The sequence below is a fragment of the Bubalus kerabau genome, chromosome 11, assembly GCF_029407905.1.
Source record: "Bubalus kerabau isolate K-KA32 ecotype Philippines breed swamp buffalo chromosome 11, PCC_UOA_SB_1v2, whole genome shotgun sequence".
In the NCBI taxonomy this organism is placed as follows: Eukaryota; Metazoa; Chordata; class Mammalia; order Artiodactyla; family Bovidae; genus Bubalus; species Bubalus kerabau.
This window is the reverse complement of record NC_073634.1, coordinates 106,193,188-106,253,972: the sequence shown is the minus strand read 5'-3', so window position 1 is coordinate 106,253,972 and position 60,785 is coordinate 106,193,188. Positions and strand designations below refer to the sequence as shown.

General features: G+C 54.1%; 1 protein-coding gene and 2 long non-coding RNA genes across 9 annotated transcripts; 2 read left to right on the top strand and 1 right to left on the bottom strand.

The window, feature by feature from the left end:
- Positions 1-13,031: 13,031 nt before the first annotated feature.
- Positions 13,032-16,221, bottom strand: LOC129623699 (uncharacterized). 2 transcript variants are annotated; one of them, XR_008700629.1, is made up of 3 exons: positions 15,193-16,221; positions 14,689-14,802; positions 13,032-14,258 (listed from the first exon to the last, which is right to left on the bottom strand). It is a non-coding gene; the product is annotated as an uncharacterized LOC129623699 (long non-coding RNA). The 2 variants fall into 2 exon arrangements; XR_008700630.1 differs by having other exon boundaries at positions 15,885-16,221.
- A 1,233-nt stretch (positions 16,222-17,454) lies between these two features.
- On the top strand, positions 17,455-60,439 carry CAMSAP1 (calmodulin regulated spectrin associated protein 1). 5 transcript variants are annotated; one of them, XM_055541517.1, is made up of 19 exons: positions 17,455-17,675; positions 17,843-18,002; positions 32,044-32,306; positions 33,055-33,216; positions 39,353-39,433; positions 40,301-40,333; positions 42,383-42,524; positions 47,798-47,937; positions 48,028-48,124; positions 48,777-48,906; positions 49,314-49,405; positions 50,240-50,324; positions 50,894-53,243; positions 54,165-54,301; positions 54,397-54,605; positions 54,847-54,949; positions 56,328-56,443; positions 56,887-57,005; positions 59,322-60,439. In XM_055541517.1, the coding sequence occupies exons 2-19, from the start codon at positions 17,843-17,845 to the stop codon at positions 59,622-59,624; spliced, it is 4,722 nt and encodes a 1,573-aa protein (XP_055397492.1). In that variant the 5' UTR covers positions 17,455-17,675; the 3' UTR covers positions 59,625-60,439. The 5 variants fall into 5 exon arrangements, with proteins under 5 accessions (XP_055397492.1, XP_055397491.1, XP_055397495.1 ...); XM_055541516.1 differs by having other exon boundaries at positions 56,325-56,443; XM_055541520.1 differs by lacking the exon at positions 40,301-40,333.
- On the top strand, positions 23,109-32,034 carry LOC129623698 (uncharacterized). Of its 2 annotated transcripts, none has more exons than XR_008700628.1 (3): positions 23,109-26,600; positions 29,870-30,035; positions 30,458-32,034. It is a non-coding gene; the product is annotated as an uncharacterized LOC129623698 (long non-coding RNA). The 2 variants fall into 2 exon arrangements; XR_008700627.1 differs by having other exon boundaries at positions 23,111-26,600; positions 29,888-30,035.
- Positions 60,440-60,785: the final 346 nt, after the last annotated feature.

Here is a 60,785-nt window from a genome sequence, read left to right as displayed (position 1 = left end):
TGCGCCGGAACGTGGTTGATTTATGTTTCGTCAATTTCACGCCCATAATGAAAAAGGGGGGGAAAATCCAAGATTGCCTTCAACTTTCTTTCCAGTTACAACTTTTATGATTTTTAAGCCCATCTCACCTGTATCTTTTTTTTTTTAACCTCTTTTATCATCTAATCAATATCATCAAGCTAATAGATTCCATTTCCCAAGAAATTCATGAAAAAGCGACAAAGAGGAGAACGCCCAGGGCTGAGCCCGGGGAGGGGCCATGGGTACAGCGCCCAGGAGCCTCTCCTTGGAGGCAGCGGGCAGTGGCTGTGTCCAGAGCAGAGGCTTGGAGAGCAGCAAGGGCATCCAGATGGCCAGGGGCAGGCGCTGCCCCTGGAGGGACACAGGACAAGCCCACCGGGAGGAGGCCAAGCCCCAAGCTGCCTCTCTGACCCGCGGTGGGGAAAGGCAAGCAGAAAGTCTGGAAAGGGACTTCCCAGGTGGTCCAGTGGTTAAGAATCCACCTTACAACGCAGAGGACGTGGATTGGATGCCTGTCGGGGGACTGAGATCCAACATGCTGCGGAGCAACTAAGGCTGTGTGCGGAAGCTCCTGAGGCCGGGCAGCACAGTAGGGTCTGCAAACGCCACACGGAAAGATCCAACGTGCTGCAACTAAGGCCCGAAGCAGCCAGACAAATAGCTTTTAGAAAAAGAAATCGGGGAAGAACGCACCTGCCCGGTTGGGGCCTCCCGGGTCTCACATGAGGTGCTCACTCTTCCTTCGTGTCTGTGGGTTTCAAATTTCCCACCTGGGCTTGTGGCGCTGTTATAATCAAAATGGTTTATTAAGCCCAGTCTGCATGTTTCCTCATAGAAGACTAGTTTCTAGCTGGTGGTACATACCTGTGTGCCATGTGCTAGGCTGCTCCAGGTGTGTCTGACTCTCTGACTCCGTGAACGGTAGCCCACCAGGCTCCTCTGTCCATGGGATTCTCTTAGCAAGAAGACCGGAGTGGGTTGGCAAGCCCTCCTCCAGGGAATCTTCCCCATCCAGGGATCGAACCTGGGTCTCTTATGTCTCCTGCTTTGGCAGGCGGGTTCTTTACCACTGGCATCACCTGGGAAGCCCTGATATATTTCTAAAAGCGATATTTTAATACCATCAAGCTGGAGTGTTGTGGTTTTGTCTCTGCAAGTTTAGATGTTGAAGTAGCGAGACTGACGGGCATTTGTCGTGGGCAGAAAAATGGCCTGAACCAGAAGGGGCTTCTGGGGTGCTGCAGCTCACCCACCACGCCGGAGACCCCACCTTGGCTCCTGGGACCCTGTTCAGAGGCTGTAGGGGAATCCATGTGCAGTGTCCACTTGGGAGAGCGGGCTCTGGGTGACCGGCTTTCTGTCCCCGGGAGCACCTGCCGGATGTGACGCGACCCAGGGTTCCTAAGCCAGCCTGGCGTTTGGGACCCACATGCCCCACTTGGCCTGGTTGGGAGAAGGGCTGCTCTGTGACAAAGGTATTGAATCACCAATGAACTAACGCAGTTATTTTAAAAAGCTCACCTCAGGGCTTCCTTGGTGGCTCAGGGATAAGGAATCCACCAGCTGATGCAGGAGACTGAGCTCGATCCCTGGTCCAGGAAGATCACACATGCTGCAGGGCAACAAAGCCCTGCACCACAGGTATTGAGCCTGTGCTCTGGAGCCCGGGAGCCCCAAGTCCTGAGCCCAGAGCCCCGGCTACTGAAGCCCGAGTGCCCGAGAGCCCGTGCCCTGCACCAAGAGAAGCCACCCCAATGAGAAGCTCGTGCCTCGCAACTAGAGAGAAGTCCGCGCAGCAGTGAAGACCCAGTGCAGCCAAAAATAAATGAATGAATAAATAAAATGAATGGCTCAGCAAGTAAAGAAGTTCAGATGGCTCCATAGGACACGTGGCAAGCAGTACCTGCCCAAGTCTTTTGGGACTGCGGGGCAGCAGACTGTGAAGTACTCGGGGGTGGGGGGGGGAGGGCGTGCTCAGAGGCCAGTGTCACAGGAAGTGCTGGCCCTGACCGCAGACACAGACCCCATCATTGGGCTTGGGGGTGATGGAGGCTCGATCCATTCCAAGGCGTCCCCACTGCCCTTCCCAGTCCTGCCACGAGGGCTGGCACCCGGGGCCGGCGTGGGGGCTCCGTGGCCCATGATCTGCTGACCAGTGGGGAAGCAGCGTCCATGCGCGTCACAGCCTGATTGCATTGCAGCCTGGTGGTGGTGCTAGATAGGAGGGTCTGGGCAGCATGAGGGTGGGGCGGGCTGGGGGCAGCTCTGGTGGTCTCAGAGGATCCAGGGCACCGTGTGGAGCCTGGGGTGTGTCCTGGGCTCACCTGTCCCCAGGAGGTGGGCAAGAGGACAGCAAAGGGCAGAGTCTGGGTGGACAGGCTAATCCCAAGAGGAGTCCTGGAGGACAAGGAGCAGACGGCTTCTCCCAGGGGAGGAGGGGCGACAGCACGTGGCAGTGGTTTGCGGTCCTTCTCGGCCCAACCCTCCCCGACAGGCTCTCCCTGCCTCTCTCGCAAGGGGGAGATTAACTTTTAATTAATCTAGCTTAAATTGAATTAGCACTTCTCCCTGGGGGAGTGTCTACAAATGGAGGGTCTGGAGGCCAGGCATCTTAGGCTGAGTGCTGGGGTGTGTGGTGTTTGCTGGATGGCCAGGTCCTGGTCAGCCACGGTTTTCACTCGAGTGTCCCCAGGACTCTCCCAGAGGTTGACTAGCTGTGGGTCCTCAGGTCCAGTTAGTACGTGGATGGGACCCCGTTGCAGCACCCCCCTGCCGGGTATGTGCCCCTCACTCTCATGGGGGCTCCCCCCTGCAGTGGTGGTTTGTGCCCAGCTGTTCACTAGCCACGGTGAACAACCATCCTGCCAGGCCTGCCCAGAGGTTCTCATGAGCGCTAAATGGAAGGTCTGGCAGTGAAGCCCCGGGGCATGTGGCCTGGGGGGGCAGTGGCCGTCAGCTGGGGAGGTGGGGTTCATGCAAGAGTGTCCCGGTAGGGAGCGGCACGCCAGCAGAAGGGTGGACAGGACCGAGTGCTTGGCACAAAGCAGGTGGGCAGAGAGCTTGGCAGGGCTGGCCTTGGGGATCCCTCCAGCCTTGAGGGGTTCTCTCATGAGCAGGGGAGCCCAGAAGCTGGGCCGGGGCTGAGGGGGCTGGTTTTGAAGCTGTGGGCCCTGGTCTTGTTTTGTTCTTTTCATAGATGTTATTTTTTAATAACATCTATTTAATAGATGTTATTTTTAGAGGTATTGTGCTTGTGTGCTAAGTTGTTTCAGTCATGTCCAACACTTTATGATCCCATGGACTGTAGCCTGCCAGGCTCCTCTGTCCATGGGACTCTCCAGGCAAGAATACTGGAGTGGGTGGCCATTCCCCTCTCCAGGGGATCTTCCCGACCAAGGGATCGAACCTGGGTCTCCTGTTTTGCAGGCGGATTCTTTACTGCTGAGCCCGTGGGAAGCCCACAGAGTGGTTTCAGGTTCACAGAGTATTGAGGGGAAGTACCAGAGTGCAGAGAGAGAATGCTAGAGCGCCCAGAAACGCCGAGTTGGAAGCGATTGTGGCCGTGGCTGCGAGGGCGCAGGAGGGCCTAGAGGAGCTATCCTACGCTGAAGCTCAGGAAGGGCGGTGGTGAGGAGATACCCCTCGTCCAAGGTAAGGAGCAACGGCTGCGCTTTGCTGGAGCAGCCGTGAAGAGATACCCCACGCCCAAGGTAAGAGAAACCCAAGTAAGACGGTAGGTGTTGCAAGAGGGCATCAGAGGGCAAAAACACTGAAACCATACTCACAGAAAACTAGTCAGTCTAATCACACTAGGACCACAGCCTTGTCTAACTCAGTGAAACTAAGCCATGCCCATGGGGCAACCCAACACGGGCGGGTCATGGTGGAGAGATTTGACAGAATGTGGTCCACTGGAGAAGGGAATGGCAAACCACTTCAATATTCTTGCCTTGAGAACCCCATGAACAGTATGAAAGGCAAAATGATAGGATACTGAAAGAAAAACTCCCCAGGTCAGTAGGTGCCCAATATGCTACTGGAGATCAGTGGAGAAATAACCCCAGAAAGAATGAAGGGATGGAGCCAAAGCAAAAACAATACCCAGCTGTGGATGTGACTGGTGATAGAAGCAAGGTCCAATGCTGTAAAGAACAATATTGCATAGGAACCTGGAATGTCAGGTCCATGAATCAAGGCAAATTGGAAGTGGTCAAACAGGAGGTGGCAAGAGTGAATGTCGACATTCTAGGAATCAGCGAACTGAAATGGACTGGAATGGGTGAATTTAACTCAGATGACCATTATATCTACTACTGCGGGCAGGAATCCCTCAGAAGAAATGGAGTGGCCATCATGGTCAACAAAAGAGTCTGAAATGCAGTACTCGGATGCAATCTCAAAAATGACAGAATGATCTCTGTTCGTTTCCAAGGCAAACCATTCAATATCACAGTAATCCAAGTCTATGCCCCAACCAGTAACGCTGAAGAAGCTGAAGTTGAACGGTTCTATGAAGACCTACAAGACCTTTTAGAACTAACACCCAAAAAAGATGTCCTTTTCATTATAGGGGACTGGAATGCAAAAGTAGGAAGTCAAGAAACACCTGGAGTAACAGGCAAATTTGGCCTTGGAATACGGAATGAAGCAGGACAAAGACTAATAGAGTTTTGCCAAGAAAATGCACTGGTCGTAACAAACACCCTCTTCCAACAACACAAGAGAAGACTCTATACATGGACATCACCAGATGGTCAACACCGAAATCAGATTGATTATATTCTTTGCAGCCAAAGATGGAGAAGCTCTAAACAGTCAGCAAAAACAAGACCAGGAGCTGAGTGTGGCTCAGACCATGAACTCCTTATTGCCAAATTCAGACTGAAATTGAAGAAAGTAGGGAAAACCACTAGACCATTCAGGTATGACCTAAATCAAATCCCTTATGATTATACAGTGGAAGTGAGAAATAGATTTAAGGGCCTATATCTGATAGATAGAGTGCCTGATGAACTATGGAATGAGGTTCGTGACATTGTACAGGAGACAGGGATCAAGACCATTCCCATAGAAAAGAAATGCAAAAAAGCAAAATGGCTGTCTGGGGAGGCCTTACAAATAGCTGTGAAAAGAAGAGAAGCGAAAAGCAAAGGAGAAAAGGAAAGATATAAACATCTGAATGCAGAGTTCCAAAGAATAGCAAGAAGAGATAAGAAAGCCTTCTTCAGCGATCAATGCAAAGAAATAGGGGAAAACAACAGAATGGGAAAGACTAGGGATCAACGGCACCCCACTCCAGTACTCTTGCCTGGAAAATCCCATGGACGGGGGAGCCTGGTGGACTGCAGTCCATGGGGTCGCTAAGACTCAGACACGACTGAGCAACTTCACTTTGACTTTTCACTTTCATGTATTGGAGAAGGAAATGGCAACCCACTCCAGTGTTCTTGCCTGGAGAATCCCAGGGACGGGGGAGTCTGGTGGGCTGCCGTCTATGGGGTCGCACAGAGTTGGACACGACTGAAGCGACTTAGCAGCAGCAGCAGCAGCAGGGATCTCTTCAAGAAAATCAGAGATACCAAAGGAACGTTTCATGCAAAGATGATCTCGATAAAGGACAGAAATGGTATGGACCTAACAGAAGCAGATGATATTAAGAAGAGATGGCAAGAATACACAGAAGAACTATACAAAAAAGATCTTCACAACCCAGATAATCACGATGGTGTGATCACTGACCTAGAGCCAGACATCCTGGAATGTGAAGTCAAGTGGGCCTTAGAAAGCATCTCTACGAACAAAGCTAGGGGAGGTGATGGAATTCCAGTTGAGCTATTCCAAATCCTGAAAGATGATGCTGTGAAAGTGCTGCACTCAATATGCCAGCAAATTTGGAAAACTCAGCAGTGGCCACAGGACTGGAAAAGGTTAGTTTTCATTCCAATCCCAAAGAAAGGCAATGCCAAAGAATGCTCAAATTACCGCACAATTGCACTCATCTCACACGCTAGTAATGTAATGCTTAAAATTCTCCAAGCCAGGCTTCAGCAATATGTGAGCTGTGAACTTCCTGATGTTCAAGCTGGTTTTAGAAAAGGCAGAGGAACCAGAGATCAAATTGCCAACATCCGCTGGATCATGGAAAAAGCAAGAGAGTTCCAGAAAAACATCTATTTCTGCTTTATTGACTATGCCAAAGCCTTTGACTGTGTGGATCACAATAAACTGTGGAAAATTCTGAAAGAGATGGGAATACCAGACCACCTGATCTGCCTCTTGAGAAATTTGTATGCAGGTCAGGAAGCAAGAGTTAGAACTGGACATGGAACAACAGACTGGTTCCAAATAGGAAAAGGAGTTCGTCAAGGCTGTATATTGTCACCCTGTTTATTTAACTTATATGCAGAGTACATCATGAGAAATGTTGGACTGGAAGAAACACAAGCTGGAATCAAGATTGCCGGGAGAAATATCAATAACCTCAGATATGCAGATGACACCACCCTTATGGCAGAAAGTGAAGAGGAACTAAAAAGCCTCTTGATGAAAGTGAAAGTGGAGAGTGAAAAAGTTGGCTTAAAGCTCAACATTCAGAAAACGAAGATCATGGCATCCGGTCCCACCACTTCATGGGAAATAGATGGGGAAACAGAGGAAACAGTGTCAGACTTTATTTTTCTGGGCTCCAAAATCACTACAGATGGTGACTGCAGCCATGAAATTAAAAGACGCTTACTTCCTGGAAGGAAAGTTATGACCAACCTAGATAGCATATTCAAAAGCAGAGACATTCCTTTGCCAACAAAGGTCTGTCTAGTCAAGGCTATGGTTTTTCCAGTGGTCATGTGTGGATGTGAGAGTTGGACTGTGAAGAAGGCTGAGTGCCGAAGAATTGATGCTTTTGAACTGTGGTGTTGGAGAAGACTCTTGAGAGTCCCTTGGACTGCAAGGAGATCCAACCAGTCCATTCTGAAGGAGATCGGCCCTGGGTGTTCTTTGGAGGGAATGATGCTAAAGCTGAAACTCCAGTACTTTGGCCACCTCATGCAAAGAGTTGACTCCTTGGAAAAGACTCTGATGCTGGGAGGGATTGGGGGCAGGAGGAGAAGGGGACGACAGAGGATGAGATGGCTGGATGGCATCACTGACTCGATGGACGTGAGTCTCAGTGAACTCCGGGAGTTGGTGATGGACAGGGAGGGCTGGTGTGCTGCGATTCATGGGGTTGCAAAGAATCGGACACAACAGCGACTGATCTGATCTGACAGTGTTCTCACGACCCGCCCCCGCAACCAGTGTCCCCTTTAACATCTCTCTGTAGCGAGTGCGTGTGTTTCAGCTGAAGCCCTGTTAGTGTGTCGTTATTAACTAAACCCCACCGTTCTGTTAGGATTCACTCTCGGGGGTGCACATTTGATGGGTTTTGACAAATACATAATGACGTGTACCCAGGCTTCCCCGGTGGCTCAGTGGTAAAGAAGCTGCCTGCAGTGCAGGAGACGTGGGGGACGTGGGTTCAATCTCTGGCTCGGGAATATTCCCTGGAAGAGGAAATGGCAGCCCACTCCAGTATTCTTGCCTGGGAAATTCCGCCAACAGAGGAGCCTGGCGGGCTGCAGTCCGTGGTGTTGCAAAGAGTCGGACACGACTGAGCAGGCACACAGGGCAATCCACTATTATAATATCGCACAGAGGGACTTCGCTCATGCCTCAGTGGTTAAGAATCTGCCTACCAATGCAGGGGACAAGGGTTCGATGCCTGATTTAGGAAGATCCCACATGCCGAGGAACAGCTAAGTCCAAGTGCTACAACTACTGAGCCTGTGCTCTAGAGCCCACGAGCGAGCGAGCAACTACTGAGGCCCGTGTGCTTAGAGTGTAACGAGAGGCCACCGCAGTTAGAAGTCCGCACCCAGAAACTAGAGAGTAGCCCCCCGGTCGCCACAACCAGAAAGAAAGCCCACGCGCAGCAGTGAAGACCCAGCGCAGCCGCAAGTCAATAAACACGGCTAAAAACATCGCATCACACAGAGTAGCTTTACTGCCCTAAACATCCCGTGCGCTCCACCTGTTCACGCCTCCCTCCCTCCTCCTGGCAACCGCTGGTTTTTTTAAAAACCAGTCTCCACAGTTTTCCAGAGTGTCACGTAGTTGGAAAGTGTAGCCTTTCCAGATTGGCTCCTCCCACCGACCCATATGCATTTCAGTCTCCTCCCTGTCTTTTCACGGCTTGATACCTCATTTCTTTTCAATGCTGAATAATAGTCCACTGTCTGGGTGGATCAGTTTATTCATTTACCTCCTGAAAAGGGCATCTTGTTTGCTCCCAAGTTTTGTCAGTTAAGAATAAAGCTGCTACAAACATCCATGTTCGGGTTTTGTGTGGACAGGAGTTTCCAGCTCTTTTGGGTAAATAGCCAGGAGCACGATTGCTGAATCTGTGTCATTTTCATTAAGCGGGAGCTGGTGGGGGGCGATGGGTGTTGTTTGGGCATTGATGGAGGTGGAAGGGGCAGGCCATCTCCAAGCTACCCTGCCCTTGGCATCCTGGTCCGGACATCGGGGGGCACCTCAGTCCCCCAGCTTTGGCCCCCCTTCCCAGTTGATGCCCGGTCTCCTCTCCCTGGAGCACTGCTGGGAGGGCGGTGGGCAGGCCACATCCTGGCATGGGCGCTCTCCGCTAAGGACACTGTTGGTGCGATGCGGGGTGTCTGTCAGTCTTCACGGGGCTCAGGAAGCCCTGGGCACCTGTCCACACCCCCAGCACCGCCCTCGGAGCCGTCTGGTCCAGGCAGGGGTGTCGAGGGCCAGATGTCTCCATCAGAAGGACCCTGGCGCTGGTGGCATCTCTCACACAGGCTGACTGATGGGGGAGGCCCCCCCCTTCATCCCAATGAGAAAGTCCCGATGCTTCCTGCCCGCAGCAGCTGGACCTCCTTGAACCTGTCCCCACACCTTGCGACTGGAGTGTGAATGAGGTTCAGTTACATCATGACATTCACCCACGGATGGCCGGAGGGGCCGCCCCTGTGACGGCGCCCACCCAGCCTGAGGACCACCTGCACAGGACACGTGACTTGATCTTTAGTTTTCCTTCCTGTCAATCAGATTCCATTGCACCGTAAGGACGTTTAGGCAATAGGGCAGGGCACTCACGCCGTCCCTGCCTCGAGGACTCTAGGGGGAGCGGCTGCTGCTCCTTCTGTCCCAGGAACAAAGGGTTTTCCCCTTTTCTGTCGGAAGCGTTTTCCAGTGAGTTAAAGATGCCGGATGAGATAGGATGCCCTCGGCAGCCGCTCTGAAGTCCAGATTCTGCCACTTTGGAACTGGCCTCCTGAACACAAGGCCGTGGGCTCCTGAGCCAAGTCCATTGCCGCCCTTCACGCAGGCTCCGGGGTTCCGGCTGCCCTGCAGACCAGCTGGGCTCTAGGTGCTGTTAATGTTTTTTGTTTCACATTTTAGTTTTGTGCCAAGAAGATAATTTCTTTAACAATGAAGGATGTATAAAATTCCCTTCTTTTCCTTTTTAATGGAAGTAAGGCTTGCTCTCAGGAAGTGGTGTGTGGCACGCACGTGTGCACCACGCGGACGGACGGCCTGGGGCTTTTACCCGGATTGTCAAGCGGGACAGACCTGCCCCCACTCGCAAGCGTGGCCCGAGCCGCCCCACTGAGTAAACAGATGGTGAAGCAGCAACAGGAAGAGAGGTTCTGTCTCCACGAGGAAAGTCCCAGTACCTGGGAAGCAACGCGTTGGTCCACCCTGTGAGTGGGGGGAGTCAGGAAACAGTCAGGAAACTGTACCTTTGACCTCAAGTGCGATACAATGAAGACAGTGAGAACTCGCTTCTATGATGCGTTTTTGCTTTTCGATTTAAGATTTCTTTACCTGTGGCTGCGCTGGGTCTTCGTTGCGCACAGGCTCTTCTCTGGCTGCGGCAAGCCGGGGCTGCTCTCTTGCTTTGGTGCGTGGGCTGCTCACTGCCTCGACTTCTCCTGTTGCGGAGCCCAGGCTGAGCGGTTGTGGCGCGCAGGCTTAGTTGCATCGCAACGTGTGGGATCTTCCTGGACCAGGGATTGTACCCGTGTCGCCTGTATTGCCAGGCGGGTTCTTGGCCGCTGAACCCCCAGGGAAGCTTTCTGCGGAGTCCTGATTCCCACATCGTAAAACCCACTCTCTCAAAGTGTACAGTACAGTCGTTTTTAGTGTGTGCCCATCAGCACTTCCAGCACATTCTTAGTAAAAGTCACTCAGTCGTGTCTGACTCTTTGCGACCCCCTGGACTGCAGCCCCACAAGCTTCTCTGTCCATGGAATTCCCCAGGAAGAGTGCTAGAGTGGGTTGCTGTTTCCTCCTTTGGGTGATCTTACCAACCCAGGGATGGAACCCAGGTCTCCCACACTGCAGGCGGATTCTTTACCGTCTGAGCCACCAAGGAAGCCCATAGTTCCCCAGCATATTCCCATCACCCCAGAAACACCTGCAGCCACTGACTGCCATCTGCCCCGCCCAGCCAGCCCCACCCACTGGCTGCCATCTGCCCCGCCCAGCCAGCCCCACCCACTGGCTGCCATCTGCCCCCGCCCATCCAGCCCCTGCGCACTGCACTGTCTCTGGGTTTGCCTGATTCGGACATTTCACATCAACGGAATTGACGCCGAAAGCTTGGCCTCCGGGCACCAGTGCCAAATTGAACCTCAGAGACAGAGTTTGGGGCAAAGCAGAAAAGAAGAGCTTTACTGCTTTGCCAGGCAAAGGGGGCCACAGCGGGCTCATGCCCCTCAAAACTGTGTACCCCAACCTGGGGTTTTATAGCAATGGCTTGAGGGGAGGGGGTGCTGATATTGATCGGGGTGTGCAGGGCCTTCATTCCCTGAGTCTGGCCCCGGGTGATCTCATGAGGAGCTTCTGTGGTTATCGACTCATGACCTTCTTTCTGGAATGAGGAAGGCTTCATCAGGTAGTTAACATGGCCTGTCTGTTGAGGGTTTTCTGCAGGAGAGCTGAAGGAGACTGTCATAAGTGTCCCTTGAGGCAGAACCAGGACCCTGCCCTGAGGCTGCAGGGTTGTGTCTGCCCCTCCCTTTTCTCTGCATTCCCTCCCTTCCTTGATCAGCTTGAACCTGCCCTTTGGCGCTCAGGGAAGGTTCTGGAGGCTGAAGCTTATTCCTTGCCAACAAGAAACGGGGACACAGAACAGCTCCTGTGCCCAGGAGCCCCCCAGGGTCCTCTCGGTTTCAGAATCGCACGCTCTGTGGCCTCTCCAGTCTGGCTTCTCTCACTCAGCGTCATGTTTTCCAGGTTCATCTGCGTTGCAATGTCTGCCACAGCCTTTTATGGCCGAGTGATATTCCATCCTGGGATGTACTGCGTTTACCCACCCACCCATTGCGGGGCATCTAAGCTGTTTCCTCCCTTTGCTTCTGGGAATACAGCTTCTCTGAGCAGGTATGTACGTGGTGTGTGGTCTGTAGGGCTCTGAGGCTGGGGTGCCTTTCCAGGCTCCCGGCCCCCCTGCCAGCTACAGGTGACCTGCCACTAACCTTTTCTGTACCAAGTACCCAGTGGGTAATCAGAGGGAGCCCATGGGCCCCTTCTCAGATAACCTGTTCCAGCACATACTATGAGATGAAAACGGAAATCAGCTGTCCTCAAACATGACTATTTAAATGTTTTTAAATCATGGTAGAGTCATACGTGTGCTTCTTTATCCATGCCTTAAACAAGCAACTCTGGCCGTGGTCCTGTGGATCAGTGGTGAGCAAAGGCCGCCCCAGGACATCCACGGCCACCTTCTCTGTGTGTTGGTACTTCCAGCTGGCAGTCAGCTTCCAGCTAATGTCCAGGCTTATTTGGGCAGGGCTGGCCTGCCTGTTCTTTGGGGGCTACGGAAGCCCTGTGACGTGTATGAAGCCAGCAGGTAGCTGTCAGGATCCTACATGCTCCACATGGTGCTTGATTCCACAAGACTTCTTCCCTGTTGACATTGTGGGAATCTTACCAAAATCCGTTAGAATTCATGGAATGGAGACTAAAAATAGAGACGGCATTATTTTATTTCGGTAAAGAAGAGGCAGCTGCCAAGTCAACAGAAAGGTTAACTCTGCATTTTCTTCAGACTGGGTTTTCAGGGCTCAGCATAAAGCGGTCACTGCCACCGCCCAGCTGTTGTGTCTCAGGTCCTCGTTCCAGATGATCAGGTGGCCGCTTGGTTTCCTACTCTGCGCTCCGTGTTTCCCCGAGTAAAGCTGACATTTCACGTGGAGTGTGCATGGGGGCGACTTGCGGGGGCGCACCAAGAGAATCAGCGTGAATAAGGAAAAATGCGGCGAGCTTGGGACTTGTGAGAGCCTTGGGGGAGAAGTAGGCAAAGAAACAGAAGCGAGCCGGCGTAACCCCCAAGGACGGTCATTTCTGTTTCTGAGGGTGTGGGAGGGCCTTTGGGTCAGCTGGGGTGCTGGGGGAAGAGGCCTCAGGAGCAGAGCTTGGGAGGAGGTAGGTCAGGGCTGCTAGCCCAAGGCACCCGGTGCTGGAGGGAGTTTCCACCTTTCTTTCCGGGCTGGACTCTGAAGGACCAGGTGCGGCCCTGTGTCCTCAAGCTCTGAGCTGGTGGGTCACTGATTAGAGCAGAAAGGAAAACAATAGGAAAAAAAACCAACAAAGCTAGGGATCAGTTTTTTTGAAAGTAAAATCGAAAAGACTTGTGCTAGACTAACCAAGAAAAAGAGAGGACTCAAATCAACAAAGGCATAAGTGAAAGAAGAGACATTACAACAGATACCACAGAAATACAGAGACTCAGACTACAATAAACACGCTCCCACAGGCTAAATAGCCTAGAGCTAAAGAAATATATTCCCAGAAACATACAGCATGCCAAGACTGAATCGTGAAGAAAGAGAAAATCTAACCAGACCAATAAGGACTAAAGAGATTGAGTCATCAAAAGTTTCCCAACAGGACTTCCCTGGTGGTCCAGTGGTTAAGACTCTGCCTGCCAATGCAGGGGACATGGGTTCGATCCCTGGTCCAGGGGGATCCCACACACCTCAGGGCATCTAAGCTTGCAGGCCACAACCATGGAGCCTGAGGGCTCTAGAGCTCGAGCTCCACAGGAGAAGCCACCGCAGCGCGGAGCCGGTGACAACTGGAGGGCAGCCCGGCTCGCTGCAACTAGAGGAAGCCTGTGCGGCAGCCGAGGCCCGGCACAGCCAGTGAGTCAGCACGCAAAAATTAAAACCCCCCCGCAAAGAAAAGCCCAGTCCCAGATGGCTTCAATGGTGAATTCTACCAAACCTTTAAAGAAGAATCAGTGCCAATCCTTTTCAAATTCCTCCAAAAACTTTTAGAGGGGTGAATTCTCTCATATTCATTTCACAAGGCCAACATTATTATCTTGGTAACAAAGCTGAATAAGGGCACTGCAAGAAAAGAAAACTATAGACTTATATCCGTGAAGAATATGGATATAGAGACTCTCAACAGGGGACTAATGATAGCACGTTAAAGGATCATACCCCATAATCAAGTGGGATTCATCCCTGGGATGCAGGATGGTTCAAAATATGTAAATACAGAAATGTGATAAAACACATTAATAGTAAAAGGTAAAATTACATGAGTATCTCCATACATGCAAACAAAAAATGAATTTGACAAAATTCAACATACTTTTATGTCAAAGTCTCCACATATAGAAGGAATTTAAGTTAACATAATACAGGGCATATATGACAATCACAGGGAACGTCATAGTGGTGAAAGGCTGAGAGCTTTCCTGTTTTTTTTTTAAAGAAATTCTTTATTTTGTTTTGGTGGCTCAGCATGTGCGATCTGTTTCCCAATCAGGGAAGGAACCTGCACAAACCCCCGCAACAGGGGAAGAGCAGAGTTGCAACCACTGGGCTGCCAGGGCAGTCCCTCCTTTTAAGATCGGAAACAAGGGACTTATCCTCTGCCACCGCCTCCTCCTGTTGTCATCGATCTTTCCCAGCATCAGGGTCTTTTCTAATGAGTCAGCTCTTTGTATCAGGTGGCCAGAGTCTTGGAGCTTCAGCTTCAGCATCAGAAAGGATGAGATGGTTAGATGGCATCACGGACTCTTTGGACATGAATTTGAGCAAACTCCAGGAGACAGTGAAGGACAGGGGAGCCTGACGTGCTGCAGTCCATGGGGATGCAAAGAGTCGGACACGACTTAGCGACATGATCCAGCAATCTCACTTCTGGGTACATATCTGAAGGACATGAAATCACTATCTCAAACAGATATATGCCCCCTTCAAGTTCATTGCAGCAGCATTCAAAATATCTAAGACATGAAAACAACCTAAGCATGGGTGGATAGAGGAAATGTAGTATATAACGAAGTGTATGAATATCGCCATAAAAATGAGGAAATCCTGCCATTTATGACAACATGAACTTGTGTTGAGGGTATTATGCTAAAGAAACCTAAGCCAGGCAGAGGAACAAGAACTGCATGATCTCACTTATATGTGGAATCTACAAAAATCAAACTCATAGAAACAAAGAGTGTATTGGTGGTTGGCAGAGGCTGGGGAGTGGGGGAAACGGAGAGATTTTGGTCAAAGTATAGAAATGCATAGTTACAAGATGAATACCTCTGGGGTGTGTAATGCACAGCGCGCTGACTAGTTAACATACCTGCAAGTTGCTAGGAGAGCATATCGTATGTGTTCTCACCACACACACACGTAACTAGGTGACCAATGAGTGTGTGAGGCAACCTTACTGTGGTCATCATCTCACAGTATATACCTATACACAGAGCAAATTATCACATCACACACCTTAAACTTACTCAATATCATGTCATTTATCTCCATAAAACTCCACAAAATGATTTGCTAAACTTGAAAAAAAAATTATACACTTTGACCAAGAGGGATTTGAGGCTGGTTCAGTATCCAAAAGTTATTAATGTAAAGAACTACATTCACAGAATAAGTAAAAATACCACACATGATCATCTCCATAGTCACACACACCAAGCATTTGCTGAAATCCAACAACCTTTCAAGAGTAAAACACCAAAAAAAAAAAAAAGAGTAAAACACCCAACAAAACAGGAATAGAAGGGAACTTTCCCAACCTGATAAATACAACCCCCCTTCCCCCGCTCCCTACTGCAGTTAACATCATACATACCCTGTGGTCCACGACTGGATGCTTCTCTCCTAAGAGCAGAACAAGTCAAAGATATCTGCTCTGCTACTTTTAAAAAATTTTATTTTGGGGGCTACACCATGTGGCATTTAGGATCATAGTTCCTGACTAGGGATTGAACCCAAGCTCCTTACGTTGGCAGAGTGGAGTCTTAAGCCCTGGACCACCAGACCACCAGGGAAGTCCCTGCTCAGCTAATTCTATTTAATGTTGTGTTGGAGGTTCTAGCCCGGGTGAGAATAAAAGGCATCCAGACTGAAAAGGAAGAAGTACAACTAACTCTATTCCCAGAGGTCCAGCATCTCATATATAGAAAATCCTAATGAATCCTTCAAAAGACCGTTATAACTAATAAGATTGCAGGAAATAAAGTCAAGGTCAATGAAAACCCCCAGAGTCACCCTCTATCCCTGCTCTTTCTATGAATTCACACCCCAGCCATCAGGGGATGGTCTCCCTGCTTCCTTCCTTGTCCTTCCTACCACCTACTCTTCACCCAGCAACCAGAACGACCCTTCTAAAGGGTCAGTCACATCCTTCCTCCCCATGTTCAAAGTCCCTCCATGGACTCTCCAGGTGGCCCTAGTGGTAAAGAAACTGGCTACCAAGGAACCCTAAGAGACAGTCACACCCTAGGTCAGGAAGATCCCCTGGAGGAGAGCATGGCAACCCACTTTAGTCTTCTTGCTTGGAGGATCCTACGCACAGAGGAGCCTGGCGGGCTACAGTCCACGGGGTTGCAGAGTCGGACACGACTGAGCGCTCAGCTTCCCATCTCAGAGAACGGGGTCAAGGTTCTCCCTGTGCAGAATCTGCACCACCCCTCCCCCACACCTCTTTCCTACCAGTGTCCCTGGATCCTGGGTTCAGCCCCTCCCCTTTTCTTCCATACCAGGCACTCCTGTTGCAGGGTCTCTGCACCTGCTGTTCCCTTGCCCAGACCCCAACTGCCCAGGTACGCTCCTGCTTGCCCTTCAGTTCCTGCAGGTCTTTGCCAAATTCCCCCCTGCAGCTTACCTCACCTGCCCACCCCCAGATCCGCCTACACTTTCACCTCCTCGCATGCAGGCACATTCTTTCAGCTCCCTGGGGGCTGAGAGAGGGGCAGGGATTTGTGTTTTGTCCCCTGCTGTGAGCCAGGGTGAGGCTTCTGCCTGCACAGGACTGTTTGTGGCTGGGTCCTGGAGCCTGAGTCACTTGACAACCTGGGTCTTCTCTGGCTTAGGACGCTGGGTGAAGTGGAGGTGACCTTCCTCCTGGGCCCCTTACTCATAGAAAACTGTCTCTTTTCTGCTGTCCTCCAGGCCTTGGGCTCCAGAAGGCTGGTGTTTGGCAGAGAAACCAGCAGCCCTTTCTTAGGGCTTTCTAAAGTGTTAGGTGGTGAGGTCCTTAGCTGAGCATCACTTACACAGGAGGTCTGGCCATGTTATTAGCCCAACACAGGCCCTTTGGTGGTGACTTCGTCAGGACGGAGCCAGCCCCTTTTGGAAGACGTGACTGAGGCTCGTCCCCAAGGCTACACTCGTGGGTGAGGACCGTGCAGTTTGTCTCGGGTGTCCGGATGCCCACTTTCCCCGGACCGGGCCCTGGACTCCACGGCTAGTGCCCACGCGGGGCTCTCCCAGGCACGGGTGGTCCAGGCAGGCTCCAGAAGCTGCAGAGGGAGGGGGTTTCCCGGGCTGCCAGGGCCGCGGGGTGGGGGTGGGGGGGCGTGTATTCCAGAGGCGGCTGTCTTGGCGTGGGGTCCCCGAGCTCCCAGCACCCTGAGGTAGGAGGCGCCCTCAGGCTCTTTGGGTTACTTGACTGGAGGTTGGTTCTCTGGGTACCGAGGTCCGCTATGGGAGGAAGGCGGCTCCCCGCGCTGCGATACCAGAGTGGGGGGGAACCCCGGGGCTGCTCTGGGGCGCTGGGCCGCAGGCGCCGAGCGCTTTCCCAGGTCGCCGTTGGCTCCACAGGAGCTCCGCCCGTCGGGCGGCGGTTGGGGTCCAGCGGTCCGGACGACCCAGCGCCAGGGAAGGGGGAGGCGCGGCCCAGACAAAGAGATGCTGAGGGACCCGCCGAGGCCTGTCCGTCCGCGCGCGCGGGTGCGCGACCCCGCGCCGGCGAGAAAGGGCGGGGCCTCGGTCGGCACCCACTGCGCCTGCGCGGAGGGGCGGAGCGAGCGCGGGCCAGCGCCCGCTGCGCCTGCGCAAAGGGGCGGGGAGAGCGCGGGCCTGCGGCCGCGCCCACTGCGCCTGCGCCGGTCTCGGCGGGGGGTGTGTGAGCGGTGTGCGCGCGCTCCCGCCGGTGGGCCGCCTCCTCAGCCACTGTCGCCGCCGCCCCCGGATCCGCGCACGCGCCCCCCGCCCCGGCCCGAGGCCTCGGCCCGCGCCCCCAGTTTCCCGCCCCGGCCCCGCGGGCCCCGGCTCGGCCGCGCAGCATGCAGCAGCAGCACCCGCGGCGGCGGCGACGGCGGCGGCTCTGAGGTGAGGCGGCGGGGGCGCGGGCCGGGGCGGCGAGCCGGGGGGCGCGGGGCGCGCGGGCGGCCGGTGACCGGCGGCCCCACGCGGGTCCCGGGCGCGGCGAGGGGCGCGGCGCCTTTGTCCCGCGCGGCCCTGCGCGGCCCGCGCTGCAGCGGCCCTTTTGTGTGCAGATGGTGGACGCGGGCGGCTGCCCGGCCGGGGAGGGCTGGAGGAGGATGGAGGCCGCGCCCGACGGCGCCGTGGACATCGTGCCGCTGGACCGCTACGACCCGGCGCGGGCCAAGATCGCCGCCAACCTGCAGTGGATCTGCGCCAAGGCCTACGGCCGAGGTGGGCCGGGCGCGGGGGAGGGGCCGTGCCGGCCTTTGTGCGGTGTCCCCGCGCGCGGGGTTGGGGGCGCCGGTCCCGCAGGTGCGGCGAGGGTCGGCGCGCCCCTGCGCCCCGCGGGCCGAACGCGGTCCTGTGCGGGCGGGAGTCCCGGGCCGAAACCCTTGTGACCCCTGCCCTTCTCCAGTGTGTCCGAATCCCAGGTGTGGGATTCCCTAACGAGCATTCGTTGAGGATGGATCGGGCTTCATCCGAGTTGCTCCCTTCGGTTAATTCCAGTTTTGAAGAACTGGGTAACCTTGTTACTGGTTAGGCCTTAAATATGCTTAGTGGATTTAAGACGCTCTTATTCTTCCAGCTCTCGCGGTTTTACAGGCCTGGGTGATTCTCCTGATTATTGCTTGGCTCCGAAGGCTTTCTTTGATTAATTTCAGGTGCAAAATCGAGAGGGCGTTCTGTGTCATCTTTCTTTTCATTTGAAGCATTTGTTTGAAAATTGCCTTTGTTCTGGGGAAAACGGTTCTTGTTTGTGGAGTGAGACAGAATCGGAGAGAGACTCTTTTCAAAAAAAAGAGTCTGGTTGACCGGTTTTGAAAACTTGCTGAACAGGGCGGTTCCCGGTGACAGGATCTCACCGGTTGGAGTGGCCTGTGCTGTGGATGGAGTCGGTCAGGAGCACAGACACGCCCTGCAAGTCCTGGGGATTAAAGGCAGGGCCTCATTTTAAGTTGGTTTATAGCTATGGAGGGAGCTTCTCTCCCCCCCACCCCCACCCCTTATTTTGTGGTTTTCAGCTTTGCAGTTCTTTTTTATGCTTCCACCAAGCTTTATTCAGTTTCTGTATAGTACTATGGGGAAACGGTGATTTTGAGGAAAAGATGGAATTGGTAAAAAGTACATATGAAGTTTTGGGGACTTCCCTTGCAGTCCAGTGGTTAAGACTCTGTACTTCCAATGTAGGCAGCGTGAGTTCAATTCCTGATTGGGAAACTAAGATCCTGCATGTTTTGGAGCAGCCAGGGGAAAAAAAAAAAAGCCTGTATGAAGTTTTAGGATATGGGGTAAGGAATGAGTCATCCTAGAGCGGCTACTCAGGTGTCCAGTTTAAGGAAGAGGACGTGGCTGTTGAACTTTGCAGGGTAGTGGGTCCCCAGTCTGTGGCCTCCCCTTACGCCTGCCTCACGTCTCGCATTGACTGTTGGTTTGCTTTTCTTTACGTGTACCATGTATTTTTACACCACTGAACTCTTCTGGTTTAGTTCTACGTGTTTCTGCGCCTGTCACAGCGACTGCTTTATCCTCATCAGGTTCTTGGATTCCTCCTCGTGTCCTCCCGCGTCCCCCTCCTCGCGTCCTCCCCGCATCCTCCCGCGTCCCCTTCCTCGCTTTTCCAGTGCTGTGTAGTATTTCACAGGAAGCCTGTTCACCGTTGCCGGGCGCTGGCTGGCCGGCCTCCAGTTCTCCTGCACTTCGGCACAGCGCGTTCTCCGGCGTGGCTCTTGGGGCGCATGTGCAGCGTCACTCCTGTGTGTATTTTTAAGACTTTTGCATATGGAGTGGGACTGAATGCTGTACAGACATGAATGCTTCTAAAAACCCTCTCGTTGTTTGCTCTCCAATTTCTTAAGCTTAGTGAATGCATTTTTATCCTGTTGCATTTAGCTTTGGCATCCAGCGTGGGATTTGTCAGCTCTCTGGCAGTAAATATGCATCTCTCTCACTGTCAGGATTGGATTAGTTTGGTTTTATTTCCAGGACCAAATCACCCTTTATTACTCGTTGGCGCTTCAGGTAATTAATTCGAGAGCTGATATGAAAACTGGCTGTAAAATTTTGAGATGACTGGGGGTGTGTATTTATAGAGCAGAGCGTGAGCAGGGGCTGAAGGAGACTGGAGGCCATCTGAGGTTCCGAGGCTGGGCTGCGTGTTGCCCGTCCACTGCCTTGATGCGTTCAAACACTAGATTTCAGGAGGTGTGGTTTCCATTCATTTTTGCAGAATGAGGATGCTTTTCTGGTCTGTACTGTGGCATGGGGGGTCACAGCCTGGTGGGAGGTTCCCCGCGACTCAGCCTGGGGTCTTGTCTTTCAGGAGATGGTGTGAGGCGGGGATTTTGGTAGAGGACCGTGTAGGTCTTTCCCCCCAAACTCTCTTCTTCATCCAAGGGCCTGTTCTTTGTTTAATCTTCTGGACGCCTCCATGCTCCTCTCTAGCTTGATTTTCAGTTAATTAGAAGTGATGGTTTCAGTCTGCATGTTTTACTTGTCAGTCAGCTTTTGAGGGGGATGATGGTGAAAGTGACTTACATCTTTGCTTGTTACACAGTTGTTCATTGAGTAGCTACACTGTTTGCATAGGAACGGAAAGCATGTGAACTCTCCAGGGCAACGTGCTCTGAGGCCACCTTGTTGCGTGCACGCCTTTTGGGACTTGCGTCTCCCCGGGGCCCACCGTCTGCCGTTTGTAGTAAGTGGGGAGGCTCAGGCGAGCTCACCCTTGGCCGGGCCTGGAGGTGGCATATGGTTGTGCAGAAAGGCTTCCTCCGATTTTCCTCATCTGTGCCGCAGCCGAGAACTGTGGGCCGGCTTGTGCTTTTGTTTTTAGATTCTTCTCCTCTTTTTTCGAGGTGTAACTCTTGTTTTATTGACAGTGTCTTAATGATTTTTTCAGAAATAACATATTGGACATGTTGAAAGTTACTCACTTAGAAGAGTCATTAGAGTAGAACCTGCTCAGCTGGAATGTTTGTGATGTCCTTTTGGGTAAAAGTCTTAGTTGGTCAAGTTTAAAGGGGTGATTTGAAGTTGATTTTACAGTACAGGGTGCCGGACTGGAGCTACTGCATTCCTGGCTTTTGATTTCAGTCCATGACCTTAGGAACCTTAAAGGTATTCAGGCCTGAGTCTCAGGGACAGTGGGGGAGTAACAGCTTCTGTTACCTCCCGAGGACAGTGTTGAGAAAGTAACCCACGGAAAGCACTGGAAGGCACTCAGCTTTTTGCAGGTGTGCCGCTGTGTGACTGAGGAGCCCTGGAAACCAAGTTGCAGCTCGCCATGACTGGGCTGCCCGGACCTAGGCCACCAGGGTCCGCCTTCCCTTTCTGTTGGCAGCCAGGGGATTGGAGGGGCCGCCAGGCTCTCCAGAGCCCACTGCTGGCGAGGGGCTGGCACTCTGTTCTCTCAGCAGTCTCCTCGTTAACTGCTGACTTGGAAACGACGCTGTGGGGTGGGAGAACAGGGCAGCCTTGAGCGGGATCTTGGGGAGCAGGCCTTGGGTCGAGCCCAAGGCCAGCTCGGCGCCTGATGTTAGGAGCCGAACCCCCTCCCTGTGTGCTCCGGGGGGGTCACCACTTTCCTTTGTTGTCCGACATCTGGCTGAGAGGGAGCACGTCGTCAGCACTCCTCCAGGCCCCAGAGCTGGGGATGAAGTGGCCGCTGCGTCCGTCCCGGGACTGGCTTGGACGCGGCTGCTCAAGTCACCTGGGCGGCCCTCGTTCATGAGCGTGTTGGCAGGTTTATTGTTGTTGTTGACAAGTTCTTTTGATATGATTTGTTCAGGTGATTGGTTTTTGAGTGTTTCAGAAATATTTTTTAAATGTATTTAGAAAATCAGAGTATAACTGCTTGCCAGTGTTGTTCGTTTCTGCTGCACAACGTGAGTCAGCTGTAAGCGCACGTACATCCCTTCCCTCGAGGCCCCCTCCCTAGGTTTTGTATTTTCAGTCTTTTTTTTTAGCATGGGATTTGGATGCTGCTGAGATGGAGGTGGCAGGGCAGCCTGGCTGCGTCTACTCAGTGGGTACTGAGTACTAGAGGGTCAGGGCGCTGGCTGACAGTGTGGCCTGGCCTCCCCTCTGCCTGGGCGTGCTGAGAACTGCCCACGTCTGAGCGCAGGGTAGCTGTGGTTGTCCCGTTCAGTGCTGTGTCTGCAGGACAGAGTCTGTGCTCACGGATTTATCAGGTTGCTTAAAGAGTTGGAAACGCCTTTGAAACAGGTGGGATAGGAAGACTTCTGTCCTGGTGGCTGTACGTGGCTGAATTTTTATTTCTAAAAATAGAACCGTTTGTACATGTTCTCTTTCCTATCCTGATGCCACAAATTCAACACTAACCAAAGAATGTAAATCTGTCTTTAAGTTCAAACTGTCCTGACCCTTTGAATCAAAAGCGTTGGCCACCGTTGTGCTTTACACTGTTAAGTTTGTGTAAGTGTTCTTTCAAAGAGCCCTGCGTATTTTCTTTGTATTCCATGTATCCTCCTGATTGCTCACAGGCGTCCAAGCTGGTTTTCTGGTGGCTGTATCACCATTTTATGCACCAGTCTCCTTTTTCACTTCCTACATTGAGGAATTTAGATGGCTGTCATTTTTCACCTAACGTGAAGGTGACCGGGATGGAGCCAGGGTCATGTTCATTTAACCAGTAACAGTCTCATAGCTATCGTGGGCATGGTTGCGTTTTGCACTGTAGGGAGTACAAGGGGAGGAGTTATGTGATGTTCTTTCCTTATTTGCTGAAAAGTCACATGAACTGTTGACATATACAGAGGAAAATGAAGTAATGCATGATGAAAAACGGCAGCGTGTCTTTAGTACAGGACCTGTCTCAAGGCGGAAGATGGAATTGTCAGGCGTTTCCATGGGACCCGAGTGCCTGGGCTGCAGGGCGCCGTGGTCCCTGTGGGGGCTGCTTGGAGTGGGGGTGCTTCATGGGGAGGTGGGCTTTGAAGGATGGCGGATATTTGGGTAGTCCCCCCACCCAAGTAGTAGAGGGGAGGGCATCTGGCAGGTTCTATGCAGAGGAGGAAGTGTTCGTAGGCCTGAGTCGATTAACCTTATTGTGACAGAGGATTTGTGGACCGAAATAGTAGGTGATTAGCGTGGAAAATAGTGTGGGCCAGACTGTTCGCGGGGTTCCCAGCTGGCTAGGGATTTCTTTCCCCATGGGTGCCAGGGAAGATCTTTGCGTAGGGGTGACGGGTTGAGAGCCAGCCTGGCAAGATTCTTCTGACAGGTTGGAGCGGGTAGGGGCTGTATCAGCGCAATGTCCAGGAGCCCTGTCTTAGGCCGTTCAGGCTGCTATAACAAGACATAGACTGGGTTGCTTAAGAACAACAATTTTTCTCACGATTCGGGAGGGTGGACGGTCAAGATCAAGGTGCCGGCTGGGTCTCTGGTGAGAGCCTGCTTCCTGGTTTGTAGATGCTATCTTCTCGCTGTGCCCTCGTGGCAGAGGGGTGAGGGAGCCTCGCTGGATGGGCTCACACCCCACTCATGGAGCTCCACCCTCATGACTTAATTGCCTCCCCAAAGCCCCATCTCCTAACACCTTCACCTTGGGGCGGTCAGGTTTCGTTAGGTGAGTTTTGGGGGACACATACATGGAGCCCATAGTAGAGCTGATGTCGCTTTGACTTGAAGTACCAAGGCGTTGGCCAGTTTGTCTGCAGTGGGAATTAGGTAGGTTGAGTCAACAGATGCTGAGAGGGCGGAGTCCCTGAGACTGGCTGGCTAATGAGGTGGGGCAGGGTCAGCTGGGCGGCCGCCGGAGCCTGCAGGACCCTTTAGGGGTATTTATAGTCTTCACTGCCTAGAACCTCCCTGCCTTCCTGGCTTTGTTGTCACAGAGAGAGATGATCTTTGAGTTTATTTCTATTTCTGACTTCTCTGCTGTGCCCTCACCTTGCCCTCTCTCTAAGACTGTTCATGCTAACTAGTTCACTTAAGTATCCCTCAGTCACTGTGCTCCAGGTGCTTCAGACTCAGGCAGAATTAAACTTGCATCAGTTCGGCTGAGCCTTGTGTTGTGACGTTTGGGTCCTTGGTGTGCTTCCCAGGGCTCATGGAGGGCCAGCCATGTGATGCGAGACCGGGAGACTGTAGTGCCTAAGAGGAGCCGGTACCGTGGCAGGAGCCGGAAGGGAGGGCGAGCAGCTCCCCTGGGGGAATCTGGAATATTCCATTCAAGAAAGTGAAGCTGAGTGTGTGGCTCACGGGGGTGAGAACCGGGGCGGGGGGGCAATGCCACCTGCCCCAGGCTAAGGGAAAGGCGGGGGTTCTGGTTGGGCTGGAATGTGAGTTTAGCGCCTGTAAGATAAACGTGGATTGGAGAGACCGCCTAGGGCCAGATCTTGGAATGCCTGAAATAGCTGATAGCTGTTTTTGTATATGAGTTGGGAAGCCATTGAAGCTTTCTTAGGAGGGAAGAGATGTACATTAAACCTTGGTTTTTTAGAGAAATCTCTGTGGAGTGGGTTCCGGTTGAGTATACAGTGAAGAATCTTATCTTGGACCTTTGAGAAAACCAATTTCACATCCAGTAAAATGCACCCATTTGTGAGAGCATATAGTCCGATGAGTTAAATGAATGTATTCACCGCATGCACAGGGCCACAAGCAGGGTGAGCCATGCTTATAACCCCAGGGCTCCTTTGAGCCCCTGCAGTCAGTTCTCTCCCAGAGCGCCCCTGATCTAGGGCATCAGGCGTTCTTGGTCTGCCTTCCTTACTCTTCATAATGCTCTAGAGATGCGTCCACGCATAAAGACCTTTTTGGCTTAGTGCTGGGGGTGGTCTTCATTGTTTGGCTCCCCGCATTTTGCGTATTCATTCACTTGTTGACGGACAGACGCTTGGATTGCTTCTGGTTCTGTCCGCCACGGACAGAGCTGCTGTGAAACGTGCACGAGTGTCCGAGTGTGTGTGGGCGTGTGTCTCCGTCTGTCCTGGTCAGTGCCTGGGCGTGGAGCTCCCGGGTCGTGTGAGCGTGTGTGACCGCTCGCTCGGTTGTTTTCCGCAGCGGCCGTGTCATCTTTTATTTCCGCCAGCACAGCGCGGGGTGAGGGCTGCGGTTGCTCGGCAGCCTTGCCAGCACCTGGCACTGCCAGTCTTTCCTGGTGGAGGCTGTCCTGGTGGAGGGGCTGTGACGCCTCTCCGCGGTTTCGGTGTGCATTTCCCTGCTGACTAATGATGAGTCTTCTGTTTTTTTAAGTGTGTTTATTGGCCAGATGAATCTTTTTTCTGTGGAGATGCCTTTTCTGATCTTTGGCGAATTTTTCTTAAAAATGAAAGTTTTATCTTGAGAAAATTGTATACTAACATGTAGCTGTAAGAGATCATACAGAGAGGTCCTGGTCGCCCTTTACCAGATTTCCCCAGTAGTAACTTCTTGCAAAACCATAATATAATGTCACGACTGGGATAGTGAGGTTGTATAATTAGATGTTGAGCATTCTGTTCCCACAAGGACCTCTTCTGTTACTGTTTCCCTATTACAGTCATATCTGCCTCCCTTCCTCACTGCTTGCTTGAGATTTATTTTGCCCTATTTTTTTTCTGCTAGTTTCTTGAGGTAAGGATTCAGACTATTGATTTGAGATCTGTCCACTTTTCTAGCGTAAGCATTTAGTGCTATGAATTTTCCACACGGCACTGCCTTGGCTGCATCCCACATATGTTGATACATTATATTTTCATTCAGTTCTATGTATTTCTCTTTATTTCTTTTGATACTGCCTATTTGATTCATGAATTATTTAGAAGTGTGATTTCCAGTTGTTGAAATTTCTCTGTTCTGTGTTTTTATTACTATTTCTAGTCTGATTCTGTGTGGTAAGATACCCTGCCATTCTTTTAAACTTGTTAAGATTTGTTTTATGGCCCAGGCTAAAGAATTGATGCTTTTGAACTGTGGTGTTGGAGAAGACTCTTGTGAGTCCCTTGGACTGCAAGGAGATCCAACCAGTCAATCCTAAAGGAAGTCAATCCTAAATATTCACTGGAAGGACTGATGCTGAAGCTCCAATACTTTGGCCACCTGATGCATAGAACTGACTCATTGGAAAAGACACTGATCTTGGGAAAGATTGAAGGCGGGAGGAGAAGGGCCAACAGAGGATGAGATGGTTGGATGGCATCACCAACTCGATGGACGTGAGTTTGAGGAAGCTCCGGGAGTTTGTGATGGACAGGGAAGCCTGGCGTGCTGCAGTCCATGGGGTCACAAAGAGTCAGACACGACTGAGTGACTGAACTGAACTGAAGGTCTGTTTTGGTGAATGTTCTGTGAGCATTTGAAAGAATGTGTTTTCTGTTGTTGGGTGGCATGTTCTTCGCAGGTCAGTTAGATTCTGCCTGTGGTTTGTGTTGTTCAGATCTCTTTCCGTGTTGATATTATGTCTAACGGTTCTGTCAGTTCAGGTGGGGATGTTGAAGTAAGTCCCTAACTATGGCTGACGGCTCTGTCGTGTTTTTTTAATACTGGCTCTTAGGCTTTGTAGCCTGGTGGATCCACATTTAGGGTTGTAAAGTCTTCTTGGTGGGTTGACCCTTTATTGTTACATGATGTCCCACTTTACATAACAGGCTCAGGGGTCTCCCCTGGTGACTCAGTCATTATTAAAGAATCCGCCAATGCAGGAGACCTGAACTCAGTCCCTGGGTCAGCAAGATCCCCTGGAGAAGGAAATGGCAGCTCACTCCAGTATTCTTGCCTGGAGAATCCCATGGACAGAGGAGCCTGGTGGACTGCAGACCAGAGGATCACAAAGAGTCAGATACGACTGAAGCAACTTGGCATACATAATGTTCCACTTTATTTCTAGTAATTTTCTTCCTATTTAATACTTTATCAGATGTTAATATAGCTCTTCCTGCTTTGTTTTTTTAAACAATATTTGCCTATATAGCCTTTTCTGTCCCTTTACTTTCAACCTACTTATATTGTTGAATTCGAAGTAATTTTCTTGTAAATGACCTATAATTGTATCTATTTTTTAATCCACTTTGCCAGTCTCTGTCTTTCAATGTACTTAGAATATTCACTTTTAGTGTAATTGTTGCTATGTTACCTCTTAAGTCTGAGATCTTATTTATTTGTTTTCTGTTGTTCCTGGTTTTGTTTGTGTGTTGGTTTTGTTTTTTGGGCCTTCTTATGGGTTACTTGACTGTTTTGGGGGATTCCATCTTGATATATTCCGTCTTGTCATTTTGGGGTGTATCTGTGTAGCTATCTGAGTGGTTTCTCTGGGTATTACAGTATGCATATGTGACTTCCAACAGTTGACAGATATTATTTTACCATTTTGAACGAGGTGTGGAAACCTTTTTTCCATTTAGGTTCCTTTGCTCTCCCCACTTTTAAAAGTATTTAAAAGTCGTCATCGTCTCAAGTCCCTAAAAGTGTGCACTTTGTCTCACGGGGTGTGATTTAGGAAACTCACGGGGAGAAGGGTAGTCTACTTACTCAGGCATATTACCTGCTTCTTCCTGGTTCTCCAGGGTTCATTTTTTTTTTTTTTAAATCATGTTCTTTCTATTTGGAGGATTTCCTTTAGCCAATCTTTCAAGGTTTGCTAGAGACTCCTCCCCCCGCCCCCCAATTTTCTTTTGCCCGAGAACGTCTCTAGTTCTTCAGTTCCTTGGGGATGGTCTTGCCAGATCCGGACGTTCTTTTCCTCAAGCACGTGTATGCTGTGCCACTTCTGCGCCTCCTTGGCTCAGAGGGGAAACACGCTGCCCATGAGTTGTATTCTCTTTCTTTCCAGCTGCTCCAAAATACTTTGTCTTGAGTTTTCATAAGTTTGGTTATGCAGTGTCGTGGCGTGGATTTCTTTGGGTTTATTCTATTTGGAGTCCCTTCAGTTTCTTGAATCTGTGAGTGGATATCTTTTGCCATATTTGGGAAATTTCCAGCTATTGTTTCCTTACCTTCTGTTTTAGCCCTGCTCACGTTCGTTTCAGAGACTCCAGCAATACAAATACTGGATCTCTTGTTATTCTTCCACAGGTCCCTGAGACTCAACTCATTTTGATTTTTGAGTGTACTTTCTCTGATTCCATGCTCGGTTATCGCCACTTAAACTGTTGAGGCTGTTTGTGCTGTGCTTAGTCGCCCAGTCGTGTCTGACTCCGCGACCCCATGGACTGTAGCCCACCAGGCTCCTCTGACCATGGGATTCTCCAGGCAAGAATACTGGAGTGGGTTGCCGTGCCCTCCTCCAGGGAGTCTTCCTGACCCAGGGATCTAACCCAGGTCTCCCGCATTGCAGGCAGATTCTTTAACATCTGAGCCACCAGGGGAGCCTGGAGACTATTTAGTAAGTTTTAAAATGTTACTCTGTTTTTCAGTTCATTATCTGATTCTTTTTATAACTCCTATGTTGAATTTTTTTTTCGATTTTCATTTGTTTCAAGAGAACTTGTGATTACTTGTAGTCTGTTTTCCAATGGTTGTTGTAACGTCCTTGGTCAGATAACTCCAACATCAGACTCATCTTGGTGTTGGTGTCAGTTGATTATCTTTTTCTCATTAAAGATTTCCTTGGTTCTGGGTGTGATAGGCGATCTTTGATTGTTTCCTGGTCATTTTGGCTGTTACGTTAGGTGACTCTAGGTGTTACTGAAGTTTTTTTTATCATAGTAGGCAGTCTCCCTGCTTAGGCTCCGCACGAGGTCCCGGCCCGCCGTGTGGACTGCGGTTCCAGGGGCAGTGCTCTGCTCAGAGCCTTTGTGGTGCCGTTTCGTGGTGCGTCAGGGGTTCCACTGCCCCTGCTGGTGCTGCTTTCGGAGGCGGAGGGTGGCCCGTGGGGCCGACTGCCCGGTGCCTCTGGGCGAGGTGGGATTCTCTTCCCCCAGGATGAGGAGTGTCCAGGCTGGACTCCCACCGCTGGACTCCCCTTGTGCAGGCTGACGAGGGGGTGTCTCCGGCCTGGTAGGGAAGGAGAGGCGCTTCCAGGTTGGGTTCCTGGTGGAGGTGGGTGTTCAGGCTGCTTCCTACCCCTTGCTGGTTCTGCCAGGATGGCCCCGGGCCAGTGGGTGGGACTCCCCTCACCTCCCCTGTGCAACAGGAATGAGCCTGCTTAACTTACCTTCTGTTTCCAGGCCGGGGGTCAGGAAGTACCAGGCCTGGGTCACCTTTGCTGGGTGGGAGGTGGGAAGACACCCTGTTGCTGTGCTCTTCCAGTCTGGGGTCGTCTTCCACCGTCCCCAGTTCTCTGTGGGTTCTTCTGTGAGTTACGCCAGGGTTTGCGGTTGTGCCCAGTGGAGAGGAGCAGGGAGAGACTGGTCCATGCCATCTTGTCCTGACCAGAGGGCCCCTTCTGGCCGCTTTACAAGATCCCCCTCTGTCTTTGGATTTTACCCATGTTACAGGGAGGTTCTTTGGTCTGTCGATTTCTTCCTTCTTCTTTTAACCCCTGCTGGGGAGCATGGGTTTCTCAGCGTTGGGACTTCCTGCCGGCTCTGTGGGACCCTGTCTCTCCCTTTGCTTCCGTCCCGTCTTGCCGTGGCGCTGGCGGCGCCTGTCTTTCCCCTTGTCTGCTGTGCTTTCTCTGCCCTGTGTGCAGTGTGCTGTTCAGACCAGTGTGTCCGTGAAGTCACTGCATATTTCTGTTCTGGAATTTCTTCTTGGTTCTTTTTCTTATCTGCCAAGTTCTTTTCTCTCTCTCTGTCTCTTTAAGAATAATTTCCATTTTTCTGCCAGAATTCTTCATCTTATCCTGTTTCCTTTCCATCAAGTGTAGCCATCGAAGGTCTGGCTGATGCCTCCAGTTAGGGGTCCCCTGGGCCCGCTACTTCTCTGGCTTTCAGCAGTTTGATTAGGAAGTGTGTGGGCCTGGTTTTCTTCGAGTTGGTTCTGTTTGGGTTTGCTGGGGTTCTGGGCACCATTCATTCACATATTTTTCCTGCCCCAGGCTCCCCTCAGTGGGAGCAGTCATGGGGCCTCTGCTTTTCATTTCATCGTCTCTCTCTGCTCTGCAGATGGATTATTTCTGTTGATCTGTCTTCAGGTTCACTGATTGTTTTCTCTGTTTTGTTTGTATTTTTTAAATTTCAGTTAATTTTTAATGTATTTTTATACAATTTTTAAAGGTTACTTTCCATTTGTAGGTATTAGAAAACACTGCCACGTTCCCTGGGCTGTACAGGCTGTCCTTCAGCCCGCTTTGTTCCCAGTGTTTCTGTTTGTAACCCCGCTCCCCCACCTTCATGCTGCCTGCCGCCCCCGCTGGTAACCACTGGTTTCTTCTCCATATCTGTGAGTTTGCATTTGCTTTGTTCATCTTTTTGAATCTGTCATTGAACTTCCTGTTGATAACTAGATTCTGCAGTTCTGAAGGTTTTTTGGTTTTTTTTAAGCTTTTAAAAATTTATTTGTGTATTTATTCACGGCTGTGCTGGGTCTCTTGCCGTGCTCGGGTTTTGTCTCGTTGCGGCAGCGGGGGCTCCTCTCGGTTGCGGGGTGTGGGCTCCGGGGCACGTGGGCTCGCGCGGTTCTGACACATGGGTGCAGCTGCCCCACAGCGTGTGCTGTCTTCCCGGGCCCGGGCTCCAGCTCTCGGCCCCTGCACTGGCAGGTGGATTCTTCACCACAGGACCACCAGGGAAATCCTGAAGGTTTTTTTTTTTAATAAGTTTTATTTCTCTGTTAATACCTTCTGTTCTTTCCGTTTGTTTCAGGAGGGTTTCATGGAGCCTTGTATAATAGATGCTGTGAAGTCTCTGCTGATTCTCTCATCTGGGTCATCTCAGAGTTGGCGTGTGTTGACCATCTTCCCCCCTGAGAATCGGTCACATTTTCCTGTCTGTATATGTTGAGTAAATAATGGATTGGGTCCTGGACATTTTGAATAGTATGAGGCTGTTTTCTGGGTCCTGCTAAAATCCTCTGGAGGATATTGGCGTATCTGGTGGTTTGTTTAGCAGCCGGGTTGCAGTAAACCCCATTAGGTTCCAGAACAGACGTCTGTTTGCCATTTGTAGGCTGTGGGTTCCGAGGTCAGTTCGGTTCTTCGGGTCTGTCCTGCTCGCACTTGGCACAGGAGGGGCTCACCTGTGAACGAGGGTCCCCTTTGAGGCTCCCTCCTGTCCTGGGTTCTCCACTCGTTCTGGCCTCCCCTCGGCCGGCAGGCCAGGGCCCCGCTCCCGAGCTGCCCGCGCCTGCACATGGGGAGCTGGTTCTGTCCCTGGGCCTTGCCTGGTGGAGTGGGGAGGGGCACTGGGCGCTGCCCCACTTTCTTTCTCTTCCAACTGGCATCTCCAGTGAAGGGTGGGGTGCACAGGGGTCCAGAATTAGAAGACCTCTGAGTGCTTGTTTCCACGACCAGCGTGAAGGAGTGAGTGAGTTCTCGAGGGAGACTGTCAGCCACCTCCAGAACCTCTGATGTAGCAGTTCTTGGCAGAACAAATGCTGGTCCTGGCAGGGCCTTCCAGTCTACTTGGTCTGGGCTGGGGCTGGACATCACGGTGTGTTTTAAGGCTCTCTGTCCTGCTGTGTCATGGAGGCCGTAGCCTGCGTTTTCCTTCGCCTGGGTGGGCGCCTCCTGGGGGCCTCTGCCCCTGCGTGCTCCAGGTCTCCACCGTCCTGCCCCAGGCTAGCGAGGCGGCCTCGGTTGACAGGATGGGGCAGAGCGTGGAGCACAGCAACAGGAAGACACTTCCTTGACCGTCTTTTTAGCCTAATTGATATTAAAATTGATAACCGATACTTGCGTGAATTTTGTGGAGCTCCAGCCTCTGCTCTCAGCACCGTGACTTACTCGCGGGTTGTGATTTAATCCTCACCCGACCGTGGGAGATCGGCCTTCATAGCGTCTGTGATTGGCCCTCAAGGCGAGGCTGACCGGCCGTGAGAGGTGCGCCCGGCTAAGGCCAGGCCGCCACGCTCGGGCCCTGCTCTTGGCCCACATGCCGTCCTGCTTGCGCCAGACCTCGAGCTCTGATCCTTCTGAGTTGAGCTGTGGCCCCGTGTTAACTACAGGCTTGTCCAAATCCTCTCCTCTGTGGCCTTTCCCGTGGCCACTCCAGAGTCCTGAGCCTGGATCGCTGTGGTGTGGCAGACCCAGGTCTGCCCTGGCTCCCGACACTTCTGGTGAATCAAGGGCGAGACCTTGCCCTGCAGACGGCTATCCCCACACCCGTGTCCCCAACTCGACGTCCTCCGGCTACCATCCCACCAGCAGCTCCAGAGGCGGGAGGCGACTGCGAGCGCCGGTGCGGCTGCATTTGTGGTAATGCCCACACGTGGGGGTCTCCTGTCGCTGCAGATGACATCCCCGAGGACCTCAGGGACCCCTTCTACATCGACCAGTACGAGCAGGAGCACATCAAGCCCCCGGTCATCAAGCTTCTGCTGTCCAGCGAGCTGTACTGCCGCGTGTGCAGCCTCATCCTCAAAGGGGACCAGGTGGCCTCCCTGCAGGGACACCAGTCTGTCATCCAGGCCCTGTCCCGGAAAGGGATTTACGTGATGGAGAGCGACGACACCCCTGTGACGGAGCCCGACCTCAGCCACGCGCCCATCAAGATGGTGAGTGGCCTGGATGGTGGGGGGCAGCCGGGGGGTGGCTGCTGTGCCCCTGCAGCGCAGCGGAGTTGTCCTGAAAGTTTGGGCCTGAGACCGCCTTCTCTCGGCGGGATGTGGCTGGGCTGGAACGGGGTGCGGGCGGCTTCCCCCAGCGTGTCCCCGGGGCAGCACTGCCCCACCCCGGCTGTGGTAAACCGAGTTGCATTCAGAGGTGGCGACATGGAGTTGCCGAGCCCGCTCTGAGATTGTTTCACGTCTGTCTTCTAAGAATTTTCATGCCAAAATAAACAGACGCGCCTCTCCTCCCCTGAGTGTCCCCCTCCCCATCCTCCACAGCCTCTCACCAGCCTGGCGTTTCTGGGCCAGGCTGCTCCAGGTCGAAGCCACCTCCTGGCACCTCCCACGTGGCTTTAGCTTAGACTGTTCTTGGGTGTTCTGCATCCTCTGGTTTTTGGCCTGGCTGGGTGTGTTTTGGGTTGGGAGGATGTTACGGGTTCCGGGAAGAAGGGGCTCCAAGGCGTGAGTTCAGCATGCACAACCCTGACTGCCTGGGGCCAGCGGTGGTCACGTGGCCTCGGGCCTTTCTCGTGTCTTCTCCCACGGCTCAACTCTCACCGGGTCCTCGGAGAGGAGGGGGGGGCCAGGCTGACCTGACCCCGAGGAGGGCTCCTGTGTGGGTGTAGGGAGGGTCTCCGCCTGACCCTGGGCTGCGGGGCAGGGGAGGGTGACCGACTGCTGCCTCCGCCCGCAGAGCGCCCACATGGCGATGGTGGACGCCCTCATGATGGCCTACACCGTGGAGATGATCAGCATCGAGAAGGTGGTGGCCAGCGTCAAGCGCTTCTCCACCTTCAGCGCCTCCAAAGAGCTCCCATACGACCTTGAGGATGCCATGGTCTTCTGGGTCAACAAGGTGAGCACGGGGGCCCTGCCGGAGGCAGGCGAGCAGCCTGAAGCTCTGGGGTGCCCCGTGGGTGTGGGTCCTTTCTCCCCGAGAGCATCACTTGCCTGTGTGTCCTGCTGAGACGCGACCCAGCCGGAGGCCCAGGAGACTGTCCGCTGTGGTTCACACGGACCGGCTCCTCTGCGTGTGCAGACGGAAGGCTGAGGGCTGCGAAGGCGCTGCGTTGTGTGTTGGTGGTCCCGCTCATAAATTTTGTTGTTTTTACCTCAGGCACCCAGTGTGCATTCATGGAGATCTCAGTTTTAGAAGGTGTTTTGATTAAGAGGAAAGCGTATCCTCTTGAACGCTGTTTTCTCCTTTCACATTTAGACGCTCACAGTGTGACCGTCTGTACGATCCATGTGAAGAGTGTTCGTTTTCCGGGGTATGTGGTGAGGGGTTCCACTGGAGCCTGTGGTTATTAAGCCCCTCCCTGCAGACAGGTACTGCGTGCGGGACACTGCGCTCACAGAGCAGAGGGGCAGAAGCCGGCCCTGCGGGGTGGTGCTCCGCGCCGGGAGCTTGTGCATTCCTCACTGTACAGCTCGCACACGTGTCCTCTGTCACGTAGGGCTTTATCCAGGGTCAGCCGAGGAGCAGGGCAGAGCCTGGCGGGGCCTGCGTGTCTCGGGGATGACGTTCTGCCAGGATGTCTGCTGAGACGGTCACCCTGCTCTTGGTTCCTCCCTCGTGCAGGGCGGGGCCTCGGGGGTGAGGGACGCCGGTGAGGTGGGGGCTCTCGGGCTCACTGTGGACTTGCGGGCGTGGTCGGGACGTGGCGCCTGGCCAATGCCTGTGAGATTGTCTCGCGGCGGCTGCAGCCCCTCTTATGCACCCTCCAGCTTTGTGGGGGTGCAGGTGGGAAGCGCCCTGCGGGAATCTGGAGGCAGAGAGGGGCCTGGCCGGGTGCAAAACAAGGGTCCCGGCGTCTACGCTCTGCATGTCCGAGGTGGCATCAGTCTTTCCGTTCAGCCGTGGGTGGCTGTGTAGAGATGTCTCACAGTGTTAGTTGGCATTTCCCTAACAACTAAAGGTGTTTCTGTGTATTTTGTTAGGTGTCCGTTCGGGTAGTTGGCCCAGGTTTAATGAGGTGGTTTGTCTTAATGAGTTTCAAGAGTATTTTATGTATATAAAGATCTAAGAGATCCAGTACTTTCTTCTGTGTATTTTCTTGTGTTTTTATTGTGTCAGCATCAGGATGATGGCCAGTGTCAAAAAAGTGAGTTGGGACGTATTCACTCCTTTATTTTGTGAAATAGTTTTTGTACAATTAGTATAATTTTGTCCTGAAGTCTTTGATGGATTCACTGCTGAAGCCATCTGGGCTTGGAGTTTTCTGTGGGAAGATTTTAATTATGAATTTAACTTTTCAGTGTACATGTAAGGTATTTAGGATTTCTGTTTAATTTCGTGTCAGTTTTGGCAACTTGTGACTTCCAAGGAATTTGTTAATTTTATTTAGATTTTGACTTTATTGTCACATTCCTATTTCTTCATTGTCCTTTGGTGTCCGTAGTGATGTCCCCTCGTTTCCCCGCTCTTAGTAATTTCTGTCCTTTTTTCTTCCCTTTGTTGGTCTAGTTTGTCAACTTTATTAATGTTCTAAAATCCTGCTTTTGGTTTTTATTAATTTCTCCAGTTATTTTCTATGTAACGTCTCTTCTTGCTTTTATTGTTTTTCTATTTATTTTGAATTTAATTTTCTCTCCTTTCTGGGTAAAGTAGGAGATTAGTTTTTACACACTTGTTCATTTTGATGTGAACATTTAACGTTAATCTCTCTAAGTAGTACCTCAGCTGCACTGTGCACATCTGTCTCACACGCTGTGGTCTTCCTTCTCTTTAAGATACTTTAAGATACTGCACTGTGCACATCTGTATCGCATGCTGTGGTCTCCCTTCTCTAAGATGCTTTAAGATACTGCACTGTGCACATCTGTACCACACGCTGTGGTCTTCCTTCTCTAAGATGCTTTAAGATACTGCACTGTGCACATCTGTGTCACACGCTGTGGTCTCCCTTCTCTAAGATACTTTAAGATACTGCACTGTGCACATCTGTATCACACGCTGTGGTCTCCCTTCTCTTTAAGATACTGCACTGTGCACATCTGTATCACACGCTGTGGTCTCCCTTCTCTTTAAGATACTTTAAGATACTGCACTGTGCACATCTGTCTCACACGCTGCGGTCTCCCTTCTCTTTAAGATACTTTAAGATACTGCACTGTGCACATCTGTCTCACACGCTGCGGTCTCCCTTCTCTAAGATGCTTCACTTCACGTGTGGACCCCTGCTTCATCCGTGCGCTGTCTGGAAGCGTGTGGCTCAGTCCCTGTGTGTGGTGGGGTGGCTCTGGGTATTTTTCGGGGCGTTGGCTTCTCATTCCAGCGTGGTCTGCGTGCGCTCTGTGACTGCCGTCCTTCTGGGCTCACTGAGGCTTGTTCTGGGTCCACGTGTGGTCTTGCCGGTGTCCCCCGTGCTCTCTCCTGTCAGCCCGGCGCGCCGCACATGTGGGTTCGGGTTGCTGTGGGTGGGCGCATCTCTGGGGGCCTCACGCCCCGTCAGGCAGTTGCCAGAGGGCGCTGGCGTCCCCAGGCCTGACTGCGTCTGCTCTGCCTGTTGGGCGTGTTGTCCTCGCTGTGTGTGTGTGTTGCGTGTTGCTACGTTGCACGCTGTTAGGATCGTTCTGTCCTTTTGTGTTCACAGAGTGTCCCTTTATCACAGGTGGCGGCCCTTGCCTCCAGCCTTCTCGCGACCAGCACATCTCTCGCCTTCCTCTTACTATTATTTTTTTTAATTTACTTGTTCTCGGTTGCGCTGAGTCTTCACTGCTGCGCCTGGGCTTCCCTCTGAGGCGAGCTGGGCTGCTCTTGTTGGAGACCATAGGCTTTAGGGCTTCGGTAGTTGTGGCTCGCGGGCCTACTTGCCCCTCGGCACGTGGACTCTTCCCGGACCCAGGGCTGAGCCCGTGTCCTCTGCATTGGCAAGCGGATTCTTCACCACTGGACCTCCAGGGATCCCCTCCTGTTATGTTTAATCTCTCCTTGCCTTTCTGTTTAAAGTGGGTTTCTTACAGATCTCTTCTAGGCAATTGGAGTTTTAGATAAACTGCATTTAACCCGATGCTGGAGATGTCTGGGTTTGCATTTCATCTGCTGCAACATGTTGGTTTTATTGACGTACATGAAGAAAATCTGATTTTCCATGGATGCGTAGTTGAAGAGGAGAGAGTGTTTTCACAATCTTTCCAGATAATCATACACATCATTTTTTCATTCTACCCCAAAACTTGACTAGTTTCTTGAAGGTTAACCGAAATGTGGAATTCGAAACCATTATTAATGAACGTTTTTTTTTAAGTTGAGATATAATTCCCATGCTGTAGAATTCTCCGTTTTAAGGTGCATCTTTCTCTGGGGTTTTAAGGTCCCACCAGGCTGTGCGGCCGCCCCACCGACTCCAGACGCTGCATCACGCCGGTCGTGTCGGCAGTCGTACCTGCCGCCCCGTCCCCAGCCCCCGCCAGCCCCTCCTCTGCTTGGTGTCTGTGTGGATTTGCCTGTTGCGAACATTTCATTTAAATGAAACCTACAGCGTGAGGCCGCTCGCGTCTGACTCTCCATTTGCCACGGCGCTTGCGCGGTGCACGCTTGCTGCGGCGCTTACCGTGCCCGCTCCTTTCTGTAGTCGTGTAACGCCGCGCTGTGCAGCCCTTCCAAGTCTTGTTTAGCCATTCTTCAGCCAACGGACATCTGCGTTTTCCACTTTCTGGCTGTTGTGAATTCTGCTGTAAATGTTCTTATATGAGTGTGTGTGTGGCTGTGTCTTCGTCTTTCTTTGGCTTGTGTCTCGGGGTGGAATTGCCGGGTTGCACGGGGCCCTGTGAAGAGCTGGCAGGCTGGCCACGGCAGCTGCACCGTTTGCCTTTCCCCGAGCACCTGAGGTTTCTAGCTTCCCATGTCCTTGCTAATATGCACTTTCTGCTTCGTTTCCAGCCATTCTGGAGGGTATGAGGTGGTGTCTCATTGTAGTTGAAATTCACATTTCCCTGATGATGTGCGTCCTTGATAGCTCAGTTGGTAAAGAATCTGCCTTCAGTGCAGGAGACTCAGGTTCAATCCTGGGTTGGGAAGATCTTGCAGAAGGGAACGGCTACCCACTCCAGTATTCTGGCCTGGAGACTTCCATGGGCTGCATAGTCTATAGGGTCAGAAAAAGTCGTGCACAATGAGCGACTTTCACTTTCCCTGATGGTGGTGATGGGGACCTCTTTTCATGTGTTTATTGGCCGTTTGTAGGTTTATTTTGGAGAAATGTCTGTACGGATCCTTTACTCATTATAAAACCTGACTGTCTTGTTATTGTTGCAAGGTTTCTTTTATATACTCTAGGTACTAGCCCAGTGAACTTTTTTTTTTTTGAAAACCATTGTAGTAGATGACGTTTGAGAGGTCTTGCTGCTGTTTTCTACTTATGTTTAATTGAAAGACAATTGCTTTACACTATTGTTTTGGTCTCTGCCATGCCATCCGTGTGACTCAGCCACAGGTATACATACGTCTCCTCCCTCCTGAACCTCCCTCCCACCTCCCAGCCCGTCCCATCCCTCTAGGTTGTCTCCGAGCACTGGTTTGAGCTCCCTGAGTAGCCCAGTGAACTTTCTGTACTCTTGTCATATTGAAATCTTTCTTACACTTTTCCTGGCCCTGTTACCGTGGTTTTCTGAGGCTGCACCTTGTCACTGGGAAAGCTGTTCCCCTGATGTGTATAGATCTTCCGTGTCGTCACACCTCATGATACAGTATCAGAAACTACATTCATTAACACTGCATCAATCCAATCAGAAAATCATTTCCATGTTAGGAAGGTAATTTATGGCATAATCAAATTTCCCCAAATTTTTAGTTTCCAGTGTTTAATTGTGAAAAACTTTAGACGTGCAGAGGAGTTGCAAGAACTAGGGAGTGTCCTGTGGCTCCTGTGCCGCCCCTAGATTTCATAGCTGCTGTTTTTACGGCACTTCCTTTATCACTTACCCATGTACATGGACATTCTAGTTTATTTTAGAATATTTCCATATTTACTTTTATCTTTTTGTTTTAAAAACCATTTTTTTCAGCTGTCCCAGTGGTCCAGTAGTTAAGAATCCACCTTGTAATGCAGAGGGTGTGGGTTCGATCCCTGGTTGGGGAACTAAGATCCCACCTGCCGCAGGAGCAGCTAAGCCTGCGAAATGCAACTGCTGAGCCTGTGCGCCCTGACTCCGGAAGTCCTTGCGCCGTGACTCCGGAAGTCCTTGCGCCGTGACTCCGGAAGTCCTTGCGCCGTGACTCCGGAAGTCCTTGCGCCGTGACTCCGGAGTCCGCATGCCACAACTAGAGAATCTGTGTGCCCCAACGGAAGATCCCACATGACTCAACTAAGACCCCTGATGCAGGCAAATAAATAAATATGAAAAAAAGGTTTTTTCCCTGTCCTTGATTTGATTTGCATGAGTTCACTTATCTGTGTTCTCTTTTAATGATAAGACATTCAGTTCTGTGGCATTTCATCTGATCGTAGCTTTGACCACGTGCCCATTAGTCTTGTTTTTTCCTCCATGGTATTATTTTGTAATTTGCAGTTTTGATCTTATCTTTGGGTTAATAATTCCAGAAAAAGGTATTTTTATTTCTGAGCAGTTGTAGTAAGTGCTTCCGGGCGTCTGACCATGGTTGCTGGTGTTACTTTGGTGTCAGGGAGTGTGTGAAGTCCTGTCGGGTGTCCGGGGCGGGTCTCAGCCAGGTCGCAGCATTGGCGGTGTTCGGTGGCGTGGTGCTGCCCGAGCACCAGGGTGAGGCGATGAGGCCGGAGCAGCGCGCAGGCACCAGGGGGCGCCGGCCTTTTCCCCTCCTCCGTGTCATGGGTCACGGGGTCAGAGTCATAGGTCACGGGGTCCGTGTGTTTCCACAGGTGTGCACTGGTCTAAATACTGCCTGCATCTGAGAGTCAGGAGTTCACACGGGCGAGGTGGGGTCTGGGTTGTGAAGGAGGGACACAAACCCCAGTGTTGGAAGTCAGTCTCGATTGCCCCCCTAATGCATTTGATTTTTTCCACTTTAGGTAAATCTTAAAATGAGAGAGATAACAGAGAAAGAAGTTAAGTTAAAACAGCAGTTATTGGAAAGTCCAGCTCATCAAAAGGTAAAGGGTAAATTGCACTTCTCTGGAACGCTACGTTGCCGTAGCTCCAGGTCGTAGAGAATCGTGTCCGTGTGGGCTCCCTGCGTGTTCTTTGGTTTCACTTGCCAGGCGGGGAGTGGGTGCCCTGGGGCCCTGCCCTGGCGGCGGGGTCCTGGCAGCCCGCTGCCCTTTCTTCCAGGCAGGCGTGGCCTAGTATTGAACTTGAACTTGGGAGGGTGGGGGAGTGGAGGGAGGGCGTAAGGGTCCCCTGAGGGGAGTCAGCACAGGAGGGGACGTTCCTGGCAGCCAGCGGTCCCCTCGGGGCCCTCGTGGACCACGTGTCCAGTGTGGGCTTCAGGAGGGCGAAGGTCCCGTGTCCAGTGAAACGACACGCTTCCTCCTGTTTCTCCCTTTTTGGGATGGGGGTGCCAAGTGTGTGTGTGACTGAATCCACGTTCCTCCGCCTGTGCACACCGTGGCGGCCAAGGCTGCGGTCCCAGGGCTGCGGGTTGAGGGAGCCTCCTCTTGCTCCTTCCCGGGCCCTGGGATGCTGGCCGCGGGTCCCTCACCCCAGCCACGCTGCCGTGAGCCCCCCTCCTCAGACAGGTGCAGACGGCTTGCCGAGGCCCTCTCTGAGCGGGCTTGGCGCCTGTCCTCTGAGGGCCCGGCCTGCACGCCTCTAGCCGCCAGCGTCGTGGTGGTGCCCGTGGCGTCCCCTGGGTCCCTGCTAGTGCAGAGTGTCCCGGGCCACGTGCACTGGGCACGTCTTGCCTCTCGGAGGCGGCACACCTCCCGTGTGAACGTAGCGTGTTGCGTGTGTCTCGTCCGTCCTCAGCGGACCTGCCTGCTGACTCCTCTCCTGCCTTCCTTCCCTCGCCTCCTGAGCAGTCTCCCTCCAAGTGGTACTGGAAGTTAGTGCCCGTAAGTGGACCCCGCGCGCCCGGCCATCAGACGGCCGTCCGCCGCCATCACTTGCTTCCATTTCAAACCGCTCACGCCTGTGTCTTCGTTTGAGTGTCCTCCCTGGTGGTTTGTTGCACTTCCTGCGGGGCAGGGCTGGCCCGCTCTGGGCAGAGTGGACCGTGGTGCGGCCCTCTCCGCTCCAGGGAGGCCTTCTGTAGCCGCCACCCAGAGCGTGGTTTGCCCACTTTCTTAGGTAAACTTAACAGACAGCTTCGTGTTTCTCCTTTGAAGAGGTAGTTTCCTGCTTTATGTGATGAACTTCAGGGTCAGTGACAGGATCCATTCCCTTCCTTATAGATTTTAGCAGGAACGGCCCGTGGCACGCTCGTCCTGGTGGCGAGGCCCGGCGGCTGCCCTGGACGTGGGCCCGTCTGCTGCGCCGTTTCCCACGACCGACACTTGGCGCTGCAAGCGCTGCCTCTAAATGGAGTTCCGGAGAGCACGTTTCTCTGAAGCTTCCTTATTTTTGCCTGTCCCTTTAGTTTAATTGTTTGGATCAAATGGTCCTTAGGATTTGATTATAAAGGAAATATGGTGGATATAAACTGTCAGTGGGATCTGCATGAACAGTGAAAGAGTCCGCTTTGTGGCTGATGGATAATTTCCCTTCTTTGAAATGTAATAATCACAAAGAGGGGGAAGGCCTTTTTTTTTTTGAGTGTTTATCTATTTCTTAGCTTGTGGAAAAGCTAAGGCCAGAGTCAAACTGTGAAAGCAGGTCCAAGGCGTAGTGAGGACTGTCAGGCGTTCAGGTCCCCCGGAAGGAGGGCGTCAGGCGGGACGAGGGCCTCGAGCCTCGGGGTCTCCTCCAGGGTGGTTGGTCCCCTCAGCTGCCCGAGCGCGCAGCCCACTTGTCGGCAGCGGGCTGAGTGTAGGCGGGCCCGGGGCTGGGAGCAGGGCCCCCTCAAGGGGCGGTGGCTGCTCCCGGACCCAGGGGGTCAGCGCTTTCCCCAATGCAGACGCACACCATCTGTCCTCAGTGAGAAACCATCCGCTTTCCTGCATGCTGTGCTCTGCCGTGTGCTGTGTGTGCGTGCGCGTGTGGAGGCTGGTCGGGCGCATGCCTTGGGCTGCACGCAGGAGCCCTTGGGCCTGGCCCCGGGCGGGAGCCTGCACCAGGCCGAGAAACAAGTTAAAAGTCCCCGTGGAGACTGGTGGGAGTGGTGTGCATTGCACGGGCCCAGGTGGGGCGTATTCCAAGCACATGTCGCTGCCACAGGCTTTTCCTTGGGTTGATTGACTCTCCCATGCGGCTCCCGGAAACCTGCCATGAGCAGCATGGGCTTTGTCCCTCGAGCCGGCACTGTGCCCTTCCACCCTGGGGAGAGCGTAGCTGCAGAAATGCCAGGCTTACCGGCAGGACGTGGTCACCCGGCGGGTGGCCTGCATGTCCACGCTCAGAGCGAGGCCCAGTTTCAGGGCGGCACCTGCGGGCGGGGAGGCTCTGCTCTGAGCACTTGTTTCCTGTCGATAAAGACAGCGGAACAGAAACCTCGGGAAAGCACTTCACGTGCCGTCAGACTCCCGGCTACGTGCGCCTGCCCGGGGGCCAGTGGACGGTCGGCGGCCTCTGCGCTGTTCGGGAGTGTCCCAGGTGCCGTGTGGACGCCGCCTTGTGTTACCCATGATGCCGAGCTGCTGCTGCTCCGAGAAGGGCAGTCACGTGGGTCTTCCTGGTGTAGGGCGTTCACCACGTAACTTGTTTCTCATCCATGGACCGTGTGCAGCCCCTGGCAATGTAGGCGTGTGTCCTGCCTCCTTCCCCGGGGTGCCTGGCCCTCAGAGGGCGACGGCCCTGGCATTCTGAGCAGCTCATGGCAGTCGCCCGCTGTGGCCAGGAAGCCCGGTTCCCTGGGTCTGGACGCATGTTCCAGGCAGAGGACGTTACCCCGACCAGAGGCTTTCCCGTGTGGCTGCCGTTGTTCTGACCGTGGTCCGGCCAGCTGCCGTGGACGCTGGCTGAGCGCCGGTGCCACGCGCAGTGACCAGGCCCCCTCTCACCCACAGGTGCGCTACCGCCGGGAGCAGCTGTGCGCGCGGCAGCCGCCCCACTTCCCGCTGCTGGAGGACCTGATGCGGGATGGCAGCCACGGGGCGGCGCTCCTGGCCGTGGTCCACTACTACTGCCCGGGGCAGCTGAAGCTGGACGGTGAGTGTGGCCCGCGCCTCCGAGGGCATCCGCTGGTGTCAGCGACAAAGCAGGCGGGAGTAACTCCAAGGCCTCGGCATCCCCTGGGGCAGCATGTGGATGCGTAGATCTGGCGACAGCGTGCCTGGGCCCGGCCTGCGTTCTGCCTGCTGGGGAGGGTGGGGCTGGGACATATATGGTAGCGCGTTCCCTATCAGTGACCGGACTTACGTCTCGGGGCGGCTAAGAGCCGGTCGGCTCCACTGCAGTCGAGGTAAAGCGTCCCAAATGCGGTTTGGAAGACGAGTGCGGAAGCCAGCCTGTGGACGCACCGTGAGGGGTGCCCGCAGGCCTGGTGTCGGTGGCATCACCAGGTCGCGTGTGTCGCCGCGGTGCCCGCGCCGGGTTGTAGGGAGAGGTGCGAGTGATGCCCCGAGCAGCACTGACAGGAACAGGGCTGCTGATGTGGGTTTGCTTTGCACCCTCCTCTCTGACGTGGGGCGGGGCGGGGGCATGAGTTCCACAGATGTCCTGACTGCTGGCTGCACAGGGAGTGTCTGCCAGGCTCGTGGCTGGCACAGGGCTGACTGTGGTCCCTCCCCGATCCAATCAGACATGCTGGGCTTGGTAGTTTGTAAAACACACAGCTGAGTGTGAAAGAGAGGGGGAGTCTCAGATTCCAGGAGGGATCCCCATCTTTAGTGAAAACCCCTGGATTGGCACCTGATTCTTGGGCCTGGTAGGCCTCTGTACTTGTGTGGCCTGGGCCACCTGCCATGGGAGCCGTGACCAGCACCCTGGGAGGACTGGGGGGCACCCCCTGCTGGCAGGACAAAGCCAGGAGCCCTGTCAGACGCCCAGACCTGGGGCTGAGGGGGGTCTTTCAGGGGGAGGTGGGCCACTGGGCTGCATCCTGGGTGGGAAGGAGACAGGTGTGCAGTGAGTTTATGTGAGACCGAGTCAGGACTCGGGAGACGTGTGGGTCTCACTTAGAGTGCCACAGTGCAGGAGTGGGCCACCTGCCCCCGCCCTGTCCCTGCGGGAAGGCAGCGGGCTGGCGGGCGCAGCAGACAGACTTGTGCAGATGGACATCTGACGGAGCGCACAGCGTTTGCCATGAAGACTTCAGGGGAGAGACTGGAGTGGTGCGCTTGTGTGCGCTGGGGTCTCCCTGACCCTCAGCACCTCCTGCGGCTGCCTCGTGGCTCACTAGTTCAGTGGTTCTGACTTTGGTTTTGTCCAGCCTGCGTCTCACCTCTCCACCGGGGTCTGGAGACAGAGGTACTAGGAGCAGAGAGTCTGTGGTGCGGATGAAGCACAAGCCCGCAGGAGGAGAGAGTTGAGGCACTGCGTCTGTAGCAGAACTTAAGAAGGGGGTTTTAAAAGCAACACAGGGTGAGATGACCGGAGGCGCACTTGTGACCTAACTTGTAAGACCGTCTGATGACACAGATGGGGACAGGAAGGCTGGAGGGGACTCGAGCACAGGGGCTCAGGCCAGGCCCAGGGCTCCAGCTCACAGGGAACCTGCCCCCTTAAATGAGAATGCATGGAGGCATTTACAAGAACAGGCTTGATAAAGGCCATAAAAGAAACCTCGACAGAGTTTGTCACAACACAGTAAAACGAGAAATCAGTGACAGAAACGTGCAGTGTCTTTCTCCAAACTGTTAAAATCTTGAATGTGTGGAAACCAAACAACTTGCTCTAAAGCATTTCATGATCTAACTTGGAGTCACAGTGGGGTTTCCTGGTTGGGGGCTCACCAAGGGCTGGTGTCTTTATCTGTTCAGCTCGCTGATACACCCCATGCCGTCCGGGACAGCCTGGCGTTTGGTAGATGTTTGTGGAATAAATGAGCGACGTACATGCCTGAATGCACGGGCCACAGCTCAGATGGCTTAAAGGGAGACTTGTTGTCTCAGCTCCAGTGCTTTGGCCACCTGATGCGAAGAGGCGACTCATTGGAAAAGACCCTGATGCTGGGAAAGATTGAGGGCAGGACGAGAAGGGGACGACAGAGGATGAGATGGTTGGATGGCGTCACTGACTTGATGGACTTGAGTCTGAGTAAACTCCAGGGTTTGGTGATGGACAGGGAGGCCTGTCATGCTGCATAAAGTCCATGGGGTCGCCAAGAGTCAGACACGACTGAGTGACTGAACTGTCGCCTCAGTGCATGTCCTGTAGAGCAAGGAATTTAAAAATCAGTATGCCAGGCTGATCTCAGAGCCTTTGACAGTAATAGAGCAATAAACCAGAAAAAGCTGAGGAAGGAGAATCAAGAATGGCCTTCTGTTTCTGCTGGTCGGAAATCATCTGAGCACAAGGGGGACCCAGGCTGCGCTGCAGATTCTGCCCTGGGGGACGTGCTCCCCTGTGTGGGGGCGGAGCAGGGGTTGCAGAGGAGGCCGAGCGAGAGCCCTGGGAGCCCCCGGAACTGACAGCCCTGGCACCAGGAGCAGGAGGGGTGAGAGGAGGGGTCCGGGCTTTCCCTCCCGGTGGGAGTCAGGGCCCGGTGTCCCAGCCGTGCTGCCCAGGGCGCTGTGTCCAGGACACACCACGGTCCCTGGGTTCCGGCCTTTCTCCTCTCTGACACCGCTGCTCTTTGCTTTATAACTGACCGGTGACTGGGCTGCATGGACATCAGTCTCCTGGTCACGCTTTTAACCCCAGAGTGGTCGTCAGATGGGAATTTCTGGCCCTACTTGTTGGTTGGCAGGTCGGCGTTGCGGTGCCGGGGGTCGGTCTCCTTGCGTCGGGATGGCCTCGTGGAGTCTTGCTTCGTTCGGCACACTGACCCATTCATCATTCTGTCGCTTTGATTGTCCCAGACCCTGTGTGTTTCCCATTGCCTCAGCTAAAGCACAGGGAGCTGGGCAGAGGGGCTCAGACGCCGATGCTCAGTGGGAACCTGGCGTGGCCCACAAACTGGGAGGCAGGCGCCACCTGTGAGGGGGATGCAGTGGGACTCCAGCCCACACGTGCCAGACACCATGCCTTGGACCAAAGTCAGAAGAGTGGAAAAGCAAAATTTTAAAAACTTGGGAAAAAAAAGGAAAATATTGTTACGACATTGTTAATGGGATGGATTGTTTAAATTACAAAATAGCACAAGCAATAGGAAAGATTACTGCATTTAACCATGTAAAATTCACTGTGCTGACAGAGGAACATCATAAAACTGAGCGATAAAATATGCCCTCAGAACACGTTTGAAGTAAATATGAGCTGACAATGGGTCGCCACGCTGTTGCTTTGTGACCAGCACACACAGAGTCCCGACAGAGCAGTAGGATTTGAAGAACCTGAGGGGAAGTAAGAGCAGGCTTTTCGCAGAAGAGGCGGTCCAGGTGGGCACACGGCCCAGCACAGGGAGGGACGAGATGCCACAGGCAGGCTAGGGTGTGGACAGGCCAGGGCCAGGTGTGGGCAGCGTAGCTCGTGACCCCTTCGGGAAGGGCTCCCGGTGAAGAGAGCATGCGCAATAGTGAACATTGTGGAATCCTCAGTGAAAGTGAAGGCTGCGCTGTTGGGTCTGACTCTTTGCAGCCCCACGAACTATGCACCGTCCATGGGCTTCTCCAGGCCAGAGTACTGGAGTGGGCAGCCTTTCCCTTCTCCAGGGGATCTTCCCAACCCAGGGATTGAACCCAGGTCTCCTGCATTGCAGGTGGATTCTTTACCAGCTGAGCCACCAGGGAAGCCCAGAATTAATATATAGCCATTGGGAAATTGTGGAAACCTCTTAAAGAGATGGGAATACCATTGTGGGAAAAGACCCTGATGCTAGGAAAGATTGAAGGCAAAAGGAGAAAGGGAGTGGTAGAGGATGAGACAGTGAGATAGCATCACCAACTTAATGGATGTGAGTTTGAGCAAACTCCAGGAGATGGTGGAGAACAGAGGAGCCTGGCAGGCTACAGTCTGTGAGGTTGAAAAGAGTTGGACACGACTTAGTGGCTGAGCAACAACAAATACAGCTGTTGAATGACAAAATCTGCTCACATCAGCATAGAACTGTTTGGAGACATAATTCCGGGTCTGGGGGAAATGACAGGCTGCCGCCTGCTAGGCATGGCTTGTCGTGAGTGCGGTCTGCACTCAGCCAGGCGCTGTGCCCATGATTCATGGGGCAGGCCTCACGTGGTGCAGACGCCGCACGCGACGGGTCCCAGGGCTTAGAGGGTGCTGCCTTGGGGACAGGCGGGTCAGCACTGGGTGCTTTACCGAGAGAAATAAGATTCGGCTCAGAGAAGGGACGATGTTAACATTTGCTCACTCGGCGGAGGGTGCCTGGGAGTCTGATCTTTATATTTGTAATATTTCACAATCTGAATTTTAGAGTAAAAGGAACATTTCTTAGCAATATAATTGTTACTCAACTTATGAAAGTTTTCTCTTGAGAGTTCACAATGTTAGGGCATCGCCACATAGGACAGAATTCGAACATAAATCCCATTTGTGCGTGAGATGTCTAAATGGTTGAAAATGACTTCTTAGGAGTAAAGTTTTTTACAGTAAGTTTCTCGATCCTGTTTGTTTATTTACAGGCAGAGTTAAGTCGTCAGTACAGCCTCTTCTAGTTTAGCCTTGGTATCTAGTTTAGGGTGGCATCTGGGTGTTCCGGTCGCTCCTGAGGGTGGGCCCACATCCCCCTCAAGAGCCTGTTCAGTGGCCCAGTGTGGGTGTCCCTGCTGGAATTTTCTGGCTGAGGGTCTGGCATCCTGCAGAACAGCATGAAATGGAACAGTTGTCCTGCTCCGGGTGCAGACAGCCAGCAGAGGGAGACTGAGCTCTGTGGGTCTCCTGACTTCTGTGATTAGCAGCGTCCCGTACATTTCTGCGGGACAAGCCTGACGTTTCCCGTTTTATGCTCCCTTCTCACACCCATGGAGATAGTGTCACTGGAAGGACTCGGGGGAGAAGCTTGGTTAGATGTGCACTGACCTTATGCGGCCAGGTCTTGATAAACTGAGAGGTGATTGTCACAGGACATGCTTAAAAGGCCAAGTAATTTCTGTGTACTTTTTAGATGTTAACAGTTAAATTCAGGTCCTAGAGATTTTCCCTATCTTTTTCTTGGTGTTTTCTTTCTATATTTAGCATTACTTATAATCACTTGTGTTGTTTAATAATGCTTTTTGCCTTTTTAAATGTCACCTTTACCTTCATTTAAAATATTTTTCAGTTGAAAATTGTATATATATATATGTGCACGCAGATCTGTGTGCATGCACATCATGAAACAGCATATCTTTATCATAAATTATAGTTTTGTTTTTATCTATTAGATATATGCTTGAAGGAGGTGACGTCGATGGCTGACAGTCTGTATAACATTCGGCTTCTGAGAGAGTTCTCCAATGAATATCTTAACAAATGCTTTTATCTCACCCTAGAAGATATGCTGTATGCTCCTTTAGTGTTGAAGGTAAAAATCAATTATCAGAAGCGCATTTTTAAAACCACGTGGGAATAAGCTATTTACTGTGTCCTTGATCTTTTCTGTTTTTTCTTTTAGCCAAATGTTATGGTTTTTATTGCCGAGCTATTCTGGTGGTTTGAGAACGTCAAACCAGATTTTGTCCAGCCCAGGGATGTTCAGGAACTGAAGGATGGTGAGTGGCAAACCTCTGTGCATAAGAGTGCTCAGGAGGTGTGGTTACAGGCTCCTGCCTTCATGCAGCAGTGGAGTTTAATCAGGGCTTTCTCTAGGGAGCACCAGGGAGCTTGATGGGCTGTGAGCAGTCTGCCTCCAAAGTCCAGGTCTGGCCACCAGGACTGTCACTGGTACCATCTTTCTTGGACGAGTGTTCTGGGAGCAGCTTCAGGCTGGGCCTGACCTCCACCCCTGAGCCCATGGGGGCTTGAGCTGCAGTGACCACTGAGGCGCTCGGTCGCAGGCTGGGCCCAGCCGACCGGCTGCCCCCTGAGGATTTGGCTGCAGGGCGCCCTGGTCGGCTCCGTCTCCAGGCCCAGTGAGGAGGCTGCGTGTTAGGGGTCCATGCACCCTCCCTTGCTGCTCTAGTCTGGCTTGTGTCTTTTGATTTTAGTACTTATTTTGTTAAAATGTTTGTTTTATTCATTACAAAATATGCCTAATGACCTTGAAACCAGGTTTTTTTTTTTTTTGAGAAGTTTGGTTTCATGTAAAGGTTTTGTTTTTAGTACTTATAAAAATGGATTTATTTTTCTTAAAGATTCTTCTCGCTAGTGTTTTAAGTAGCGGTAAATAACAAGACTACCATTCCTATAAAATTGTTTCCGCAGCTAAATCAGTGTCGCACCCCAAAAGCAGCCGGCCCCCAGTTCCCATCTCCAACGCCACCAAGCGCAGCTTCCTGGGCGGCCCCGCAGTGGCGAACCCAGCCGACCTGCAGCTCGGGGAGCCCGAGCCCCCGTAAGTCCGCCCGCCTCCCACCCCTGCCGTCTGCTGTTCCCCCTGGGGTCACCTTTCCTCGGGGCGATGGGAAGCTGCGGGGAGTCAGTAGCGAGGGCCTCCTCTGTGGGCGCCCCCCGCCCAGGTGAGCAGGGTAGCCTTAACACGAACTTGAATTTGCTGTGGAAACGTGAAGCCTGTTGTAATGTAGGCCATGACCAGAGGTCAGTGTGTCTCTGAGCTGCAGTCTGGATGTTTATCCAAGTTTGAATTCTTGATGTTCTTGGTACATTTTGGGTTCATTTTTACAGTAATTAATTTTCCCAGGGAGTCTGAATCTTTTGCAGGTTGGTGTGATTCATGCTGGTCTGGTTTTGAACTTGAAGACCAGCAGCTGGTGATTTTTCTCTCCTGTCCTCTCTGTTTAGGGGGAAGGGAGCCTCAGCTTTTAGCCCATCACACCCTTTACTGCCACTGAGACAGAAGCAGCAGAAGACGGTGCAGGGAGAGGACCCCCCAGGTGAGAAGCACCACCCCACCCCCGCCACCCCCGTCCCTCTCTGGAGGCCATTACATCGTAGTTCCAAAGTGAACAGATTGGTCATGATGTGGCGATGTTGGTTAGGAAGACTGGCGGCATGCTTTTTGTGTGTTATTGATGACCTTACAATTTATAGTCTTTACAGTGGCCGTATTAAACCTAGTGAATTCCATAAAGCATGGCGTTACATCGTGTCAAAAATTTACACTTTGACATTCACTGGTTCTTTTAATTGACATTGACGTCACTTGTTGATAAAGTGAAAGTCACTCAGTCATGTCTAACACTTTGCAGCCCCATGGACTATACAGTCTGTGGGATTCTCCACACCAGAATACTGGAGTGGGTAGCCTTTCCCTTCTCCAGGATATCTTCCCAACCCAGGGATCAAACCCAGGTCTCCCGCATTGCAGGCAGATTCTTTACCAGCTGAGCCACCAGAGAAGCCCAAGAATACTGGAGTGGGTAGCCTATCCCTTCTCCAGGGGATCTTCCCGACCCAGGAATCGAACCAGGGTCTCCCGCATTGCAGGCAGATTCTTTACCAGCTGAGCCACCAGGGAAGCCCATCATTTATTGATACTGCCGTGTAATTGACATTCTCATGATTTAATGACCTGGACTGACTTATACATTACCTATTGTCAAAACTGTGGAAAATTGTATTGGGATTATTTGCTTCCCTAAGCAGTTTTGGTGTGCTGAGTTATGATGCATTTCCTTGAGAAGTGGTTATTATATTGAAGGAATTTCAAGTGATATAAAACTGGTTACTTAACGCTGAGCTCACTCATTGTTTTCTCCAAACCGCAGACCAGCGACACCGATCCAATTCCTTAACCCGAGCCGACAGTCAGCCCCGAGGAGCAGCCATAGCATGGATGGAAAAAAAAAACAGGTGACCTGTCCACGTTTCCAAATACGTTTCTGCTGGAAATGTTGGTTAGTCTAGCAGAGCAGTGCCCCAGATGTGGTCCAGGGACCCCAGAATACACCCATAGCAACGCTGCTGCTTTCAGCCTTCTGAGGCCCTGGGCGGTGTGGGGTCACAGCAGCTTGACTCAGTCAGGCCCGAGAATCCAGCCAGGGACACAACTGAGGCCGCTTCTTACACTCTGCCCTGGCTTGTTTTAGAAAATATGGCCACAGCTCATGTAATGGATTTCTTACCAGAATTTTTAACCGTTTTCAAAACGTCTCAGCTTGAATTCCTAGGGTGATACATACGGACTCGTATTGACGAATCCGTGAAAGCTCGTTGGGATCCTCAGCGTGGTTAAGGGGGGCTGGGCCAGAGTGTCTGAGGATTGCTGAGCTGCAAGACTCCTGGTTTTCCTTTGCCCAGGAGAGAGTTGTTTACACGTCCTGTGTGTAAGAGTAGGACTCTCTCGTGACTCGTGTTCTCGTCACTCATAAGCCTCTCGTGGAGACGTGACATGTCCCGTGGCCTCTCTCCCCACGTTGCAGGCCTGTGTCTCAGCCGGCGCCCTTCGCCCTCCACCACACCGCGAGCTGTGACATGGACCCGGGCGGTGGCGACAGCGTCAGCCTGGCCCGCTCCATCAGCAAGGACAGCCTGGCCTCCAGCATCGTCCACCTGACCCCGCAAAACCAGCCCCAGCCCGCAGCCCTCAGGACCGACGGGAGGAGCCTCCTGAGCAATGTTGACATTGAGGACGAAGACGAGGAGCTCCTGGCCATCGTGAGGACGGACATGGCTCGCCAGGGCGGCGACCCTGGCCCGATGGCCGGTGCCAGGTCTCCCCAGAGGCTAGCGGACACCTTCGAGAGTAAGCCCGACAGCTTCTTCCTGGAGCCGTTGATGCCGGCCGTGCTCAGGCCAGCCAAGGAGAAGCAGGTGGTCACCAAGGAGGACGAGTGTGGAGAGGGGCGGCCCCGGGCCTTCACGTCCAGGAGGTCTGGCGATGGCCACCAGCCTCTGGGGCGGAAGAAGACGCCCAGCAGTCACGTCGCTCGGGACTTGAACAGGACTTTCACCCCCATCTCCTGTTCAGAGATGTCTGCAGGCTTCGAGGCTGTGCCCGCTGAGGTGGGGCCCCAGGTGGCGGGGGACACGCATGGCGGGTCTCTGGCCAGCAGCGGTTTTGACCCATCGTCTCAGGGACAGTCCACCGACGGCTTCTTCCTTCACGTAGGCAGAGCCGACAAGGACGCGGAGGGCAGGCTCTACATGAGCTGCGCGCGGAGCCCTGGCGCCCTCGGCCCGGACACCTGGGCCGTCCTGCGGCAGGACTCTGACTCGGACGTTGCAGACCTGGACGAGGCCGAGCAGGACTTTGCCGGCGAGGAGCACCCCGTGGTGAGAGCCGGGTACGGTGGGGAGGAGGAGTCCGCGAAGCTGCAGGAGGACCTAAAGGTGAAGGAGCATGACAATAAAGACGACGCCAGCGGCCGCTCCAGCCCATGCCTGAGCACTGTCTCCCAGACCAGCAGCGCGTCCATGGCCAGTGGGAGCGCGAAGATGACCAGCTTTGCTGAGAGGAAGCTCCAGCGGCTCAACAGCTGTGAGACCAAGTCGAGCGCGAGCAGCTCCCAGAAGACCACGCCCGACGCGTCGGAGAGCTGCCCGGCCCCGCTGACCACGTGGAAGCAGAGGCGGGAGCAGAGCCCGAGCCGGCCGGGCGGGGACCACGCCAGCCTGCTGGCCTCCGAGCTGCTGCAGCTGCACATGCAGCTGGAGGAGAAGCGCAGGGCCATCGAGGCGCAGAAGAAGAAGGTGGAGGCGGTGTCGGCGCGGCAGCGGCTGCAGCTGGGCAAGGCGGCCTTCCTGCACGTGGTCAAGAAGGGCCGGGCCGACGCTGCCCAGCAGCCGCTGAAAGCGGGGTCCCTCGCAGGGGAGCACGCCCAGCACAATGGGGACGACTTCCTTGGCAAGGAGGAGGGCCGGGGAGCACTGCTGGGGTCTCCGGACGTGGACGGGGAGGGCCTGGCTCTCGTCCAGCCGCATAAAGCCCGGGACCCCGCCGGCCTCCCCGAGCTGGAGTGCGGCAAGGCGCTGTCGGCGGTGCTCCTGGAGGACACCGAGGGCGTGGACGTGGGTGAGTGCGACCTGTCCATCGAGAAGCTGAACGAGACCATCAGCACGCTGCAGCAGGCCATCCTCAGGATCTCCCAGCAGCAGGAGCAGCTGCTGCTCAAGTCCCCCACTCTGCCCTCACCCGGGCCCCACAACGGCGCCCAGGACCCCAAGGCCAAGGCGGCCATCCACTTTGTCGAGCCGCTCTCTCCAACGGCCCTGACCGGTCACCGCAAGCCCCCCCGTCTCGGTCAGGGCCGGAACGCCCGGTCAGGGAGACCGGCTGAGCTGAAGGTGCCGAAGGAGCGACAGCAGGGTTCCTCTCGCAGCAAGACCCCCACCCCGGGCCTCGAGACCGCCCCACACTCGCGGTCCTTCCCGCCCCGGACGCCCCCCGAGCCGGGCTGGGACGGGCCCAGCGAGCCCGGGAGTGAGGCTGCGGAGAAGTGCGTCTTCGACAGCTACCGACTGCACGACGAGAGCAACCAGCGGACGCTCGTCCTCTCGTCCTCCCGAGACGCCAACGTCCTGTCCGAGCAGGGGGGCTTCAGGGAGGGGCTGGAAGGCAGCGCAAAGGAGGCGGGACTCAGCACCCTGCCTGCGCCCGGGAAGGAGAACGTGCCGCTGGACGAGCCCCCGCGCAGCAAGGCCAGCCTGATCGAGGTGGACCTCTCTGACCTGAAGGCCCCCGACGAGGACGGGGAGACGGAAGGCCGGGACAGCTCCGTAGACCTCGGCAGCGAGGGGGACCAGAAGCCGGGGGTTGGCTTCTTCTTCAAGGTAAAGGCTGGCGGCATCCACGTCCCGCGGTGGCCAGGCCATCGCCCACCCTGGCCGTGCGGAGCCGCAGCTGCAGAGGCTAGGGGGTAGAGGCGGGTGCGCGTGCGGCCTCCTGGCTGCAGGGTCTCCGCAAGGGCCCAGCTCTCCCAGGGCAGCTGGCCACGCCCCAGCAGAGCTTCTCCTCGGGCCCCAGAGCAGGAATTCTGTGTGGTCTTGACGTGTCACGAGGTGATTTTCTTGTGGTGGTTTTCCGACCACTTAATGAAAAGCACTCTTAGTTCAAAGGCTCCGCAGAGCAGGTGGTGTTTGGCCTCTGGGCTGAGGTTGGCTTCTCCTTGTTGCAGTCTGGGCAGGTGGAGAAGCTTCAGGAAACATCTTGGAGCTTTTTCTTCAGGAGGAGAGGGCAATGAGCCGTGAGACTCCTCTGTCTTGAGAGCCTCTCCTTGTGTCCTTGTGTCCTGGCCCTTGGGGGCGGCTCACACGGACGGAGCAGTGAGGGCCGTCTTGTCAGGATACACAGGCCCCTGCTTGGCGTTCGTGCGCTTCAGCTGTAAACACACTTCAGCTCCTGCTGTGGAAACGAGTGTGTGGTTTTTCGGGCAAATAGAGTCAGCGTCGGCACACTGACTGCCTTTTGAACGGCGCGGCTTGTTTCTCGTTTGCATTTTAGCACCTCTAAAGGGGGGCTCCTTCCTCAGCTAAAAAGGGTAAGGAAGCGTCTGGACTACATTTCCTGTTCTCAGGGCGTTAAGCGCGGGGCCAGGGTTGATGGTGCTGGGGGTCCCGCGAGGGTTGGTCCCGGCCACTCATAGGTGACTGCAGACATCCTGTCTGTACCTTTAGGGCAGGGCCAGGGCGTGACCGTGCTGGGGGTTCCCTGAGGGTCCGTCCGGCCGCTCATAGGTGACGTCTGCTTTGCAGGACGAGCAGAAGGCGGATGACGAGCTCGCCAAGAAGCGGGCGGCCTTCCTCCTGAAGCAGCAGCGCAAGGCTGAGGAGGCCCGCGTGCGGAGGCAGCAGCTGGAGGCAGAGGTCGAGCTCAAGAGAGACGAGGCACGGTAGGTGACGGACGCGCCTGCCCGCCGGGTCTATCATGCCCCCCGCCCCCCGATTCTGGGCGTGAGCAGGACGCCCCGGCCGGTCCTTCCCGCAGGCGTAAAGCAGAGGAAGACCGGATCCGCAAGGAGGAGGAGAAGGCGCGGCGGGAGCTGATCAAGCAGGAGTACCTGCGGCGGAAGCAGCAGCAGATCCTGGAGGAGCAGGGCCTGGGCAAGCCCAAGGCCAGGCCCAGGAAGCCACGGCCCAAGTCCGTCCACCGGGAGGAGCCATGCAGCGACCTGGGACCTAAGAGCGCCTCCCCCCGTAAGCAGGGCCAGGGGAAGGGCCGGAGGTAGTGTGTGGGCCCTGCCCCTCCGCTCCCCGCTGCCCCTGCGCTCTCCACCGCCCCTCCGGCCGTCAGCTCCCACCTCCCTTCTTCAAAGCTGGGGTCGCGCGCTGGCATCCTCAGGTGCTGAGAGGTGGCGGGCCCTTCCCACCCCCGTACAGACGGCTGGTGTGGGGGACGCGCGTCTCACGGAAGCGCGCCTCGTCTTGTCTCCGGCAGCTGATAACCTGAGCCGGGCCCAGTCGGGCTCCAGCCTGTCGTTGGCCTCCGCAGCGACCACAGAGCCCGAGAGCGTGCATTCGGGGGGCACGCCTTCGCAGCGGTGAGCAGCGGGGTGCCGCGGGGGTGTGTGCGGTGTGGGCAGCGGGCCGTCCGGCTGGGCCTGGGCAGCTCAGAGCCGCGGCGGTGCCGTCGCGGGAGCTAATCCCGCTCGCCCAGGCTCGCCCACTGCAGAGACGGTTCTGTGTTTGTCTTTCTCTGCCTCCTCGTTGTCCCAGCTCTGGACGCGTTTGTGTTTTCAGCTTTTTGAGAGTAGTAAGTTGACAACACCCTCTTTATCCTTAAACACTTGAGGGCGCGTGTCTCTGAGCAGGGGCGTTGCCTCTCGTCACCACGATCATAGACCAGCACTGCCGTTGGGTCTGCAGTCCACGCTCGCCGTGGCCGGTCCCCAGGGTCCTTCCGTGAGCCCAGGCCCGTGTGGGGTGCGGTCTCGCTGAGTGCTTGTGCTCATTCCCTGGAGCGGGCGCTCACCCCCCTGTGTTTTCCCGGGGCTGGACGTCCTGCCCAGGACAGGCCAGTGGCTTTGCGGCCTGCCCCTCGGCAGGTTTCCCCCGATCCAGTCCAGCCTGTGTGTTTCTGGCAGCAGCACCGTGGAGAGGGGCTTGTGCGTTTCCCAGAGCAGCCTGTCGTGTGTCACCTTGATGTGGGCTAAGGTGCTGTTCCCGTGGGCACTGGCATTTCCCTTTGTGATTAAGGAGTGAATCAGGAGGAGGTGGTGTTGGGGAGCCTGTCAATGGCACTGACCCCCCACAGGCCTCAGCAGCCCCCGCGGGTCTCTGTCCACGCTGCGTCCACACTGGGGTCGGCCTCCTGGCAGGCAGGTCCCTGCTGTCCTGCCTTGCCGTACCTCTGGGAGCTTCTTGACGCCTCCCGTGGACTCTGGACTCCGGTTAGAACTTTGCTCAGACGGTCAGTTACCGGGACTGAATTCAGGCTTTGCGCACACTTGCCTCCTGGCACGAGTGTGTCCCCGTCAGTGGAGGTGGCCCAAGGGCCATGGCTGAGGCCGTAGGGGAGCAGAGAGGCCTGTGACCCCACTGGGCTTGGACTCCGCCCACCAGGCCCCTTCTTCCCCTGGTCCGTCCCTTGTCTGGGGGCAGCAGCAATGTCCGGGCCCTGGTCACCTGGCTCTCATACCAGCAGGGCAGGTGCTGCCCTCCCACTCCGCGGTGCCACCTGAGGGTGGCCCTCCCCGCCCAGGCCCCTTGGTGCCCCGGGCTGGGTTCTGTCCCTGGTGCCATGTTTTGCTGGGGCAGACTGGCCATACTCCCGCTGCTGCTGCGGCCGACAGCCTTTCCTATGCTGGTGGTGCAGCCCGGCCCGTTTCGGGGTGGGGTCCCACCAGCCGGCACCAGTCGCAGGCGAGAAGAGGTGTGCCTGCCACCCTCCCATCCCTGCCCTGTCCCCCTCCCCAGCAGAGTCGAGTCCCTGGAAGCCTTGCCCGTGCTGAGCCGCAACCCCAGCAGGAGCACCGACAGAGACTGGGAGACGGCCTCCGCCGCGTCCTCACTCGCCTCCGTGGCCGAGTACACAGGTGCCAGCCTTGTGCTCCCCTGCGGGGAGGGCGCGGCGTGGGGAGGGAGGGCGCGGCGTGGGGAGGGAGGGCGCGGCGCCGGAGTGGCAGCCTCTGCCCCTGCACCGCTCGTGCTGTGTGTCCTGGGCACGTGGGAGCCCCGCGCTGCTCAGGGTGTGAAGTCACGCTTCTGTGTTTTCTGTGTATCAAAGAAACCAAAATTAGAAAGGGAGTAAGTTATTACTTACTTTAACCTTTTCCTTAGTTTATTTAAAACCTATAACTTAGAATTCTCTCATAGATTTGAACTGGCTGTTACTCCGCGTTTTCAGAAAATTATGAACACTCCTAATTTAGCCTGTCTGCTGCTTGGTTTTATAAGATTGTTGCCTTTTGTGTGTGTGTGCGCATGCACATGCGTGCCACAGATACTCACTTTGCACATCTTGGTCTGCTTCTCACAGGTCCCAAGCTGTTTAAGGAGCCCAGCAGCAAATCGAACAAACCAATCATTCACAACGCTATATCCCATTGCTGTCTCGCAGGAAAAGTGAATGAACCTCACAAAAATTCAATATTAGAGGCAAGTATCAAAGTTTCACACCTAAGTTTTCACGTAGAGGAAGGGTATTTGTGAATGAAGGTTTTCCCTAGAGGGGAGAATCCTGATGGCTGACAGAAGAGGCCGCTGTCTCACACATGTGATCAGGCGTGGGCACACAGTCCTGTCTGCTCACGCCGCTCGGCGTGCCCTGGCCCTCACTTTCAGCACGGCTCCACAAAAGAGCAGACCTCGGACCAGCAGGACAGAGGCTGCACTGGTCGGGCAGGGCCTGGGGTACGGCCCTGAGGGAACGGGAGGCGGGTGGGGCTCCTCACAGGGATGCCAGCCGGCCTGGCATGCTGTCGAGGAGGGGGCTGTCCTCGAGCATCATAGACAGTGTTGGGGTGGAGACAGGGCGCCCCAGCTCTGCACTGGGGCCACTGGAGAAATGGAAGTTTGAGGTAAAATGCTGGTTATTTGTGTCCTCTTCATGCTTCCTCCCCGGGGGCCGCAGGCCTCAGTCACTGTTTATGGTGAGTGGCGGTGGCCTCAGCAGGTGGAGAGTCCGGACGGAGGGTTCAGGTTAGGACTGGGTGCGTGCCTGTAGCCTCACGGAGGCTCCTGCTGGGGCGGGGCTCCTCTGTACCCTGGGTCACCAGCTCCTCAGCTGCCGGCGGGTCCGAGACGGCCCTGTAGTGGGCACCCACAGGACGTGCTGCCGGCTTGGCTCAGACGTCACAGCATGCAGACAGCCACAGGCTGGCTGGAGGGCGGCCCGGCTCCCAGAAGCCTGTCCACAAAAGCGGTTGAACTGATTCTGGCTGTGGCTGTGGTCAGACGGTGATGATGGCCTGGAAAGAGTGGAGGGGGCAGCATGGGGCTCCAGGGCAGCTGCGGCAGTCTGGTCAGCCAGCGGGGTCTCACTGGAAGGGGTCGTTGAGCAGAGGCCTGGAGTCGGGAGGGGTGCCGTGCAGGTTTGGGGGCTCCCCAGGCTCCAGGTGGGACTGATGCCCCAGTTTGGCTGGAGCCAAGGAGCTCGGGGTCAGAGGTCAAGGGGTCGCTACCGTAGGGCCTCTGCAGGGAGTGACCGCATGAGCTGCCAGCCTGGGACAGACGTGTGAAGGTGGGGGCGCGGCGGGAGGGCCTGGAGGCTGCTCTGCCTCTGGTTTGGCTCGTGTTCAGACACAGTTTTTACGTTGTTGAAATCACTGGGATTTTGCCTTTTACTCTTAATTTTATAAATATGTGAATTTATTTAAAATAATAGGAAGCCCATTAGATACTGAGAAGAATAGTATCTATTTGTGAAAATCAGTTTTCTATAAACACAAATAGTGGGAGGAGGGGCACTGTTTTGCATCACAGGGATCTTCTTAGCCCCTGGCTTCCCCACCTCCATGCGCAGTCTCACGGACCGCGGGTCCCGTGGCCGCTGGACAGCTCCAGTGAACAGGGCAGCAGGGGGGCCAGATGAGGTCTGAGAGGGACGAGGAGGCGTCCTCACGGTGAGCGGAGACTCTCGGAGGGTGTCGGCACCCCAGGCCAGGCTCAGAGAGCTGCAGGGTAGGAAGCTAAGCATTCTCAAGTGTGAGGGGCGTCGGGCAACATGTTTTTGCGGTAACAACGTTCTGAGGTTGAGAGCCAGGTGCGGCAGACGCCATAACAAGGAGTGGCCGTCAGCCCTGCTCCAGGTCCTTTCTGTGACAGCCCTGGCGAGGGACGCTTCACCCAGCGTGAAGCCCCCTGTAGCGGCGTCAGGGCTGCGTTCCCAGGGCTGCAGTCAGGGCCAGGACCGCCCCCCAGAGGGACCCTGGACCAGGGCCGCTCCCCTGGCCCCCGGCTCTGTGGTCCCCTCAGTGTCTGCCGCCCCCGGTGGTGTCACGTGGAGGGGCTCATCTCGAGGCGGACCTTGGGCGGCATCTCTCACTGGCAGGATGTCGTCGAGCCTGTCCGAGGGGTTGCGCCTGAAGAGCGTCCCGTTTCCGTGCAGACCACGGCTTGTCCATCCGTCTGCTGAGGGGCATCTGGGTGGCGTCAGCCTTTGATCATTGTGGATAATGCTGCTGGAGACGTCTGCACGAGTTTTCCCTGGATGCGTGTTTTAATGTCTCTGGAGCGCATCCCTGAGAAAAGAGCTGCTGAGTCCCGTGGTGACTCGATGTTCCATCTTCCAAACACCTGCCTGACTCGTTTCCACGGCGGCTGCGCCCTCCCCTCTGGCAGTGGGGAACAGGGCCCGTTTCCTCACGCCCGCTCCGGCTCTAGTCTAGCCTGGTGGGTGAGCGGGCGGTGGGCGTGGGGTCCGACTGCAGGGGCTCACACTCTGTGTTTCCCCGCTTCATGCCCCGCCCGCAGGAGCTGGAGAAGTGTGATGCCAACCACTACATCATCCTGTTCCGGGACGCCGGCTGCCAGTTCCGGGCTCTCTACTGCTACTATCCCGACACCGAGGAGATCTGCAAACTGACGGGCACCGGGCCCAAGAGCATCGCCAAGAAGATGATCGACAAGCTGTACAAGTACAGCTCGGACCGGAAGCAGTTCAGCCTCATCCCGGCCAAGACCATGTCGGTCAGCGTGGACGCGCTCACCATCCACAACCACCTGTGGCAGCCCAAGCGGCCCTCGGCGCCAAAGAAGACACAGACTCGCAAATGACCCTGGCGCGGCGGAGTCTGCGGACGCACCGGCTGGGTCGATATTTATTACTTTCTTCCTTTTGGGTACGAAGTATGCAGAATCACAGACCTTTTTCAAAGAGGCTTCTAGACAACAAGAGAAAACCCCTCCCTGAGCTCCCAGCACCAGGACGGGGGTGGAGCCGGGGCCCGATCGGTCCCAGCGGTCAACCCAGCCCTGCTGCTTGGAGGCTCCCGGCCGGGGCGTGTCCCAGAGCTGCCGGCAGTGGGGTCCTTTTACTTGAAGTTCTCCTTCAGTGTAAATTAAAGTGATCTCCTTTGCTTCCTCGCCTCCCACCTCACCCCTTTTTGCACATGACCTGACCCCCCAGCTCTTGTGGCTGGCTGTGATCTCACGGGATCACAGGACTGAGACTTGGTCTCGGGTCAGGGTGTTTGAATGTCTGTAGGAAAGGAGTTCATGGTGGGGAGTTGTTTTCATTTGAGAAATTGTATAATATTTATTGATTGTGTCTACTGCCAACGTTTATATCCAATTCTAAGATTTCTGGGAAAAAAAAACAAAATTCTTGTTTCTTGCTGCTCAGAAAAAGTTTACTGAAAATAGCAGTTCCCTAAAAGCACTGAAATCTGCGGTCTGTCTTCTGCTAGAATAACGTTTACAAGTGCGGCGGGTTCCCCCGCCACGCAGTCACGAGGGAGGCACGGTACTCGCTGGCGTCTGCCCGGCTGGAGGTGGCGAGCCGTGCCCACACAGCCCTCGCCCGGTACGTTGGGGGTCGCGCGCCCATGATTGTTCACTTTAATAAAGACAGATTTTTTGGTAAAGTAGAATATTTTTTACTCTGAGCATGTTTCTCTTAAAAAGGTGATGATGCACTTAAGCTGACAGTTCTTTCTAGTGTTTTTATCACGTCCTGACTCGTCCCGTCCCAATCCTGGCTTCCGGAAGAGCTTCGGGCCTGCCGGGGAGCTTGCGGTTCTCCGTGTCGACGGAGCGTTTGGTCGCGTTGCCTATTCAAACAGAAAGTGGTCGTTGGCAGCTGTCCGGAAACCACAAGTCCGCGGGACGCTCCGGTCCCCTCCGCCTCCCCTCCGATGGTGGGCCTGGTGCTCCTGCCGGCCCCCGGTGCTTCTCGGGACCAGACCTTCCGGCGCGGCCTGCACACACGCTGCCCGT

Bases quoted from the DNA above. Each gene is read 5' to 3' on its own strand.
- CAMSAP1 (XM_055541516.1), top strand. From the start codon at position 17,843: ATGGTGGACGCGGGCGGCTGCCCGGCCGGGGAGGGCTGGAGGAGGATG. The intron at 54,606-54,846 runs GTAAGCAGGGCC...TGTCTCCGGCAG, and splicing joins ACCTAAGAGCGCCTCCCCCC to CTGATAACCTGAGCCGGGCC. The intron at 57,006-59,321 runs GCAAGTATCAAA...CCCCGCCCGCAG, and splicing joins ACAAAAATTCAATATTAGAG to GAGCTGGAGAAGTGTGATGC.